Raw genomic sequence first — 72,089 nt, 5'->3', positions numbered from 1 at the left:
ATATCTTCAAAACTCACCCCTTCTAAAATAAATCCTCCTTCTTGAATTATCTGGTGAAAGCTGCCTGGTTTTTGTTGTAGTTAAGTGGTCTCCTAGAGAAAAAATGTGACCATCCACAGCCAGCCTCACCCTTTTCCCTCCCTCAGGGAAGAGCACCCCCGACAAGATAGCACCGAGACAGGAGAGCTTTGTTTTATTTCTCTCTGAATCTTTTGCAGGGAACATAGCATTCATCGCAAGTAACAAGTCCCTAGGAAATGTTTTGTGGGAACTGAACCAGACCACTCCTCCCCCCTCCCCACACTCAAGCTGCGATAACTGGTAGGTCCCCACCCCCAACATGAGAATGATACTATGAAAGGTTCTTCCTAAGAAAAATTAGAGAGTGAGAGAGAAAGACTGTGCTGTGAACTCTACATTTCCACCAGATACAAGCCATGCAAGGTCCCTGAAGGAAGGCATCCTCCATATTTATAACACAAAATCGTCATTGGCTAGGATCACTTGGTAGTCAAAAAGCAGGGCTGACTTTCTCCTTTCTTTTGGTTTAAATGTGTTGAACAGCCTCTATTTTCCTTGTGTAGTAGGCAGAGCTAGGTATAAGGGTTAACCTGTGTCCTGCACTGCTCATCATTCCCTACCTCAGTCATAGATTTCCAAGGAGAGAGATACATCTTCTAACAACTAACACCTACATAGTTCCCATCATCATTAAAAGTCATGCTACCAATGTAAAAAAATGCAAAAAGAGTAATTTATGATTTTTCAATTGTACACACATACACAAATACACACAAAATAAGCATGAAACAGAGATGTGCTTATATATATGTACACACATATATGTACACAAAACATACCATTTACATATATATATACATACACACATACATATACACCAAAAATACCATTTACAACATGTGAAGATTTCAGATGCTGATTTTTCTCCTTTAAATTATTCCATTTGATAAAGTAGGTAATCTAAGATAGAGGAATCTATATTTATTTCCACATGACTCAGTAATTCTATTTTTATTTTTCACAGCAAAAATGTCACTTACAAAAGAAAAATTATTGTATTATTAGTTGAGACTTAACCAAGCCTGTGTAAAGGTAGAACTGAGTTGTTCGATACAGTCCTAGTCATATGTGGTTATTTAAATCTAACTGTTAATTAATTAAAATTAAACAAATTTAAAATTCAGTTCCTTGGTCACATCAGTCACATTTCAAATGCTTACTAGCCACATGTATCAGATGGTACAGAACATTTGCATCATCACAAAAAGTTCTACTGGAGAACTGCTGAGCCCTGAATAATGACCTCTTTGGATTCTTCCAAAATTAAAATTTGAAATTTATATGACTAAAATTAAAAATTGATCACACGTTAGAAGAAAAGGGACTCTTCCTACACTATTGATGAGAATGTAAACTGGTATAGCCACTATGGAGAACAGTATGGAGATTCCTTAAAAAACTAAAAATAGAGTTACCATATGATCTAGCAATCCCACCCCTGGGCATACATTCAGAGAAAACACTAATTTGAAGAGATGTGTGCACCCCTGTGTTCATAGCAACACCATTCACAACAGCCAAGACATGGGAACAACCTCAATGTCCACTGACAGATGAATGGATGAAGAGGATGTGGCATGTAGATACAATGGAATGTTACTCAGACCCAGAAAATGAAACAATGCCCCCTGCAGCAACATGGATGGAGCCAGAGATTATCACACTGAACTAGGCAAACCAGGAAGAGAAAGACAAATACCAGGACATCACCTCTATGTAGATTCTAAAAAGTGATACAAATTAACTTACTTACAAAACAGGAACAGACTCATGGACATGTAAAAGGAACTTTCGGTTACCAAAAGGGAAAGGGTGGGTTGTGGGATAAATTAAGAGTTTAGGATGAACAAACTACTTTACATAAAACAGAGAAACAACAAGATCCTACGGTATAGCACGGGGAACTTTATTCAAAACTTTGTAATAAACTATAATGGAAAAGACTGAAACAGAATACATACTATATATCCATATGTGTATGTATTCTATCTGAATCTCTTTTCTGTACACTAGAAACTTACAAACATTGTAAATTAACTATACTTCAATAAGAAAAAATAATTATATATTTTTTAAATGACCACCCTTTGGCTAGGTCATTTTGTCCAGGGCTGAGGTATGATCACAACAGTATATTCCAACTATTAATAATGGCTATTAACATGAAATCTTTGATTTTTAGAAAGAAAGCTAGTATTGCCATATCAGCTGCTCTTAAGTTATATTTAACAGAAATGATGTAAAGTTAAAGTGCATGGGATTATGGGGATTTTTTTTAAGCTCGTAATTTCTCTCTACTCATGTAAAAGAGGTTCTATAATTTAAAAAAAAATTAATGCCATTTCGCCAAGTGAAATCATTTACTTATTTCTGTGTTAATGTAACAAGTGTGATTCCAGGTAGCCAGAACACAGATATTTTGAGACTCTATCTGCCACATCATTCAGTCCTTATTATAGCACAAAGTATGACTAAACTACTTATAGCACTATGTGAAATAGGATGTTTTTTGTGGACTTCAAATCTGGACAACAGTTGAGAAATGCATGAACATCCTACATTCTATACATGGCTGCACAGGGGAGCCAAGGGGATCTTGAAACTATCACACCCAATGGCCCACTTAGGGAGAACACGGGCAAGGAAAGAGACCAGCAGGACCAATGGTTTATATTTGCAGTGATAAGCTGGGCCTGGAAGCATGAGGTTTCCTGTGTTCTCTCTCTGCTGCCTGACCTGGGAAGAAAATCACCTGAGGCTAGTGCTAGGGCAGGAGCTGGGACGGGAAATATGAAAAGTGTCGGCCAGCAAGTGCTGCAAGCGTCAGGAAACCACAGTGCGGGGACGCCACGGGGGGAGGAGAGGGCAGAGAACTCACAACATCCACCAACAAAAGAGAGCTGACAACAGACGTCTGCCGAAGGAGAGCACAAGCAGCGTCCGAAACACCATCCCGGAAGGAAGGTCAACACCCGGTGGCCACAACCAAGGAGGAATATCCAGAACAGCTAACGATTCTTGTGTAAACACTTTACATCAATTGCATCACCGATCCTCACAACCACAAATCACTATGAAAATGAGGTCACTGAAGTAACTATTAATTATTGAATAATTTAAATAGTTAAAATTATTATCATCACATTATAGACGAGGAAGCTGAGACACTACGGAGTTATAACCCACGTCACAAAGCTGTGAGTGGCAGGGGATCCAGCACCAGATATATAGTCCAGAGTCCACGCTCAAATGCTGGACCTTCCGTGTCTCCCTGTCTCCCCTCTACTGCTCATCAAACTCCCTACCTGCACAAAGGAAGAGCTCGGCGCAGCATTGTGAGTGGAGAAGTGGAAGAGGGTTTGGAAAAACAGAGGAGAAAATTTTACACTGGAAGCAAGATTAAGACGTTGTTTTAGAACGGACTTTTTTTTTTTATACCTGTTAATGACTGACAAGCTACAAAGTCTGTTTGAAATGCTAGCAAATACTGGAGAAGGAAACGCCTAAAAATCAGGTGTGGGAGAGGAATAAAGCTGTTTTCTGACTGTATACCCCTGAACTTCGAGCAGTTGATAAATATTTTGCTTTTGTAGTTATTTTTAATGGTTTGAAACTGACAAATTTGTGCTTATAGCTCTGCCATGCACGTTGATAAATAAACTCATCCAAGTGGAGCCAAGATTAATTTTAGTCGTAGGTTTATCAATATATGAATCTGAAAGGACCTTGAGAAGCCATCCATCTATAATCCTTTCAACAGACTGTGTGAAGTCTAAACCAATAATGAAAAGTGGCTGGGCATACTCTGTAAATGAAATGGACAGGAAAAATGACTAATCGCCATAGAAGTTTTCAAAGGGTAATTGAAACTTAATGAGTATCTAATAACACAAAAGAATAAACTTATAGAATATCTATTTGCATGTCTTTTCAAATCTTAAAAGTTCAAAATTTGCAACTCCAAAAATTATATTTCCTTATCAATCAACTCATCCTTACACTTCAATCCTGGCAGTAAGATAAATGACTTAAAATAAACTAATAAAGACTGTAGGATAAATGGAAAAATATTCTAACTTCCAGGAAACTACAACTTACAGAAGTTTGAAATAAACTGGACAAAGAAACTTTCTCTTTTGTCTACCCCCTAGAAAAACATAATTCTTGAAAATTCAACAGATTTTCCAAATGAGATTTCAAATGTGTAATATCAGATTACACACTAAAACTCTCTCAATAGTTACTGAGGGGGAAAAAAATCTGTCAAAAACATACTGATATTTCAGACCAGATAATGTTTACCTGAAAGTCTACTCATTATGGTAAAACTTGATCAGTATTTTTTTATTTAGTAAATGACTTTCCTAAGACATTTCACATTATAAAAATGGTCTCAAGAAGAATATCGTGTTAGAAAATCAAAAATGTCTATAGAATCTTTAAAGTTGACTAATCTTAAAAAGGAGGTAATCTCTAGAGAAGAAAAAAGAAGCATAAAGACCTGAGATAATTTCAAAGGACTGAAAAAAAACCTAAACAGTGGCTCAGTGTGGGGTTTGCAATTATGCTCATAGAAGGCACAAACAAAATAGCTACCTCATCTGCCTTTCTTCCTGACTTGGTGCAATTTTCAAATGTAATATGCTTTCCTAAAATTAATTTTATCACTGCTGCTGCTGCTGCTAAGTCGCTTCAGTCGTGTGGGACTCTGTGTGACCCCATAGACGGCAGCCCACCAGGCTCCCCCATCCCTGGTATTCTCCAGGCAAGAACACTGGAGTGGGTTGCCATTTCCTTCTCCAATGCATGAAAGTAAAAAGTGAAAGCGAAGTTGCTCAGTCGTATCCGACTCTTAGAGACCCCATGGACTGCAGCCTACCAGGCTCCTCCATCCATGGGATTTTCCAGGCAAGAGTACTAGCTTCCCATTTTCACCTGAGTGCAAAACTTAAAGGTGCCAATTCTAACTTTTTGGCATGACAGCCATAAAATACCTAGGCCGCACCTCCAGATACTCTGATTTGCAACTGATCTTGAGTGGACTCTGGACGCTAGCATTTCTCAGTAGTCTCCCTGAGATGAGAACCACTGCTCTGTCTTATTTGTATATGTATATGTGTCTCCGTTTCCTTTACTAAAAATACCTTCAATCCAAACCAAAAGAGAGTAGAGAGACGTAAACCTCCAGTTAAATCTACAAGTGGAACTGGTCTTGCATGTTCAACATTCCTGCAGTTCTGTGATTGTGCCCTTTCCCGGCCATTCACTGCAGTCTTCCCGGCACGATACATATCACAACTGTAAATTATAACTTTTACAGTGAAAATGAAAGTGAAGTCGCTCAGTCGTGTCTGACTCTTTGTGACCCCATGGACTGTAGCCTACCAGGCTCCTCTGTCCATGGGATTTTCCAGGCAAGAGTACTAGAGTGGGTTGCCATTTCCTTCTCCAGCAGATCTTCCTGACCCAGGGATGGAACCCAGGTCTCCCGCATTGCAGCCACACACTACCGCCTGAACCATCCTAAATAGAAATCTGAAGCTGTTTTATAAACTGTCAAACACATTAGGTGCCCAAATACTTGGTACTTTCTCAGCCTTTGATAAAACTGAAATCAGAACATTGTTTTTACTTCAAATGACCCTCCTTGCGCATTTATCTACTGTTCATTGGAAAGACACTTTTTGTAATAACATTTGCATTCATATGCATTCATATTTATTTCTATGGATAATCCATTTTAAGTTGCCATTGGTTAAAAATTAGTTGATGATTAGTTGATTCTTCAGTTGCTTAGTTTGGACCTGAGCCCAGTCCTCATTGCTTTCAGAGAAACTCTAAGGTAGCTATAATCAGGATTTCTGAGTCCAAATAATAGTTTCTTGTCTCATTTGCCACCTTAGCCAATCATTATTTCAACTGAATTTTCACTTGGTGAGAGAAACAGGAGAAAGCTCATTCTCCAATTATAATACGCCATGCAAACTGCATGGTGATGGCCAAGAGAGAAATGGAAACCATAGGAGAAGTCATTTTCCTTTTTTTAAATATCAGGGCGGTTTTTCAATCAGCAAGTTCATTCAGCCTTTCATTCAACTGCTGATCTTAAAATTAAATATTAAGTGTTGATACCTTTTATTCAACAGAAATAACCGTGATTTTTTTAACCAGCACTTATATTATCACTCATGCATCTTCTCATTCCCATGGCAAATTTATGAGACAGAACTTCCACCTTTTATAGACTGGTAAGGTGAAGCTCAGAGATATTTAATGATTTTTTTTTCAGTGGCAAAGAGAAAAATTATGGCAAGGCAGGACCTAATTCTTAAATCTAATTCTTACTTCATCCCTAATGTAAATGTTAACATATGTGAGTCAAAAGAAGGATTGTTACTCTCAGCAACTGATAGAAAAAGTATTATTATTTGCCTAGCCCTGTGTCATCAGGCCCTACAAGGATGTAAAACAGTAATAAGAAATTGACCTCATAGACTTTATAGTCTGGTTGGATCTAGCTAAATTAACTTACTAATTTCAGCAAGTTAATTTAAATTTTCAGTAAGTTAAATTTTAAATTCTGATTTTTTTCAGTTAACATTTTCAATAACACCATGGTGGGTATTTCCTTCTTGGAGAAAGAAATGGCAACCCACTCCAGTATTCTTGCTCAGGAAATCCCACGGACAGAGTCTGGGCCTGGTGGGCTATAGTCCTTGGGGTTGCAAAGAGTCGGACACGACTTAGCAACTGAGCATGCATGCACGTGGTGGATATAACCAGACAAACAAGAATGTGAGAAATACTACAAGATTAGTGATCCAATTTTTTTCAACAAATGAAAAGCATGGGGAAAAAGAGGGAAAGAAGCCAATAGATTAAAGACTGTTAAGGAAAATTTTGACCAAACTTAATGTGTGTTTTTTGTTTTGATCCTAATCTGAATAAGCCTACTAAGGGAATATGAACATTGGGCATTTCATGAGAGCAAAGAATCATTAATTTCTTTAAGAAGTTATAATGTACTTCATCCCATTTTTTAAATGCTCCTTCAACTTTTAGAAATAAAATTTAAAAGTTAGCAACCAGCTAACAATGGCTAGCCTTTCATATATTCCAAGGACTATCTGAAGTATATTACATGTATTATCTCATTTAAAACTTATAACACTACACATTGAGTCCCACTTTACAGATGAAAAACTGAGATTCTGATTCCTTAAGGGCAATAACCCAAATCAGAGAGCTATCAAATGTGTGAGTTGGTATTTGAATCCAAGTCTGTTTGATCATAAAGCTCATGCCTTAAGCAATTAATTGTGTGGTTTTGCTTGTTTTTTGTCTAGTGCAGCACAGGCTATGCTTTGAAAGACCAAAGGAATAAAGAAACTTTGTAATTTTCATTCTAAAACTTGAACAATAAAAACTTTTACTGTTGCTGAGTATGTAAGAAGTGTCTCACAAAGTACAGCTCCAATTTTCTCTTGATTGTCACTGTAAAGAATTTGAGGAATTTCTTACGGGAGGCAGAAACATTGTTCTTCTCCCAAACTGGTTCTATAAATTCAGCAAGTTGAGTGAACACATTTAAGAACAAGGGATGTGGCAGAACAGGCATTTAAATCACGTCAACTTCAAAATGTGTTGTGCTCTCTAAATCCTTTTGATCATTAAGCCAGCAGTAAGTGGATGTCTAAATTAGAACATTTGGAAAAATATTTTCCAGAAAGTGTGTAAGAAATATCGCTTCTCTGAATTGAATAAATTTCCCCCCGTAATTTATTTGAAGGCAGATAAGCCACTGCTCCAAGGAGATAGCCTATTGTCATTAATGTATTGAGTCCTTTACTATGTTTTAGAAAATAATTGGATGTGCTAAAACTTGAGGAGCAGAGAGATCGTATTGAAGAGATGGTACTCAGAGATTTAGAACCTGCAATGTCCTTCAAATGAACACATTTGTCCTAACATTGCCCCCATTTGGGAAAGTACTGTGAACTGGCATTAATGCATTTTTTTAAACTTTGGAAGAGAAGAAAGAGCCTGATCTCCAGCCATCCTCTTCTCCATATTTGTACCAAAGTAGTATGTGCATATTATTCAGCATGGCAAGGCTATGCACATGCAACAATTTGTGTTTATAAAATTTGTGTAAGAAAGCACCAGCAGAGATGCATTATATCCATTCTAGAGTCCCAGTTACTGGCTGTCATCTCCATCTCTAGCAAAAAAAAAAAAGGTAATTGCAGGTGAATTTTCAGATGAAAGGAAGTACTTCTCTTAGTACTTTCTTCAGTAGTGAAATTTTAGATCTCTTACCAAAGATTCACAGAAATTTAGAACTGGAAATGGTTCTAGAAATCATCTAATCAAACTGTCTTATTTTTAATGTAGAGAACGTAACCTCAAAAAGAATAAATAATTTGCCTAATGTAGCAACAGTGAGTGAGTGAACAGTGAAAGTCACTCAGTCATGTCCAACTCTTTGTGACCCCATGGAAATCTCCAGGCCAGAATACTGGAGTGGGTAGGCTTTCCCTTCTCCAGGGCATCTTCCCAGCTCAGGGATCAAACCCAGATCTCCTGCATTGCAGGAGGATTCTTTACCAGCTGAACCACAAGGTAAGACCAAGAATACTGGAGTGGGTAGCCTATCCCTTCTCCAGCGGATCTTCCAGACCCAGGAATTGAACCGGGATCTCCCGCGTTGCAGGCAGATTCTTTACCAACTGAGCTATCAGGGAAGCCCATGTAACAGTAGCATTGGTGAATTAAGACAAGAGCTGGGACTAGAACTAAAGCTTCTTTATTTCCCAGGACCATCTGGAGCAAGGGACTGCCTGGATATCTTGGGACATGTAAACTTATATCTTTAAGTTTATACTTAAACCATCAAGGTAACAGTGGACATTTTAGCTAAATCTTGCTTCATGAAAAAAGACTTTAAAACCACTTTATGTCATGAGAATAGCCCAGCTCTGGAAAATATTTTTCTCCTTTTCAAAAGGAAAACATTAATAACACATATAGAAAATATTTAGAAAGAACTAAAGTAGTGACAGTTTTTTTTAAGAGGCAATGCATATCAAACTATTCTGTAAAAAATGGCCAGCATGGAACACTGCAAGCATTTTAAAATATACTTCCACCAGGAAAATTCTTTAAGGAAGTCCTGTAATTTAACATTTCTGAACAATACTGGATTGTTCATCTGAAAATCCCTGTGGTATTTTAATTTTTTTTAAATCGCTAGTTAACTCAGAATTCTGAGAGTACATTACATGTCATAACATCTAATTTAAAACTACATATGAAAAAATATCCTAAGACACTCAGCACTAAAAAGAAGCATTGAAAAAAATGTTGCAGATAAAGTTACACTAAGCAGCAAATGCCAATTTAAGGTTCATTATTCCCATTCCAATCTTCAGTAGTAGACTTTGCATTTAATAAGAATTTTTCTTTAAAAGACATAATTTACCATGGCATATAAAAATATCAACCTATACATACATAGGGACTTCCCTTGTAGCTTAGTTGGTAAACAATCTGCCTGCAATGCAGGAGACCAGGGTTAGACCCCTGGGTCAGGAAGATTCCCTGGAGAAGGAAATGACAACCCACTCCAGTATTCTTGCCTGGAGAAACCCATGGACAGAGGAGTCTGGCAGGCTACAGACCATGTGGTCACAAAAGTCAGACATGACTTAGCAACTAAACCACCATACATACATATAGGCTTCCCTGGAAGATCAGATGGTACAGAATCCACCTGCAATGCAGAAGACCCGAATTCTACTGCTGGGTCTGGAAGATACCCTGAAGAAGGAAATAGCAGCCCACTCCAGTATCCTTGCCTGGAGAATTCCCGGAGAAAGAAGCCTAGCAGGCTACAGTCCAAGGGGTCTCAAAGAGTCAGACATGACTGAGACACTTTCACTTTCCTACATACATATAAATCTTGCCTTAAAGACATTGAGCAGACCAAGTAATTGTTTCAAATTACTAAATCATTCATATTGGCAGGAGATTCATACAGGAGATAGCAAAATGGTAGCAAACCTAAAGGTTAAATCTTCTAAGACATAAAATCAAGAGAAATTAAAATATAATGGATATATATGATCACGTCAAAAGCACAAAGGAGATATAGCCTGTAGGGACTCTCTCTGGTCAAATATGGGACAATCTGACATCAAAATAATAACAATGCTAATGAATTATTATGCACTGAAAATTTTCACAACCCATAGTATTAAAGAAGAGAGAGACAAAAAATTTGAGAGAGAGAAGATAAGCACTAATTTGGCAAAGTATGATCTAAGGTCATGAAAGTGGGGCCCTCATGAATGGAATTAATGCCCTTATAAGAGATCCCAGAGAGCTCCCTCATACTTTTCACCAGATAGGAAAGAGTGAGAGGTCAGCAGTGTGAAACTTGCAAGAGAGTCTTCATCAGAGTCAGACCATGCTGGCACCCAGATCTTCCAGCCTCAAGAACTGTGAGAAATAAATGTGGGTTGTTTAGAAACCATCCAGCCTGTAGCGCTACAGTAGCCTAAACTGTCTAAGACATCTCTAACCTTTTCATCTGGATTCTTCCTCAGGACCACAATCATGTTCAAGTTTCATCCCTGGAAAAGAATAAGAACAGCTTGCTCTGTACGCAGCCATTCCTCCCCTCCAGCCACTGTTTTTTCTTTCCTTTCAGGGGCAAGTCTGTGTAAGAAGTAAAGTATACATGTTATCTGTGAAAAAAAAAAAAATAGAAACAATGATAAGTGGGCATAACAATTTGGATGAAATTAAAATCATGAAGGAAAAAAAATTTTTAATAATCCCATATATATTAATATACATCAAGAAGATGTAGTCAACAATAAAAGATTTAGTCACATAATAAAAAGGTATTGAAAATAAAAAAAAATTGGCAAGTCTAAGTGAGAGATACAGAGATTCATGTTACTACTCTTTTAACTGTACTATAATTATTTTTTTTCTAAATAAAATGATGGGGAAAACAGCATTTCTTCCCCTCTACAATATTTATAGATAAAGACATAGACCGGAGAAGGCAATGGCACCCCACTCCAGCACTTTTGCCTGGAAAATCCCATGGATGGAGGAGCCTGGTAGGCTGCAGTCCATGGGGTCGCTGAGAGTCGGACACGACTGAGCGACTTAGCAGCAGCAGCAGCAGCAGCATAGACGTAGACACAGATGTAGATACAAATATAGATAAACAGCAAGAAGGGAAAAGCAAGGGATAAGGTCAGACATTTTTTGGTAGAGAACTAAAATTCAAATAAAAGGTGGAAGCTCAGAATAGTAAGCTCAGACGGTTAAGCATCAGTCTACAACGCAGGAGACCCGGGTTCGATCCCTGGGTCGGGAAGATCCCCTGGAGAAGGAAATGGCACCCCACTCCAGTACTATTGCCTAGAAAATCCCATGGACAGAGGAGCCTGGTAGGCTACATGTAGTCCATGGAGTCGCAAAGAGTCGGACACGACTGAGCGAATTCACTTCACTTCACTCAGAATAGTAATAGGATTAAGTGATTAGGTTATGGTCATAACAGGGAGGCTTAAACCCAATCAATTTTATGGACATTAACTTTTTTCTTTTTAAAGAATATATAAACAAGAATGGAGTAGTCTGCTTGTTATGTGTAAAAGGCTAATTTTAAGAGTCTAATTTTATGGCAGAAAGTGAAGAGGAACTAAAAAGCCTCTTGATGAAAGTGAAAGAGGAGAGTGAAAAAGTTGGCTTAAAGTTCAACAATCAGAAAATGAAGATCATGGCATCTGGTCCCATCACTTCATGGCAAATAGATGGGAAAACAGTGGAAACAGTGTCAGACTTTATTTTGGGGGGCTCCAAAATCACTGCAGATGGTGACTGCAGCCATGAAATTAAAAAAAACGCTTACTCCTTGGAAGAAAAGTTATGACCAACCTAGATAGCATATTCAAAAGCAGAGACATTACTTTGCCAAGAAAGGTCCCTCTAGTCAAGGCTATGGTTTTTCCAGTAGTTATGTATGGATGTGAGAGTTGGACTGTGAAGAAGGCTGAGCACCGAAGAATTGATGCTTTTGAACTGTGGTGTTGGAGAAGACTCTTGAGAGTCCCTTGGACTGCAAGGAGATCCAGCCAGTCCATTCTGAAGGAGATCAGCCCTGGGATTTCTTTGGAGGGAATGATGCTGAAGCTGAAACTCCAGGACTTTGGCCAATTCATGCGAAGAGTTGACACATTGGAAAAGACTCTGATGCTGGGAGGGATTGGGGGCAGGAGGAGAAGGGGACGACAGAGGATAAGATGGTTGGATGGCATCATGGACTCGATGGACATGAGTCTGAGTGAACTCCGGGAGTTGGTGATGGACAGGGAGGCCTGGCGTGCTGCGATTCATGGGGTCACAAAGAGTCAGACACGACTGAGCGACTGAACTGAACTGAACTGAATTTGACTGAAACTCAGTTTCCAGCCCTCTCTAGAGGACAGATGAGTCTGACAAGCATAGACTTTGTGTTAATTTTATGGTTAAACCACCGTAATGGAATTCAATATATCAGGTACCAGCTATGGTGGCACATTCATTAAAAGTATCTAATTTGCTAAGATGGCAGAGGAATAGGATGGGGAGACCACTTTCTCCCCCACAAAATCATCAAAAGAACATTTGATGTTGAGTAAATACCACAAAACAACTTCTGAATGCTGGTAGAGGACATCAGGCACCCAGAAAAGCAGCCCATTGTCTTTGAAAGGAGGTAGGGAAAAACATAAAAGATAAAAACAGAGACAAAAGATGTAGGGACAGAGATCTGTCCCAGCAAGGGAGTATTAAAACAGAGAGGTTTCCAAACACCAGGAAACATTCTCACTAGCGAGTTTGTGGCGAGCCTTGGAACCTCAGAGGGCAACATAATCAAGAGGGAAAATAAACAAATAAATAAAGCCCACAGATTAGGAGCCCAGTGGTAACTCCCCCCGTGGAGAAGCAGCGCAGATGCCCGCATCTGCCACTAGCAAGCGGGGGCTGGGCAGGCAGGCGTGGGCTGCATTGCTTGGAGAAAGGACCGGGCCTGAATGCCCCGAGGGCAATCTGAGAGACCTAAGTTAAGATAGCAAACCAGACTGTGGGATAGCTATCACGAGAAAAGCCCTAACCTAAGACACCGCCAGGCCTGCTCACAGAACAAAGGACTGAGCAGAGCCAGCCGGCTGCATACTGGCCCATCCCCCACCAGATGCAGGCGGCTGAGGGAAGCCAGAGCCTGAAGGGGCAATTGTGGCTCCAGAGAGGCATCATCTACCTAACTGCAAGCAGGCTTCGTTGCTACCCAAGACTCCCTGGGATTCTGGATGGTCAACATCCGCTGGGAGGGTGGAAGCCAGAGATGAGGTCGCCAGAAGAGACACACGGCAGAAACTGCGAAGGCATGCCCATTGTAGACCACAAAAACCGAGCAGCAGGGCTGGCGGAGGCGATAGGTCGCAAAGACCAGGCTCGCCAAGCACCTGGTAACCTGAGCTGCTTGGACCTGTTCAGTTCAGTTCAGTCGCTCAGTTATGTCCGACTCTTTGCAACCCCATGAATCGCAGGACAAGAGGCCTCCCTGTCCATCACCAACTCTCGGAGTTCACTCAAACTCATGTCCATCGAGTCAGAGATGCCATCCAGCCATCTCATCTTCTGTGTCACCCTCTTCTCCTTCCCCCAATCCATCCCAGCATCAGGGTCTTTTCCAATGAGTCAACTCTTCACATGAGGTGGCCAAAGTACTGGAGTTTCAGCTTAGGCATCATTCCTTCCAAAGAACACCCAGGACTGATCTCCTTTAGGATGGACTGGTTGGATCTGCTTGCAGTCCAAGGAACTCTCAAGAGTCTTCTCCAACACCATAGTTCAAAAGCATCATTCTTTGGAGCTCAGCCTTCTTCACAGTCCAACTCTCACATCCATACATGACCACAGGGAAAACCATAGCCTTGACTAGAGGGACCTTTCTTGGCAAAGTTATGTCTCTGCTTTTGAATATGCTATCTAGGTTGGTCATAACTTTTCTCCCAAGAACTAAGCGTCTTTTAATTTCATGGCTGCAGTCACCATCTGCAGTGATTTTGGAGCCCCCAAAAATAGAGTCTGACACTGTTTCCACTGTTTCCTCATCTATTTCCCATGAAGTGATGGGACCAGATGCCATGATCTTCGTTTTCTGAATGTTGAGCCTTAAGCCAACTTTTTCACTCTCCACTTTCACTTTCATCAAGAGGCTTTTTAGCTCCTCTTCACTCTCTGCCACAGGGTGGTATCATCTGCATATCTGAGGTTATTGATGTTTCTCCCGGCAATGTTGATTCCAGCTTGTGCTTCTTCCAGCCCAGCGTTTCTCATGATGTACTCTGCATAGAAGTTAAATAAGCAGGGCAACAATATACAGCCTTGATGTACTCCTTTTCCTATTTGGAACCAGTCTATTGTTCCATGTCCAGTTCTAACTCTTGCTTCCTGACCTGCATACAGGTTTCTCAAGAGGCAGGTCAGGTGGTCTGGTATTCCCATCTCTTTCAGCATTTTCCACAGCTGATTGTGACCCACACAGTCCAAGGCTTTGGCATAGTCAATAAAGCAGAAGTAGATGTTTTTCTGGAACTCTCTTGCTTTTTCCATGATCCAGCGGATGTTGGCAATTTGATCTCTGGTTCCTCTGCCTTCCCTAAAACCAGTTTAAACATCAGGGAGTTCACGATTCATGTATTGCTGAGGCCTGGCTTGGAGAATTTTGAGCATTATTGTCCTAGCGTGTGAGCTGAGTGCAATTGTGCAGTAGTTTGAGCATTCTTTGGCATTGCCTTTCTTTGGCATTGGAATGAAAACTGACCTCTTCCAGTCCTGTGGCCACTGCTGAGTTTTCCAAATTTGCTGGCATATTGAATGCAGCACTTTCACAGCATCACCTGTCTGGATTTGAAATAGCTCAACTGGAATTCCATCACCTCCACTAGCTTTGTTCGCAGTGATGCTTTCTAAGGCCCACTTGACTTCACATTCCAGGATGTCTGGCTCTAGATGAGTGATCACACCATCGTGATTATCTGGGTTGTGAAGATCTTTTTTGTACAGTTCTTCTGTGTATTCTTGCCACCTCTTCTTAATATCTTCTGCTTCTGTTAGGTCCATGCCATTTCTGTCCTTCATCGAGCCCATCTTTGCATGAAATGTTCCCTTGGTATCTCTAATTTTCTTGAAGAGATCTCTAGTCTTTCCCATTCTGTTCTTTTCCTCTATTTCTTTGCATTGGTCCCTGAGGAAGGCTTTCTTATCTCTCCATGCTATTCTTTGGAACTCTGCATTCAGATGCTTATATCTTTCCTTTTCTCCTTTGCTTTTCACTTCTCTTCTTTTCACAGCTATTTGTAAGGCCTCCTCAGACAGCCATTTTGCTTTTTTGCATTTCTTTTCCACGGGGATGGTCTTGATCCCTGTCTCCTGTACAATGTCACAACTCCATCTGTAGTTCATCAGGCACTCTGTCTATCAGATCTAGGCCCTTAAATCTATTTCTCACTTCTGCTCTATAATCATAAGGGATTTGATTGAGGTCATACCTGAATGGTCTAGCGGTTTTCCCTACTTTCTTCAATTTAAGTCTGAATTTGGTAAGAAGGAGTTCATGATCTGAGCCACAGTCAGCTCCCGGTCTTATTTTTGTTGACTGTATAGAGCTTCTTCATCTTTGGCTGCAAAGAATATAATCAATCTGATTTCGATAGTGACCATCTGGTGATGTCCATGTGTAGAGCCTTCTCTTGTGTTGTTGGAAGAGGGTGTTTGCTATGATCAGTGCATTTTCTTGGCAAAACTCTATTAGTCTTTGCCCTGCTTCATTCCGCATTCCAAGGCCAAATGTGTCTATTACTCCAGGTGTTTCTTGACTTCCTACTTTTGCATTCCAGTCCCCTATAATGAAAAGGACATCTTTTTGGGGTGTTAGTTCTGAAAGGTCTTGTAAGTCTTCATAGAACTGTTCAACTTCAGCTTCTTCAGCATTACTGGTTGGGGCATAGACTTGGATTACTGTGATATTAAATGGTTTGCCTTGGAGATGAACAGAGATCATTCTGTAATTTTTGAGATTGCATCCAAGTACTGCATTTCAGACTCTTTTGTTGACCATGATGGCTACTCCATTTCTTCTGAGGGATTCCTGCCTGCAGTAGTAGATATAATGGTCATCTGAGTTAAATTCACCCATTCCAGTCCATTTTAGTTCGCTGATTCCTAGAATGTAGACGTTCACTCTTACCATCTCCTATTGGACCACTTCCAATTTGCCTTGATTCCTGGACCTGACATTCCAGCTTCCTATGGAATATTGCTCTTTACAGCATTGGACCTTGCTTCTATCACCAGTCACATCCACAGCTGTGTATTGTTTTTGCTTTGGCTCCTCCCTTCATTCTTTCTGGAGTTATTTCTCCACTGATCTTCTGTAGTGTGTTGGGCACCTAGTGACCTGGGGAGTTCCTCTTTCAGTATCCTATCATTTTGCCTTTTCATAGTGTTCGTGGGGTTCTCAAGGCAAGAATACTGAAGTGGTTTGCCATTCCCTTCTCCAGTGGACCACATTCTGTCCATTCAATGAGTTCTTAGACCAGTTGTATTACAGAAAAGTCAGTCAAATAATGTTCTCTGTGTGTTGAGTACTGTGACAGAGATAGGTCTTGGTGTTACAGGAGCACAGAAAAGGAGCTTCTAAGTCAAAATAAGGATCGCCTGTTAAGTGACACTAAACTTCTGAAGGACAAGAGGGAAGGCTCCTGCAGGACAAGAAACATGAGTACTTGAAACGTGAGTACAAGGAACACTTAGTACTTTTATTAAAGTACTGCCAAGAAACATCCAGGTAGTGTTTCATAAACCAGCCCCATCTAAAGAATTAGTAGGGATTCCTATATTCTACCCCTGGAGATTCCAATTCAATAGAGCCAGGCCAAAAATCAGCATGTTTAACAGGGCCCCCAAAATTTCTCACATGCAGGCAAAGTTTCAAAATAATTCAAGTCACTCCAAAAGGAAGCTTGATTGTTTTATAGTAAAGACATAAGGAACTGGCCATCAAGCAAGGCTTAGAAAGTGGGCAAAGACAGGATGCGAGGGATAGACCTGGAAGTCTGTCCTAAAAGAAAAAAGGACTAAATCCACACTTACAGATTAGATCAGCATTTTAGAAAAACCACTCTGAAAAAATGGAGTATGATTTGGAAGGAAATTGGTTTTGCAGAAATTGATGTAGCAGTCTCCGTGAGAAAGTATGGAAGACCCTAACCTCATGTGTAGTTACAAGTGCGGGAGAGAGGAGGACCAGAAACACTCAGGAAGTAAATGCCACAGGGTTTCGTGAGTGATTGGTGACTGATGAGTAAGTGTTCAGTGTCAAAGTGACCTGGGAAGGCTCGCAGGAAGTGGACTGGGAGACCGATTAGAGATAAGCCCTTCACCAAAATAGAGCATCTCTGGGGCAAAAAAGGGTCACTTTTGTTGTTCTTAGTCACTCAGTCATGGTCGACTCTTCATGACCTCATGAACTGTAGCCCGCTGGGCTCCTCTGTCCATGGGATTCTTCAGGCAAGAATACTGCAGTGGGTTGCCATTTCCTTCTCCAGGGGATCTTCCTGACCCAGGGATCGAATCCATGGTTCCTGTGTCTTCTGCACTGCAGGCAGATTCTTTACCCTCTGAGCCATCAGGGAAGCCTCTCTTTCAGATATGCTTCATTTTATTGGGTAACTCAAGTGTGGGATTCAGTCTAAGATGGAAGAAAAACTTTGGCCCCACCATGCGGCATGCAGGATCTTAGTTCCCCAATGAGGGATTGAAACCATGCCCCCGAAGCGAAAGTGTGGAGCCTTAACTGCTGGACTGCCAGGGAAGTCCCTCGAGAGAAACTTTTGACATGTGGTTTGGTTTGTAACATTGACAGCAGAGGAAGCTGAAGCCACACATCTGAGAAGAGAATATCTGCAGGGCCATCAGGAAGCCAATACTTAATGGTTAAGCAAGAAAAAAAAAAAAAAGAATCTACAATGGAGACCAAACAGAGTTTCAATATATTTTTCCTTTAGTGGAGAGAATACTGTCAGAGAGATCAGAGAAAGACAAGAACTTGCGCAGGAGGAAACATTCGTCCCTGTCAAGTGCTACAGAAAAATCAAGCAAGATAAGGGCAAACAACATCCAGTGAACTGTACCATGTGGAAGTCAGAGGTGGAAATATCAAGAATGTCCGCTCTACACATGTTTCTTATGGGCCAGGCCAGTCGAGTTTCCTTCTTAGGAGCTGAATCTTGAGTGGTGATGCCCAGGGAGGGTCAGATGAACCTGTATCTGCAGATGTATGTAGCCATGAAGGTCTACTGTTCCATTTTCTATGATGCTGAACTTCCTGCCCTCAGAAAGCTTGATTATCTAGCCTTTTCTTCTAGGCTCTGAGTTACACCAATATTTTTCCAGTGAATTCTACTTTTTCAGTAAATTACTTTGAGTTGATTTCCTTTGCTTTTGGTTAAAAACCCCAAACTGGTACAGTAGACTAGCTTTTTTGTTCTGTTTTGAGGGGATAAATGCTCTCTGTTTTCTAAGGTAAAAGAGGAGAGGGGAGATGACTGCTATAAGGAGCTCATTGTGTAGCCAGGAGGGGATGGAATCCAGGCCATAGGGTAAAAGTGAACCTTTGTGTGGGCAGCTCCTCCATCAGGGAGGGGAGGTACAGATGCCAACAAGCTTATAGGAAGGAGGGAGAGGGAGATACGGTTCTTACCTTGGGTCCTTGGCTTTTCCTGGGGAAATGGCAGAATTGTCATCGGCTGAGTCTGAGAAAGCTTGGTGGTGAAAAGATGGATTTAAAACAAGAGAGAAGATTTAGAGCAACCACTGTCGGCTGATCAGACATACTGACTATCAATAAGGACCCAGCCTTAGTCAGAAAGCAGCAATATATAGTGACATCAATGGTCACAGCTGTGTAATTTTTCTCCAGGAACTCTGAGCTGCTCAGTCTAAGGGCCAAAGAAAGAGGATGGCTGTATCAGAGGTGAAAGTGATACTGAAAGCACGATTTAAGTGGTGGACACCAGTGTCCGGGGCTGGACAGGGGAAAATGGGAAGACAGCAGGGGCTGATTGATTAGGAGAAAATGGAAGACTCAAAGCACTGGGGGTCACGAGGTCAAAGAGCAAGCATAGTTCAAGTAAGAACAAGAAAGCTAGCAGAAGCAAATGGTGGAAAGAAGCAGATGTCTTGCTTAAACATGAAGCCTGAATCTGAATCTCTCTACAGAGGAGGATTTGTGTTCATCCATCTTCTGTCGTATTCTTTCTTAGGATTCCTGATCTTTCTGTGACTTTCACCCACAAGCTGGATGACCACTGGGTGGGGCTCTTGCAGAGACAATGTCAGCCTGTTGGTTGAAAATGAAGATCCCCTGAAAACCGGAAATGCTATGAAATTTTGCAGTTTAGTTTATTCTAGCACTTTAGTGATAAATATTGAGAAGTACTTTTTAACCTCACTTTTTTGAGTTACCTAGTCCCTGTTGCAACCAACAGAAAAACAGCTGACTTCTGGTATACTGAAATTTTGGGAATTTGTTTGATCTTAACTAAACAATTACTATTCCTTTTATTACCAGCATAACTCTAACTTTTTCTTTCAGTAGAAATCATCTTTAAGAGAAGATGAGAAAAAGGGACTGTAGGAACTCCCTGGTGAACCAGTGGTTAGGACTCCATGCTTTCACTGCCAAGCACCCAGATTTAATCATTGCTTGAGATCCCACTAGCAAAGTTTTTCTGTTTGTTTTTTTTTTTTAAAGAACCACAGTTAGGACATAGTTCTTTTAGTCTTAGTCTGTTAATACTATCTTTACTACACTTCAAAAGTTGAAAAAAAAAAATTCTTTCTATTGCCTAGTGCCACCCTTCCTTACTGCTGACTATGAAACAGTAATCTGTTGCATAAATTACCACCTACCTTTTATCCTATAGCAGCCATGTGTTAAAACTGAAAGGCCAGTAATTACCAGTAAAGAGAGTGGCATTATTGGCTGTGGCTTCCTGTTCATTTTCACTTTGAAAAAGTTTTAGCAGGTGAGCTTACTTGGATATTGTGTACCATAGACGACTTATTCTCCTATCCTTGGCACAGTCCCTCAAAATACGCCTTATCTCTGCAAGAGGAAAATGGCTGAATTGTTCATGTTCACCTCTGTAACTGGCGAGATGACTCAAACCACAAAATTTCATTACCTCAGGTTCATGATTTCATCTTGGTTTATGACCAACAATGCCTACTTTCCACTGCAGTGTGCGCAAAGACAATGTAGACTAATAACTCTGCAGCAAGATACTTGTGTACTCCTTACAGTTCCACCCAGGGGTTGAAATCATTATACTAAAAAGCTGCTTTTAGGTAAGTGGTCAATGTAGGTATGCTTCCTACACCAGGCCAAAAGTTGCATGAAAGAATCCTTGTGATCTCTTCCCATTCTGAGAGTTTACGCTCAAAATACCAACTTAAATTACAATGTCTGCATGCACTTCAAGGGCAAAGTTTGCCCCAGGCCTGTAGTCCAGCTTTGATATCTGAAGAAAGATGTGACAGAATATAACATAACGAAAGTAAAGTAGGCCACATACCTGAATGGGTTGTAAGGGTAGAGAAAAACAAATTGATTAATAAAATATTGAGGGTTATTCTTGCATCACCTAAAAATAGATTCAAATTATATTATAGTATCTCATTGTCTTAGATTTCTATTCAACTCCATAAATAAAGATATCTTGGGATTAAAAGAAGAAGAAATTTATTACAGAGGTTTTAAAATTTGAATTATGTCATCGAATTGAACTGGAAACAACTGTCAGTCTTCCTATTTTCCAAGATAGAGAATTCTCCAACTCAAAACTTTTTTTCATGCCACAAAATTATCAAGATGTTTTCCTTTATTTAATCAGTATCCCAAATTATTTCCTGGGTGTACAGAGAGCATTTTGTTCTGTTCTGTTCTGTTCTGCTACTAGACAGGAGTAAGTAATAGTTTGACCTTTCCTCTGTTTTATTTTCTTTCCACAAGGAGAACGAGTTGCCTACCAGCAAAAAATGAACAAGGACAAAGTGCAAATAATTAGTGGAAAGAAACAGCACAGTTGAGGGATAGGATGGTGAGGAAGAGGTGTGTTCAACTGAGCAGAGAAATCACCATCACATTCTCTAAACCCTTCTCATTTTCTTGCGGTGCCCTCAGGGGTTACAGTTTGGAAGACCCTGCTCTGGTAGGGGAAATAGAGGAGAAACTGGGGCTGCAGAGGTGTGTCAAAGGCACAGTCAAGCCTGATAGAGTGACATCAATGTAGAAGAGGGTGTGTTTTTGTTTGGGGTGAAGAAGGAAGGTCTGGACAGGTTAGCACCTAAGAAAGATGCTAACTTCTAATTAAAACATTTGGGGGTGGGGGGAAACTTCCCCGGTGGTCCAGTGGTTAAAATCATGCTCTCAATGCAGGGAGCAGAGGTATGATCCCTGGCTGGAGAAGACCCTGCATGCTGCATGGTGTGGCCAAAGGAAAAAAAGAGAGAGAGAAATAAAAACAAGACAAAAAATCCCAGGTATGTGTGCGCTGAAGTTTCTGAACTTACGAGTTTATATAAGGCAGTCACATATTTCCATGAAATTTCTTTGAGAGGAATTTTATTTCAATATTTCTTTGGTAACTCTGGGATCAGGGACAGTGATCTAGGGACCAGGGATGGAAGGACTGAGGAGAATAAAATGGAAGAAAGAAAATCAGTCCATGGAATGCTCTCAGGTTGGACATGACCAAAGGCAACTAGGACAAGAGCCACTGGGACCTCTAAAGAGGCCTCAGAACTGTGAATCCAAGGGATAGAGTCCACGGGGTCGCAGAGTCAGACACAACTGAGCAACTGAACACACAGGTAGATAAATAGGTGAGGGAAGAAAAAACAGCAAAATGACAACAATGAGCAAATCTGGGTGAAATACACATGTTCTTCACACTACTATTGTAACTTTTAAGTTTAAAAGTTTAAAACTATTAAAAAAAAAAACAAAAACTTCAAAATAGTAACCTCTAGGTCAAATGAAACTGCACACACAGTTCAACAGACCTGAGCTGTAGTCCAGGTCACCGATGCTTGTTAAGTGTAAGTTTTCTCATCTGGAAACTTGTAGAATTTTCGTAAGAACTAAATAAGGTAATACATGCAAAAGAGATTTGAAGCATTTAAAATAACACACATTTGGGGAACATTGTTAGAAATGAGAGTCTGACATTTGAAAAACAACTTACTAGATGGGGTGTATGATCAGGCATCATCTGAGCAGTAACAGACATATCCAGACAAATGGAAGAATGGGTGAGATAAAATGAAAGAAAGGGGGCATTTTTGGTTATTTTCAGTAACCAACGCCCTATCCCAAATTGGTTCTCTTCAACAGGCTTTATTATCTACTACGTATTAGATAATACACATATTACAAGAATTAAAAGGATACACATTTGGTATCCTCAGGGAACTGAGTCTATCATAGTGAAAGTCACTCAGCCGTGTCCGACTCTTTGTGACCCCATGGACTATAGCCCGCCAGGCTGCTCTGTCCATGGGATTTTCCAGGCAAGAATACTGGAGTGGGTAGTCATTTTCTCCTCCAGGGGATTTTCCTGACCCAGGGATTGAGCCTGGGTCTTCTGCATTCCAGGCAGATTCTTTACCATCTGAGCCACCAGGGAAGCCCGAGTCTATCAGAGGATAAACTAAAAACAAAATTAAAATCTGTAATATGATGTATTGAGAAGCATCTATAGAAACACAAATAAGAAACCAGTAAATCTGAGGTTTGGGGGCAGATATAGGAGAGTTTCTGGCAGGAAATAATTATTTGAACTGAGCCTAGAAGAATGAGCTGATCACTTAAACCTAAGAAAAGAGCATTTGAGGCAAAGAGAATGTTTGATGAAGGTATTAAAGTACTTGATTTGCTCAGTCTCTTGGCAATTTTTTGCCTCCTCTGTGACCTCTCCTCCACATAACTTCCTTGCATGCATGATGCCAAGAGAATTCCCTCTATTTTAATTTCTTTTCTGTTACTATTTTTGAAATTTTAAAGTATAATAAAATACTGGGTGGCCTACCACAATATGAGGAATGAATGAAACCTGCTGATAAAAGGTTTAGGGCTAATTAATTCTCTTAAATCTGATACTGGATTCCAAGAAGGTCATGGCATTGCTTAAAATAAAGAAGCTTAACATCTGCATATCATGCCGTTCTCTTCTTTAGAGTTTGGGTTATCTCATAGAGCATTTTGGTTAATGGTGCTGCTGCTGCTGCTAAGTCGCTTCAGTCGTGCGACCCCATAGACGGCAGCCCACCAGGCTCCCCCGTCCCTGATATTCTCCAGGCAAGAACACGGGAATGAGTGATTAATGGTGCAGGTGAGTCTAATTACCAAATCAGACTGAAGCTCTCAGAAATGATGTCAGTGAATACACATGCTATGGAAAGGGAAAGAAGCAAGACTCTTCATAAAGCCACAAATAACTATTTTGGGTATTCATAAGATGCCTTGGTTGGTACAGAAAACAGTAAGATATGTCTCGATTTAGAATGTAAGTGAAAGACACCTCTGTGGTTAATCATTTCACTTGCAACAAGGGAGCAGAAGCCCCCAGCAGACACATCCCACTGGAGCTACAGACAGGTAGAAGGAGACTTTCAGTTTCAATTTTGCTCTCTCTTTCTCTAAAATGATTATAGCTTCTGCTTTTGAACAAACAGTAACAGTTTCTGATCCCCATTTTACTGCCACTGAAGACCAAAGTGAGAACTTGTTTTTGACACAGGAAATGCTGGTGAAACTCCTAGCTCAGTCAGCACTTTCTAAGCAAGTTTCCGCACATTTCTTCCACTCCTGTGCTTTGCGGTCTTGCCCTCTCCAAGATACTCACTAGAATCCGGAAGCTAAAATAATCCAGATCCCCGGTACTACTGACTTTTTTTTTTTCAAGTGGTGCAAAGACTTAAATGAAGCAATGTCTGAAAACTGTTCTAGTCACCGCAAGAGAAAATTACGTACTCTGAAATCATCGACCTAGAAGGCATTGCTAGGATGCTGCTCCAAGTCTGCAATGTCTTGACTTACAAGGGCAGAGAAAGTTAAGACAGGTATTCTGGGCCTTTTGTTTTGAAAAATCAACAACATGCAACTTACAGCTCTAGCTCTGTCATCTTTGGCTGCCAATTTATGCCCAAAGAAGTCAGCTTTATACTTTCTTAAATTAATTACACACACAGATTCTTCCCTTCTTTCTGCTCTCTTCCCCAAAGTAACGCATATAAATAAGGTTTCTCTCCACTCAGTTCATTTAGGCTATCTCTGGTTCTTGTGAAATATTCTACCAGCAAGCTACTTTGATGTGCAGTTTAAATGTACTTTACCTATAATGAAACTGAGAGCAGCTGGCAGGCATCGGAGGCAGGAAGAAAGATTTTTCAGATTCTGGAATCCTCAGGTTCCAATTGCAAGATGGATTCTGAAATCCTTAGAGGAGTTCAGAAATTCTCTAGAGGTAGCTTTGTTAACTCACTGCCACTGTATCCCCAATTGCTTTCTCTCCCTTGGGGTGCAATGCTCTAATTAACAATATTTAAGTTAAATACTCCCACAGCACCACAGTTTGGTATGTCTTTCCCAGGTGAGCCAGATGGACTGAGGAGGCTCCCAGGAACTACTGCTTTTAGTTTGCACAGCCTTCCAAGCTCCTTGCCAAGATGCTCCCCCACAGCTCCTTCTCCTCTACAACAAATTCTCTCTTTTAGTTGATACTTAAAATTATATTCATTTAAGGGTTATGCCTTCAGCCTAATGTTTTAATTTCTGCTAAAATGAAAATGCTTTCTGCAATACTATTAATTATATTCTAATGGATGATTCTAAAAAACAATTTTGATACACAGAGGAATGCTTTAGACTTTGACAGTCAATTAACCATTATTCATCACTCTGAGAATTAACATTTATTGCTCACTTACTATGTTATAAGCTCTGGACTGGGCACTTTTTTAAAGGCACTTTTGGTTGCAAGCAAGCATACTCAGTCACGTCTGACTCTTTGCGACCCTATGGACTGTAGTCTGCCAGACTCCTCTGACCATGCAGTTTTCCAGGCAAGAATACTGGAGTGGGTTGCCGTTTTATTTTCCAAGGGATCTATCCCACCGAAGGATTGAACCCGCATGTCCTGCATCTCCTTCACTGGCAAGCTGATTCTTTTACCACTGAGCCACCTGGGAAGCCCCAGTTTTTGGTATGTTACTTTTTTTAAGTCACAATAATTCTGCCAAGTAGCCATTCTCATCTTTGCTTCTCAGAAGGGAAAATTGAGATTCAGAAGGTAGGAAAGATTTACACTACCTGTAAGTGGTAGCCAGCATCTAAATTCATCTCTGCCTGTCAGATGCCAAAGCTGAGGCCACCGTGGTGCTAAGACCCAGAACAGGATGTGCACATTCTTATCTTGAATGGTAGCAGGAAGAGAGTGGATGGATAAGGACCAGAGATCTGGCGGAAGACTAGTTTGGGGTTCTGTTGAAGGAAAATAAGAATAAAAAAAGAGAGAGTGAGAGAAGTGAAACATGAGGAGAATATCTCCTCATTTTAGTTACTAAGTACTCTGGGGAAGATATTGTGCTAAGTCTTGGTACAGGAGGGAAGAGGCAAAAGCCTCAAAGAGCTCAGACAAGAGAAGAGACACCAAGTCAGTGACTTGTACAGGACAGGCTGCAAACAAGGACAGGCTGCAAATTGGTGGCCCATTCAAAGTTGACCTACTCAGTGATGTGAAAGTGAAGTAACTCAGCTGTGTCCAACTCTTTGCGACCCCATGGACTGTAGCTTCCCAGGCTCCTCTGTCCATGGGATTTTCCAGGCAAGAGTACTGGAGTGGGTTGCCATTTCCTTCTCCAGGGCATCTTCCCGACCCAGGGATCGAACCTGGGTCTCCCGCATTGTAGGCAGATGCTTTACTGTCTGAGCCACCAGAAATTTTTAGATGTTCCCTCTTTTTGTTTATTTTTTAAAATAAATGATCACATGCACATGAAACAATCTTCAAAAAAATAACAAGCGATGCAAGTGAAAAGTAAATAGTAGCCTTCCCGATTCTGTTGCCAACCACACAGGCCCCCATCACAGAGACAAGTCATGCTTCTAGTTTTGTTATGTTCTTCCACAGATAATCTTTAAATACATTTAATATACTACATACATAGGTATTATATATCTTCTTTAAGATAAAATATATACTTGTTATTTGAAAAATATAAAGACAAATGGTTAGCATAGAATATAAACTGTTTATTATGTACCTTGCTTTTCTTAACAATACACATCATGTTAGTATGTATAAGCTGCCTTATTTATCCTTATGGCTGTATAGCATTCCATTATATTCATGTAGCATAAGTTATTTAGACAGGACCCTTTTGATGGACATTTAGGATGTCACCAATATTTTACTATTAAATAAGTGCTGCAATGAATATCCTTATGCCCATATCACTTTGCAAATATGCAAGTATTCTTGCACGGTAAATTCCTAGAAGCAGACTTGCTGAGTCAAAGAATACATGCATTTGTATACAGCTTTGACAGACAATGTCAAAAGATCTCTGCAGAAATATTCTCAAACTCACATTTTCATAAACAGTACATGAGAGCATCTATTTCCCTATCTCATGCTGTCCCACACCTTAGCCAATCTGTAGTAGAATGTGGAGTCTCTGTAGCTTGTATTTGAATAGCCAACAATTTTAAATGCAGGGTATTTCACAAAGGGGAAATAAGCATGACTTCCAAGTTCTCTTAAAAAATCTAAAATTTGGCAACTTTGGACCAACATTTCCATGTGGTTACCATCTGAATGGTGACCAGTCTCCTTAGACAGAACGTGTGGGTTTGGTATTGTGCCAATCCACCCCCAACATCCCACTATATTCTTCCCTGACACTGAAGCCAAGAACCAGTTACCATTTATCGGCTTTCACTAGAGCCCCATTTAGTAGTTTATATTTCCTTCCTGGTTTTAGATATTTGAGTTCTCAACTGGTCGAGAGAGAGATTATTAACAAAAGGGAAAACAACTGAAGTAAAAAGTAGAGTAGATAAGACAGCCAGAATAATAGGTAAACACAGAATAAAAGTATGTTAACACAGTTCATGAACAACAAATATTAGGCTCTTCTGAATGATTACCCATCCTCCTAGAATTTTATTATCAGGCTAGCTGTATAAACTAAATCCAGCACTGAGTAACTTTATACCGGTGGCACAAACATCCCAGAGTAACTTCGAAAACTTTGGCGTTAGCCCTGATGTGGATCTAATCTTGTAACAACCATGGTTCTTGCCTTCTAGAATGCAAATGTCTTCTATACATCCAGGTGCAGGAAGTATCACGTTGCTTTATTTTCCTAAATCAAATTAAATTTGGAGTCACACGCATACTCACAAGGAAGTAAAATCAGCAGACTTTAGTTGTCATGAGGAGGCAGCAGAGCTTATCAGACCTGCCCTGATAACTTGGAGAAGCACTCTGGTCTGGGTTCTGTCATTATCTAAACCTGTGATGTCCACCTGAAGACCAATAGCCCACTCCCTTCGTGGCAATTATGGGCACAAGAACTTTCAGGAAATTCTAACTCAGGCCTTTAGAAACAAACTGTTGGCTTCTCTTCCCTTGTTTGGGGAAAGGAGATGCCTTATTCTTTCCTTTTTGATTTGCAGTGGAACAAAACATCTCCTTGGCTTGATTTTCTGAATAATTCATCTGATGCTTAAGGAGGAAAGTTCTGCAGTTTCTGCAATTTAAAAGGTGAGATCTTCCTTTGATTAGAACCACATAACAGATTAGGTCCTAGATCAACCACAACAATCTAAAGAATAGTTAAATTGCCATAGATGGACCTATTAAGAATCCTCTGCAGTTTCTTGGGCCCTTTTATCTACACAACTATTTATGGAAATATATACATCTAGCCTAGAGAAGGAAATGGCAGTGACTGAGCATGCATGCATGCATTGGAGAAGGAAATGGCAACCCACTGCAGTGTTCTTGCCTGGAGAATCCCAGGGACGGGGGAGCCTGGTGGGCTGCCGTCTATGCGGTCGCACAGTGTCGGACACGGCTGAAGCGACTTAGCAGCAGCAGTAGCAGCATACATCTAGCCTAGATCTGAATCTCACCATCTTGGGGTTTTTTTACATGGGCATTCATTTTTCTGAAGGCTGATCTGTCATTTAATCCATTCTCTTTATGATTTTGAAATGATTCGTTTGGAATAAAAAAGTTAGATTTACTATCCTCAAGGCTTCAGTTAAAAGGAAGGATGGGAAGGGGGCAGTGACCGTTAGATTAAGGTGCAATTAAAACTTGAAACAGATATGAATCAGAACAAAACATCACTCACACAGATTTTCCTTCTTTCTTCTGACAGACTGACAAGTACATATCTGAATAAGTCTCTCTTTCTTAAAAAAATAATTTTATTAATTTATTATTGGCTGTGCTGGGTATTCATTGCTGTGTGGGCATTTCCTCACCTTGAAACAAGTGAGGGCTACTCTCAAGCTGTGGGCTTTGTCTTCTCATTGCTGTGGCTTTTCTTGTCACAGAGCATAGGCTCTAGGGCATGTGGGCTGTTGCACATGGGTATTTGCACATGGGTATTTGCAGCTCCATGTCTCTAGAGCACAAGCTAAATAGTTGAGGGGTACGGGCTTAACTGGTCCGGGCATGTGGGATCCTCTCAGATCAGGGATTGAATCTGTGTCTCCTTCACTGGCAGGCACACAGGTTCAATCTGAGCCTCCCTTTTTTGTAATAAAATTATTACAGAGAAATACAGAGACATTAGTTTGTCCATAAAGGTCCATCTAGTCAAGGCTATGGTTTTCCCAGGAGTCATGTATGGATGTGAGAGTTGGACTATAAAGAAAGCTGAGCACCAAAGAATTGATGCTTTCGAACTGTGGTGTTGGAGAAGACTTTTGAGAGTCCCTTGGACTGCAAGGAGATCCAACCAGTCCATCCTAAGGGAGATCAGTCCTGAGTGTTCATTGGAAGGACTGATGTTAAGCTGAAACTCCAGTACTTTGGCCACCTGATGCGAAGAGCTGACTCATTGGAAAAGACCCTGATGCTGGGAGGGATTGGGGGCAGGAGGAGAAGGGGATGAGGGAGGATGAGATGGTTGGATGGCATCACCGACTCAATGGACATGGGTTTGGGTGGACTCCGGGAGCTGGTGATGGACAGGGAGGCCTGGCGTGCTGCGGTTCATGGGGTCCCAAAGAGTTGGACATGACTGTTCAGTTCAACAGAACTGAACAGAAAAATAACTCCCATGGCAAAGAATAGGGACATATATAGCAGTTTCCTCCTTTTAAGATTTCAGCAATTGACTACCGTTGAATATTTTGCTCATTGACTATTTGCTCCAACATTTTGTGACATTTCTAATAAATAATCTGAAATTTTTGAGACCAAAAGAATATATTTTCTTCCAATGCCTAAAAATATGCAATATTACATTTAAGCTAGTTTTTGTTATAAGATTTGTTGGCTTTTGAAAGTCAACTTGCTGTGACTGCTTCAGAGATAAGTGTAAAAGTTGGAATTTTAATTGTTTACAACTCATGTTGGAGAACAGTTAAGCCTCTATAAAAATTTGACTTTGTACTTTTCCCTCTTGAGTGTGATCTTACATCCAGAATTCAAACTCTGAGAATATAATTAAGTTGGATTTACAGTGACAGCATCTTCAACAAGGTATTTACCATTTTGATTAGAGAATTTTTGCACTGATTTAAAGCAAAACAGCTATAGATAAATAATTTTCACAGAGTGAAGTTTTCCAGAAATAAAGATGCTCTTAAATGAGAATGATGTCATCATAAAGCCGTATATCAAGGACAATTACCCAACATGTGGCCTGTGAAAATTAAACTCATTTTAGGTTTTATGTGTTGAGTCTCTATAGTTACAGTCACTGGACAGTGTCAGCAGTGCAAATTTTGAATAGACTTTCCAGTTCATAGAAATTCTTGGCAGCTTTTGCACATAAAAACATTGTAGATTTCTTCATGTCCCACTTGTTCTGTTTTGGTTTGCATGGATCCATCCCAGAGCTTCTCCAGAGCTCCTCTAGGAAGAACGGAGCTCCCCTCCACATCCCATGGTGCTGTTTCCTCTGTTCTTTCCCAGTCCATCTGACACCATTTGCTTTCTACCTCCTATTATTCCTCATGTCTTACCTACTTAAGAGTGATGCTATGGTCTCATTCCTAAAACAAACAAACAAATAAAACCTGAAGAGCAAAGATAGCTTTCCTGGCATTTCAGTGGAAGCTTGACAGGGAAGTGAAGGAGGTACATGAATTCAGTCCTCCTTCCTGAGCATGTTCAGTGGCTCTTCATCACCTATTTACCTATTTTAAAAAATTTTATTTCCTGAGTCTAGTGTTCATGGCCTAGCAGATCTCTCCAAGCTTTCTGCTGTTGTCATTCAGTTGGTAAGTCATGTCTGACTCTTTGTGACCCCATGGACCACAGCACGTCAGGCTCCTCTGTCCTCCACTGTCTCCCAGAGCTTGCTCAAATTCATGTCCATTGAGTCGGTGATGCCGTCCAACCATCTCATCCTCTGCCAGCCTGTGCTCCTTTTGCTTTCAACCTTTCCCAGCATCCAGGTCTTTTCCAGTGAGTCAGCTCTTCACATCAGGTGGCCAAAGTATTGGAGCTTCAGCATCAGCATCAGTCCTTCCAATGAATATTCAGAACTGATTTCCTTTAGGATTGACTGGTTTGATTTCCTTGCTGTTCAAGAGACTTTCAAAGAGTCTTCTCCAGCATCACAGTTTGAAGGCATCAATTCCTCAGTGCTCAGTCTTCTCTATGGTCCAACTCTCACATCTGTACACAGCTAATGGAAAGATGGTAGCTTTGATGGACCTATATGGACCTTTGTTAGCAAAATCATATCTTTGTTTTTGAACACGCTGCCTAGGTTTGTCATAGCTTTCCTTCCAAGGAACAAACATCTGTTACTCCAAATCACTGTCCCATTAAACTACTGTATTAGTTCAATCATAGCCGTCCTCACCCCCCACCCTAAAAGATATGTCAAAATCCCAATACTTCGGAAGTGACCTTATTTGGAAACAGGATTTTTACAGAGGCAATCAAGTTAAAATGATGTCACTAAGAGGGGCCCGAATTCAATGTGACTGGTATTCTTATAAAAAGGGGAAGTTTGGATCCAGAGACGGACATGAATAGAAGAAAGATGATATGGAGACAGGGAGAACAACCATGTGAAGATGGGAGATTAAAGTGATGCGTGTTAAGGAACACCAAAGGTTGCTGGCAAACCATCAGAGCAAGGAAGAAGTAAGAAAGGCTTCCCTTAGAGGTTTCAAAGACAGCACGACCCTGTCTACACCTTGATTTTGAATTTCTATCTTCCAGAACTATGAGACAATAAAATTCTATTGTTTCAAGCCACCCAGTTGCTGGTACTTGGCTATGGCAGCCCTAGGGGGAAATCTCAAGTGTCTCTTGATACTATTCCTTCTGCTTTTATTTCTCCTCTTCCTTCTTCTTCTTTAAAAAAATTCTGTTCCCTTCCAGAAGCCCAATTATACCTTGCTTCCTCGGCTGCCACTGTCCCTTGTAAAAACAATCATTCCTTGGAATTTGAACTCCTATAGCATTTCCTGTGTTTTTAATATTGACAGTTCCTTATAGCCTATGGGTATTTAGCTTACATGCATATGTTCTCTTCCTTATTCTAAACTCTAAAAAGACTATACTTTTAATATTAGTTAGGTAAGCAATTAATTATGTGAAAGTATTCAATAAATAATTTATTGACAAACACAGTTGGCACTTGAACAACACAGGTTTGAACTACACAGGTCCACTTATGTGGGGATTCTTTTCTTTTTTTTTCTTTTTTTTTATGTGGGGATTATTTTCAATAAATACATAATTTATATACTATAAATGTTTTTCTCTTCTTAATGATTTTCTTAATAACATGTTCTTTTCTCTAGTTTACTTTGTTGCAAGAATACGGTATATAATACATACACAAAATGTGTGTTGACCAACATTTATGCTATTGGTAAAGCTTCTGGTCAGGAGCAGAGTATGAGTTAAGCTTTGGGGAAGTTAAAAGTTATACACAGATTTTTTACTGCTGGGTGTTCAAAGCTTTTAAGCCCTGTGGTGTTCAAGGGTCAAGTGTACGCTTAAGTAACTATCTACTGATCTATTTATCTATGTATCCTACTGGAGAACTCTGACCAACACAATTATATTTCCTTTTTATTGAAGTGTAGTTGATTTGGGCTTCCCGGTGGCTCAGACGTAAAGAATTCTCCTGTGATGCAGGAGACGCCATGGGTTCGATCCCTGAGTCAGGAAGATCACCTGAAGGAGGTCATGGCAACCCACTCCAATATTCTTGCCTTAGAGAATCCCATGGACAGAGGAGCCTGGCAGGCTGCAGTCCATATGGTTGCACAGAATTGGACACTATAGAACCAACTGAGAACACACATAGTTGACTTAAAATATTATAATAGTTTCAGGCATAGAACATAGTGATTTGATATTTTTAGATTCCACACCACAAAAAGTCATTACCAAATGTTCCCTGTGCTATACATTACATTTCTGTGACTCATTTATTTTATAACTGGTACTTTGTACCTCTTAATCCTCTTCGCCTATTTCACTCCTCCCCCACCCTCCTCTCCTTTGGCAAACACTATTTTATTCTGTGTCTGTGAGTCTGTTTCTGATTTGTTATGTTTGCTCATGTGTTTTGTTTTTTAGATTCCACATAAAAGTGAAAACATACAGTATTTTGCCTTTCTCAGCTATATACCATTTAAATCATATGGTTACACCATAATTTAATTATTCTCTTCATGATCATTTAAGTGGTTGCAATCTTTGCTCTTATAATTTCATGAAAATTAGCTTTACTCATATAGCCTTGATAGCACCTACAATCATTTTCTTGAATAGATTACTAGAAGGAGACTTAGTATATCAGAGAGTATGGATGTACCTGCATTTCTTGACACAGGTCATCAAACTGTTCACAACTGGCTATTCTGGTTTAAAGTTCCATTAATAGCAAATGAAAAGTGCCTACTACACTATAACCTTAAAACATCTCAGTATTATCATTTTAATGATAATACTTGCCAACAAAGGTCCGTCCAGTCAAGGCTGTGGTTTTTCCAGTGGTCATGTATGGATGTGAGAGTTGGACTATAAAGAAAGCTGAGTGCGGAAGAATTGATGCTTTTGAACTGTGATGTTGGAGAAGACTCTTGAGAGTCCCTTGTACTGCAAGGAGATCCAATCAGTCCATTCTAACGGAGATCAGCCCTGGGTGTTCATTGGAAGGGCTGATGCTGAAGCTGAAACTCCAATACTTTGGCCACCTCATGCGAAGAGTTGACTCACTGGAAAAGACCCTGATGCTGGGAGGGTTTGGGGGCAGGAGGAGAAGGGGATGAGGGAGGATGAGATGGCTGGATGGCATCACCAACTCGATGGACATGGGTTTGGGTGGACTCCAGGAGCTGGTGATGGACAGGGAGGCCTGGTGTGCTGCAGTTCATGGGGTCGTACAGAGTCGGACACGACTGAGTGACTGAACTGAACTGAATATGTAAAATTATTATAATAGTATAATAATTTTTTAAGTCATCTGAAATGACAAAAGTGAGTCTTTTGTTTTCCTGGGAATTTTCTGTTTAAGCACTTTGGTCATTTTTTTACTGCAGTATTAGTATTTTTCTGGCAGAATAGGATGTCTACTATCTGGAATCTAGGTTCAGGTTTAAAATTGAGGTTCAGAGGTATGAAGTATCCTACATGCTAAAGAGATACATTGTGCCAAAATCTCACCAAAAGTTTTCACTAGAGAGTTCTTCCTCCCTCTGAGCTTGAAAGAGGTAGCAGAAACAGTGCTATTTCTTCCAGTTTCTTCTCACCCCTACCTGCCACCCCAGATAAAGCACCAGGCTAGGCAGTTTTTGTAGTGTTTCCTCAACTCCCTACACCCATTTCCTGAAGTCACTCCCACTGCCCCGAGACATAGCTTCTAGTGGTACCAGGGATGGGGATATGAGGTTGTGGTCTTAAGCTATTCAGGACTCATTCAATAACAAAATCCCTATAAGATTTTGGAATCTGTCCAGGAAAATGTTAAGGGATAAAAAATGAAAGTTAAACACAGCACATTTTCAAGCAATGGTTTGTTTTTTCTTTTTAAAAAGCTACTTCATTTTTATACCCGAAGAAGTAAAAACAGCTCAATGATCGGTTATACTTATTATTAGAAGCCCAATAAAAAGCTTTTTATTTCTGACAATGTGTTACTATGTGTTAGAGATAGTTTTCTCAATTGTCTTTTGCCTTTAACTTAAATTTGTTGTTTAATGTACTGTGTTACATTAAAACTACTGGCCTATCTTACACTTTAAATGAATCTTTTAGCATGTGTGATTTTGGAACACTGTGCTTCAATCATTTCAAAAATATTGGCTCATTGAGTTATTCAGACCTTCCATACGCTGACACATTCCATTATATGATATCAAAAGTAAATCACATTAATTAATACCACCACTATAGTATCAAAAGTCTTTATTGCCAAATTTTTAAGCTCACAGAGCTAGATAGCTTTCAAAAATCCTAACCTATTTGGAAGCTTGAATATTATCATTGGAAGCAACATACTGTCAGTTATTTCCCTTGAAATGACAGGCTCGTTTCATTTATTTTTGAGAAAATATCTGCCAAATACACAGGTCTGGATAATTCTAATTTGTCAATTGTTCTTTCAAGTTAAAAGGCAGCTAATTCAACTTGTAATTTACATAGTTGCATAAGTGCTTTTCTACAATACAAACATTATATTTTGGTATGTAAAAAAATGCTAAAGCTCTCACTTTCTGAGACGGTCCACCGTCTGCCTATGCAACGTGTATCTCTCTGAATAAACCTGATTTCCCACTTAGTTCTCTGGGCAGAGGCCCTTGCCTGACTACTCATGTCCCTTACAAGTGTCTTATATTAATAAATCTACTTCTTGCCTATCAAAAGTAAAATGCTGTATGCACAACCTCTCTTTTGTTGCACAGACATATCCTAGATGCGTCAAACTTTAGTAAAATTAAACATTTTGACTACCTCATCTTGAATATTTTCATATTCTTTTTTAAATTTATTTTTAATTGAAGGATAATTGCTTTATGGTATCATGCTGTTTTCTAGCAAACATCGACATGAATCAGCCATAGGTCTACCCAGATGCCCTCCCACTTGAACATCTCTCCCACCTCCTTCCCTATCCCACCCCTCTAGGTTGTTACTGAGCCCAAGTTTGAGTTCCCTGATGAACATTTACATATTCTGGGTGTAAATTTTTTTCTGGGAGTGCCTAGTGGTAAGGAATTCTATGACTTTTCATCTAGTTTCTTGTCCCTTCCTTGACTCATCCTAAGGGGCCAGAGGTCTTACTGACCATTGGACCATGGGTATAAATGAACGCAAAGAAAATGGCAAACAATGTCGTAGTGTAATTAAAACACAGTTTTGACAAAAGACCTGTACTCGGAAAACTATAAGATGCTTATGAAAGAAATCAAAGATGACACAAAAAGAAGGAAAGATATACTATGTTCTTGGACTGAAAGAATCAATACTGTCAAAATGACTATACTACCCAAGGCAATCTCTAGATTCAATGCAATCCCTATCAAATTACCAATGGTGTTTCTCACAGAACTAGAGCAAAAACCATTAAAATTTATATGGAAACACAGAAGACTCTGAATACCCAAAGGAATCCTGAGAAAGAAAAATGGAGCTAGAGGAACTGGACTCCCTGACTTCCTACTATACTATAAAGCTACAGTCATTGAAACAGTATGATAGTGGCACAAAAACAGAAATATAGATCAGTGGAACAGAATAGAAGGCCCAGGAATAAGCCCATGCACATATGGTCAATTAATTTATGACAAAGGAGGCAAGAATATAAAATGGAGAAAAGATAGTCTCTTCAATAAGTGGTGCTGGGAAAACCAGACAGCTACATGTAAAGAACTGAAATTATAGCCATACACACACACAAACAAAACTCAAAACAGATCAAAGGTCTAAATGCAGGGCTGGACACTATAAACTTCTTAGAGGAAAACAGGCAGAATGATCTTTGATGTAAATCGAAGCAATATCTTTTTGTATCCACCTTCTAAAGAAAATAAAAACAAAAATAAACAAACAAGCCCTAATTAAATTTAGAAGCTTCCGTGCAGCAAAGGAAACCATAAATAAAATGAAAAGACAACTCACAGAATGGAGGAAATATTGACAAACAGAGTGACTGACAAGAGATTAGTCTCCAAGATATACAAACAGCTCATGTAGCTCAATGTCCAAAAAGAAGGAAAAAAATTTAAAAATATGCAGAAGATCCAAATAGACATTTCTCCAATGAAGACATACAAATGGCCAACAAGCACATGAAAAAATGGTCAGCATCACTAATCATTAGAGCAATCAAAACCACCATGCAAGTCAAAACCACCCTGAAGTGTCACCTGATACCAGTCGGAGTGAGCATCATCAAAAAGTCTATAAGCAAGACTTGCTGGGAAGGTGTGGAGAAAGGGGACATCCCCACACTGTTGGTTGGAATGTACATTGCTGTTGGTTGGAAGAACAGTACAGAAGAAACTAAAAATAGAGATACCATATGATCTAGCAATCCCACTACTGGTCATATCTCTGAAGAAAACCATGAGCTGAAAAGATACATGCACCCTGATATTTATTGCAGCACTATTTACAATAGCCAAGGCATGGAGACAACCTATATGTCCACTGGCAGATGAATGGATAAAGAAGATATAGTACATATATACAATGGACTATTACTTAGTCATAAAAAAATGAAACAATGTCATTGACAGCATCACAGATGGACCTAGAGGCCTCATGAGGTCAGACAAAGACAATTATCATATTTTATCACTCATATGTGCAGTCTAACTTTTTTTAAATGGTAAAAAAATGAACTTAATTGCAAAACAGAAACAGATATATATATATTGCAAACACTCATGGTTACCGAAAGGGAAACTTGGAGGAAGGAATAAATCAGGAGCTTGAGGTGAACATACACTTTCTACCATACATAAGATAGATAATCAATAAACTAAATTATTAAAACTAAGTATTAGAAAAATGAAGATCATGGCATCTGGCCCCGTTTCTTCATGGCAATTAGAAGGGGAAAAGGTGGAAGTAGTGACAGGTGTTCTCTCCTTGGGCTCTAAAATCACTGCAGATGGTGACTGCAGCCATGAAATTAGAAGACCATTGCTTTTTGGAAGGAAAGCTATGACAAACCTAGACGGGGTGTTAAAAAGCAGACATCACTTTGCAGACAAAGAGCTGTGTAGTCAAGGCTATGATCTTTTCAGCAGCGACATACAGTTGTGAAAGCTGGACCATAAAGAAGGCAAAGTGCTGAAGAATTGATGCTTTTGAACTGTGGTGTTGGAGAAGACTCTTGAGAGTCTCTTGGACAGCTAGGAGATCAAACCAGTCAATCTTAAAGGAAATCAATCCTGAATACTCACTGGAAGGACTGATGCCGAAGCTGAAGCTCTGATACTTTAGCACCTGATATGAAAAGCCAACTTATTGGAAAAGACCCTGATGCTGGGGACCAGCTTCACAGCCTTCTTTTGCTCTGAGCCCCATTTGAAATCCAGTAAACATACATCTTAACTTATATGCAGAGTGCATCATGAGAAACGCTGGGCTGGAAGAAGCACAAACTGGACTCAAGATTGCCGGGAGAAATATCAATAACCTGAGATATGCAGATGACACCACCCTTATGGCAGAAAGTGAAGAGGAACTAAAAAGCCTCTTGAGAGTGAAAGAGGAGAGTGAAAAAGTTGGCTTAAAGCTCAACATTCAGAAAACAAAGATCATGGCATCTGGTCCCATCACTTCATGGCAAATAGATGGGAAAACAGTGGAAACAGTGTCAGACTTTATTTTGGGGGGCTCCAAAATCACTGCAGATGGTGACTGCAGCCATGAAATTAAAAGACACTTACTCCTTGGAAGAAAAGTTATGACCAACCTAGATAGCAATGTGACGCCATGGTCTACAGCATGCCTCGTTTGCCTGTCCCTTGCCATCTCCTAGAGTTTGCCCAAGTTCATGTCCATTGCATCAGTGATGCCACTCAACCAGCTCATCCTCTGTCACCCCTTTCTCCTCCTGCCCTCCATCCTTCCCAGCATCAGGCTATCACTCTACCATTTAGACCATGTGGAGCTGCACGTCTGCAGCTTTTAGGGCCTTCCTAAGGAGCTTCTGGCGGTACCCCATAAGAGAATGGCAGTGCATTGCCCCTAGGATTTTAAAGCCAAGCCATGTAGAGATCCATTTTCCTTTTGCAAAATGGCACCTTTGTGGCTACTTACTGTTGGTTGGGACTAAATACTTAATTATGAAACACCAAATGAGCAGACAGTCTGGGATGACTGTAATGAACTGGGTGTTATCTGATTCACAAAGCTCTAAAGTTGGATAGGAACAGCAGTACTCCATCATAAATTGACAGCGGTGTGAGATTGAATTCAAAGACATATTGAGTTTTTACTTTGAAGAGATCTCAGTATATTCCAGACTCCTGGAGCCCTACAAACCAACCAAATTCTCATAGGTTTTATCTTCTACATTCTGGCAAATATACATCTTATTGAAGCCTCCAGATTTCACTACTTCCTGCCTAACAGGTCTATTAGCATGATTTCATAGATTCTATACCCTATATCATGACAAAGAGCCCTGGATTTGAAAGCAACAGTGAGTGTGTCTTGTTGACCTGATCATATGAAAGTCTGTTGCTTCTTGGTTAATAAAGTCAGAATAAAGTATTTGCCAGAGCAATAGCTGTATACCAGTTATCAGAGATTATGTGGTTTTGCCTGAGTGAGGAGACTTTATCTATAAAAGCATAAGCATTTAGGGTCACCAGTTGATTAAGTTTAGGGAAATCTTCTATCACTCTCCAAAACCCCACTGCCATGTGGTCAGGCCAAGTCAACACTCTTGCATCACTCAAGACCTTCATTCTGACATTAATCTCCACAAGCCTCCTCAGGAATACAGAAGTGAATTTGATTTAATATTCTGGTTGAGCAGGGCAATTACAGTGGTTTTCACTTGGCCTTTTTTAATCATATAAGCGCTTGTCCCACAATTCAGGGAGCCGGCGTGAAGAATCTGCTGGTTTGCAAATATTTTCTTAGGAAATATTGTTCTTGTTGTTCAGTCACTAAGCCATGTCTGACTCTTTGTGAACCCTTGGACTGCAGCACACCAGACTCCTCTGTCCTTCACTATCCCCTGAAGTTTATTCAAACTCATGTCCATTGAGTCAGGGATGCCATCCAACCATCTCATCCGCTGTCTCCCCCTTCTACTCTTGCCCTCAATCTTTCCCAGCTTCCAGCTTCAAGGTCTTTTCCAATGAGTTGGCTCTTCACAGCAGGTGAGTATTGGAGCTTCAGCTTCAGCATCAGTCCTTCCAATGAACATTCAGGGTTGATTTCCTTTAGGACTTATTGGTTTGATCTCCTTGCTGTTTAAGGAACTCTCAAAAATCTTCTTCAGCACCACAATTTGAAATGATCAAATCTTTGGCACTCAGCCTTCTTTACGGTCCAACCCGCACATTTGTACATGACTACATGACCATACAAACCTTTCTCAGCAAAGTGATGTCTCTGCTTTATAATATACTGTCTAGGTTTGTCATAGCTTTCCTTCCATGAAGCAAGCATCTTTGAATTTTGTTGCTGCAGTCATTGTTTGTAGTGATTTTGGAGCCCAAGAAAATAAAATGTTTTCCACTTTTTCCCTAGCTATTTGCCATAAAGTGATGGGACTGGATACTATGATCTTCATTTTTTGAATGTTGAATTTTAAGCCAGTTTTTTCACTCTCCTCTTTCACTGTCATGAAGAGACTCTTCAGTTCCTCTTTGCTTTCTGCCACTAGGGTGTATCATTTGAATATCTGAGGTTATTGCTATTTCTCCCAGCAATATTGATTCTACCTTGTATTTTATCCAGCCCAGCATTTCTCATGATGTACTCTGCATGTAGGTTAAATAAGCAGGGTGACAATATACAGCCTTGACGTACTCCTTTTCCAATTTTGAACTAGTCTGTTGTTCCCTGTCTGGTCCTAATTGTTGTTTCTTAGCCTCCATACAGGTTTCTCAGGAGACAAGGTGGTATAGTATCACCAACTCTTTAAGGATTATCCACAGTTTGTTGTGATCCACATGGTCAAAGGCTTTAGTGTAGTCAATGAAGCATAAATTCAGGTAAAATTCAGGTACAGAGAGAACTGCTATAGGGCTATATGTGTGGACACACTGGGCCTACTGTTAGAAGGAATCAGACCAAACTTCCATTTATCATCTAATCTCTATAAATGCTCACTGCCCAGCTTCCCTGGTGACTCAGTGGTAAAGAATCCACCCGCCAACGCAGGAGACACAGGTTCCATCCCTGATCTGGGAAGATCCCACATTCCTCAGAGCTGCCAAGTCCGTGTGCCATAATTATTGACCCTGTGCTCTAAAGCCAGCGAGCCACAACTGCTGAAGCCTTCACACCCTGAAGCCTGTGCTCCACACAGCAAGAGGAACCTCCACAGTGAGAAGCCTACACATGGCAACTAGAGCATAGCCCCTACTCTCCACAACCGGAGAAAGCCCACACGGAGCAATGCAGACCGGGCATAGCCAGAAATAAACATAAAATTAGTCTTTAAAAAAACCCTCACTGTCGATTTGACCAAAGAACATTTGGGATCCCCAGGAATTGGCATCAACCCCAAGCCTATCTTTGGGCTTCCCTGAGAGCTCAGCTGGTAAAGAGTCCGCCTGCGATGCAGGAGACCCCAGTTTGATTTCTGGGTGGGGAAGATCCGCTGGAGAAGGGATAGGCTACCCACTCCAGTATTCTTGGGCTTCCCTGGTGGCTCAGCTGGTAAAGAGTCCGCCTGTGATGTGGGAGACCTGGGTTCGACCCCTAGGTTGGGAAGATCCCCTAGAGAAGGGAAAGGCTACCCATGCCAGTTTTCTGGCCTGGAGAATTCCATGGACTCTATAGTCTGTGGGGTCGCAAAGAGTTGGACACAACTGAGCAACTTTCACTTTCACTTCACTTTCCAAACCTATCAGTAATTTCAAAATATCTGAATGCTTCTCTCTTTCCAGTACGCATATACCTGGGTAAACAAACCCAGGTCACTTCCAAGAAGTCAAAGAGCAAGATTTACATTACATCCTTTTGGTAGAGTTATAGCATTCTTCCTCAAGGAACTCCACTTATCTCTAAATTTTGGATATCTTTTCCTGCCCTAGTACCAAACTGTTTCTATTAATACAGCTTTATAATATCTTCAAAACTGATGAGGCAATTACCAAGTTCTCTTGAATTCTTTTTTTACAATGTATTTATTTCTATATTTTGAAAACTAAAGACAAAGAAATTTAATAATCTTGAAAGCAAGCAGAAAAAAAATGATATGCTACTTTTTTCTTTCTTTCTGTTTTTTTTTTTTTTTTTTTTTTTTGCTATACCTTATTGCTTATCTACTTTAAATGTAGCAGCACATACGTGTCAGTTCCAAATTTCCAGTCTATCCCTCCACCTCATCCTTCCCCGCTGGTAACCATAGCTCATTCTCTTAAGTCTGTGAGTCTGTTTCTATTTTATAGATAAGATCATTTGCATCACTTCTTTTCGGATTCCACATATAAGTGATATCATATGTTTGTCTCTTTCTAACTTCACTTAGTATGACAATCTCCACGTCCATCCATGTTGCTACAAATGGCATTGTTTCATTTTATAGCTGAGTAATATTCCATAGTATATATTGAAAGGTACCACATCTTCTTTATCCATTCATCTGTTGTACCACCTGTTGTCAAAAGATTTTGACATTCTTATACATTTGCTTATCCTAGTGAATTTTGGAATCTATTTTGGCAAAGTCCATTAAAAAAATCTATTAGTATTTTCATTGAGATAGGATTTATAAATTCAGAGAACATTGAAAATTTTTATAATGTTAAGCTATCCCATCAGTGAACATGACGTATCTACTTACTGGGATATTTTATATCTTTTATTAAATTCTGTAATTTTCTCTATAATTTGCATGTTTTATTAGTTTTATTTCCAATTGATCTCTAAAAAAAAATTAAAAATTTTTGTGGGCTATCATTCTCATCCAGCTATTTCCCTTCTCCCCTTAGCTAAATTTCTTTAAAAAGTTATGTACACTACATGTTTTCATTTATACACCTCACTTCCTCTGAAACATAATGCAGCTAGGCTTCAATGAGCCCCAGTTCATCAAAACAGCTCAGTCACCAACAACATACATTATTTAAAAATCCAAAAGTATTTTCTAGATCCTTATCTTGCTTACTTTTAATAAATTTATATGTTATTAGTTCATTTTTAGTTCTGCATGTAAGGAACTGGGAAGTTGCCATTCCATCCAATAACAATTAAAAAATTAAAGACAATGAAAACTCAACAATTCATCTTGGATTCATAGGAGAGAGAAGGACACAGGACAAACTACTAACCCCAAGATTTGAGAGATAGACAGGTGCCTACAGGAAGCAGTGGTCTACCACAGCAGAGCCTGGTGACCAGGAACTGTGTCAGAAACTAGCACTGGGGTAGGAAAGCCTGAACTGTCATTGACAAATTACTTAGCAGCTGAGAGCAAACAACTGAGAATTGAAAACTCCAGGGAGATTCGTCTATAATATTTAGAATATTGTGAGATTTACCTCCAGGAGCTTGACTAGATTCTCATAAATATCTGACAAAAATTATAATTATGTGGGAGTAGGAGAAGGAAATGGCACCCCACTCCAGTACTCTTGCCTGGAGAATCCCATGGACGGAAGAGCCTGGTGGGCTGCAGTCCATTGGGTCGCTAGAGTCGGACACGAATAAGCGACTTCACTTTCACTTTTCACTTTCATGCATTGGAGAAGGAAATGGCAACCCGCTCCAGTGTGCTTGCCTGGAGAATCCCAGGGATGGGGAAGCCTAGTGGGCTGCCGTCTATGGGGTCACAGAGAGTCGGACACGACTGAAGTGACTTAGCAGCAGCAGCAGCAGCAGTAGTCTTATTCCCAAAACTTACCCAAGAGAACTAAACACTTCTGTGCACACAAAAATCTGTCTGTGAATGTTTATTTCAGCTTTATAATTGTCAAAGCTTGTATACAACTCAAAATAGTAATGAATGTGGTAAATATTAATCCAACTATATCAAAAGTTGCTTTGAATCTCTATGATCTAAGTGCACCAATTAAAAAACAGTGATTGTCAGAGGGGATCAAAAAATACAGCCCAACTCTATGCTATCTACAGAAAACCTGCTTTCAATACAAAGAACATTAGATTAAAAGTAAATGAATAGAGGGACTTCCCTGGTGGTCCACTGGCTAAGACTCCAAGCTCCCAAAGCATGGGGGCCAGGGTTCCATCCCTGGTCAGGGAATTAGATCCCATATGTCACAACTAAAGTTTGCATGCTGCAACTAAAGATCCTGCATGTCACAACAAAGATCTGGTGCAGCCAAATAAATAGTCATCAGTCACTCCGTCATGTCCAACTGTTTGCGACCCCATGGATTGTAGCCCACCAGGCTCCTATCCATGGAATTTCCCAGGCAAGAATACTGGAATAGGTTGCCATTTCCTACTCCAGCAGATCTTCCTGACCCAGGGATCAAAACTGCAGCTCCTAGTGTGCCTTCTACATTCCAGGCTGAGCCACCAGGGAAGCCTGGAGGCAGGAGGCGGGACTCTAAAACCTGTATTTAAATATACATTTCAGCTGGTTACTACCGGCAGGCAAATTTAGAAGCACTCACATTTTACAGATAGAGGAACAGAGACAAAATCACCAAATTTATTTTTAAAAAGAGCATACACTATCTTTGATAGATATTAATTTCTGGGATACAGTCTAGAACAAGAAACAATTATGTAAACAATTGTAGTGTATACTTTGCTTAGGAGAGTAAACAAACCTGGGGCTTCCCAGGTGGCCTTAGTGGTAAAGAACTCACCTGCCAATGCAGGAGACATGAGAGATGCCAGTTCAGTCCCTGGGTCAGGAAGATCCCGTGCGGGGGCTGGGGGTGGGGGGGGTGGCGTGGCAGTCTACTCAGGTATTCTTGAACAGAAACAGAGGAGCCTGGAGGGCTACAGTCCCTAGGGTCACAAAGAGTCAGACATGACTGAAGCGACTTAGCGTGCACGCACATAAACAAAGCTAAATACAACTAATTCTTCCTTGAAAGAGAGGGTCAGGAAAGCCTCCAGAAATTGCAATACTTGCCTTGCAGATATGTATCTGGCGACTCTTTGACCTGGTGGTAAAAGAATCCACCTGCAATGCAGAACATGCGCAGGAGCAGCAGTTGCCAAGATTCCCTGGAGGGGGAAGTGGCAATCCACTCCAGTATCCTTGCCTGGAGAATCCCATGGACAGAGGAGCCTGGCGGGCTACAGTCCATGGGGTCATAAAAGAGTCAGACAAGAGGGACTAAACAACAACCCCATAGATTATGATTTCAGGGGTCCAGAAATACAGTTTGAAATGACCTCACTAGATGATTCTCCTAATGAGATTTATTTATGTGACACTGAGTTAGATTACTTCTATGGCCCCATCGTACTCCAAAATGTCTTCTTATATCTGTAATTTCATATGGCATAGAACAGACATGAAGAATAAAGAAAAGGGCATGTTTTAATAGGACTAGCTGGAGCTCTGGAAACTGATACCACTCCCTTGGGCTTCCCAGGTGGCACTAGAGATAAAGAACCCACCTGCCAAAGCAGAAGACCTAAGAGATGCAGGTTCCGTTCCCGGGCTGGGAAGATCCCCTGAGGAGGGCATGGCAACCTGCTCCAGTGTTCTTGTCTGGAGAATCCCATGGACAGAGGAGCCTGGCAGGCTACAGTCCATAAGGTTGCGTAGACTTGGACACAACTCTACTGAAAAAACTTAGCACACATGCACCTGGGAAATAAGTGGAAATATCACTGGAGTACAGAGAAAGTATAGTACACCTTAACTTGGACAATGCTTACAACTTGCAAAATACTTTCTGCTTCCTTTATCCTTTTATACTTTAGGACAGCCCTGCAAGTTCAGCAGGGAAAAGCAGGGTGGGTAAGACAGCAACCATTATTTACATATTATAAACATATTTTCATATGAGGAAAAAGAATAGAGTATTTCATATAGAAAAAGCTATGATCTTCTAAGCATCTGAAAGAGGTAAAGTTCTTAAAACAGTACAGGATAAAGAGTTATTGAACTTAGTTGGAAAAATATATTATCCAAATATTTGAAGCCATCAAAATCTTTTTCCCCATCACCAATGGGCGATTATTTCAGAAAATTGCTATAAATGCTCCTTTGATTTTTAAAATGTTAGTTCTGAAATAATTTCAAATTGACAGAAAAGTTACAAAAATAGTAATAGTAAAAGTAGTCTCCATATACCCTTTATTCAGCTTCCCCTAATGTTAACATTTTATATACCACAGTACAGTCATCAAACCCAGGAAATAATATTAGTACTAAGCTACAGACTTTAAAGTGGTGACTGGTTTTCCTCTAGGGTCCATTTTCTGTTCTAGGATCTGACCCAGGATCCCACATCTTTGGCTGGCAGAGTAGCGCTTCTTGCGAAGCCAGTTGCTTTAGTCTCCTTCAATCTGTTACAGCTCCTCAGTGTGTGTTTGTTTTTTCTCGTTATTGATCTTGACACTTTGGAAGAGAATACCGGTGGAACTATTTTATCACATACTCATCTGATGCTTTCTCATGTTTAGGTCAAGCTCATGCATTTTGGGCAAGCACACCATAGAAAGGATGTGTGATGCTCAGTACATAATATCAGGAGACATGGTAGTATCTGCCAAGTTTCTCCAGGGAATTATTCCACTCCCTTGACATTAATAAATATCTTAGGGGAGATACTTTGAGACTATACAAATATTCTGCTTCTCCTTAAACTTTTACCCATGAATTTTAGCATCCTTCATTGTATTTTTGCCTCTGATAATTATCACTATGGTGTCTGTCTAATGACTTTTAATTTTCCTTATTCCCTCTACATATATTAATTGCAATTTTTTTATATAAGGAGGAGTTATCCCTTCCCCCTCAATTATTTATTTATTTGTTTCTTTTATTTTCTTGAGTGTTCCTTCTGTTTCCTTCCCTTGTCAGGTTAGCAGAAATCCAGCAAGCAATAGGGAAAATTAAACACCATTTAAAAAGACAGCTCACAAAATATTTTCAAAGTTTTGTCCTTATACTGTCAAGTCAGATGGACTTGTCAAATGAAAAAAGTTAGAAGATCAGATGCATAAATGCCATTGATCAAAGCAATATGAACCCATAAAAAACAAACTGACCTCAAAAAGACAGTATCCTTGCTGACTACTAACTTGAGGTGTCTTGAGGGCAAAAGTAATGTAAATGCATTTTGATGACTAATGTTCATTTTGTTTTTTCTCTGACTCTCTTATTGAGTAAAGTTTCTAAAGAAAATAAGAAACTAATCACTTTATTTAAAAAATGAATAATGGTTTTTAATGGTTTATTTTATTTGGGGCTTTTCCTCTCTAACCAGGTCATTGATTATTTTTCAGAGAACAATCCAGGAAATAAGCTATTCATACTGAGTAATATGAATATTGATACCATCAAATGTTTCTACTTATGGAAGATTGTTTCTATACCCATATCAATATAGTATTTTGCAAAATAGGTTGTTTTTGTGACAGATTGGTGTATGGTGAATCAAAAAGTTATTTGCATATAAAAATAAACATTGATTCTGGAAATGAGCCACAATTTCTTGCATGGCTTAAGAACAAGTCACCAAACTTGCCTAGACCTGATTTTCTCACCTATGTAGTAATAATAGTTTTCACCTACCTCATTAAAAGATGTCAGACATTAATTAATGTTCATAATAGGCTTGAGATATGTGATAAAAATCTGTTATTCTTGATGGAAAACAGTCATTCAACTGTTGAGAAACAGTAAACAAACCCAGGGAGAGTGTCCTCCATGAGAAGAAATACTGAAGAGTGAAGTTAGTCAGGAATGAAGAACAGGTGCTGGGAAAAGAATCTCTTTCAATGTGTAAAAAGCATTTTTTTTTCCTCATAGAATTAAGTAATATATCCCTCTAATGTCTCAGTACGGGGCTATTTTTCTCTACATTAAGATTCTTAGCCCTTTCTGTGTCATGGGCCTTTTTAACATTCTAGTGAAGCCATAGGCCTCATCTCATAATAATTTCTAAATGCTTTGAAAATATGAAGCATTATGAAAGAAATCAGTTTTATTAAGGCACAGTTATCAAAGTGTTTTAAATTTTTAGAGCATTACATGTGCTTCCTTATTAAATTAAATAAGATCTAATGGCAGTCTGCTGCTGCTAAGTCACTTCAGTCGTAGCCGACTCTGTGTGACCCCATAGACGGCAGCCCACCAGGCTCCCCTGTCCCTGGGATTCTCCAGGCAAGAACACTGGAGTGGGTTGCCATTTCCTTCTCCAATGCATGAAAGTGAAAAGTGAAAGTGAAGTCGCTCAGTCATGTCCGACCCTCAGCGACCCCATGGACTGCAGCCTACCAGGCTCCCCCGTCCATGGGATTTTCCAGGCAGGAGTACTGGAGTCAGGTGCCATTGCCTTCTCCGACACTATCATAATTTTAAAGTAGTAATGGATGTAGAACCAACTCCAGTATTTTTACCTGGAGAATCCCACGGAAAGAGGAGACTCAAGGGCTATAGTCCATAGGGTTGCAAAGAGTTGCAACCCTGGGTTGAAGTGACTTAGCATGTACTGGATGTAAACAATATTTTAAGATATTTGCAACAACTCTAACATGATATGAAAATATCTGTTTTTCAGTTGGTTCTAGCAGTTCTAGAGGAACTGCTTTTTTTTCTGTGGCTTGTTGCCTACGTTTAAAATTGTTTAAATGCTAAAGTTTAGTTAGAAGTTACTGAAATAAAGATGTATCTTCTTCCCACCCAAAGTTGTGAACAATAGGCTCCTTGGGGGTATCTGGATCTTTAGGTTAAGAAACCCCATTGTACACCTATCTTTGGATCCCTTGAAAAACAAGCAATACTACTTCACAAACTATGATCAAGTGATCACATTTATGGAATGTTTATTAAAAATGCAATTCTCTTGGCCTTTTCCTAAACCTGCAGAATCTTCATTCTTAACAAGCATCCAGGTGACTGACATACACACTAAAGTTTGAGAACTGCTTCAAAGGTGGTTATATCAATACTTATCTTCAATAGAATCATAATTATCAAGCCCAAGCTGCAGGTTCTTAAATATTAGTTTGAATATTATTATATATATATAATTTGATAAGCATGGATAAGGCCCATAAATTTTAATTTTTAATAAGCATTTAAAATATTGTGATGATGTTCTCAACTCTATTTTGAGAAATAATCCTAAACTAAGACATAAAATCTGCCTGGGAATGGGAGAACCTGATGAGATTTGCATCAGTATACTGATAACTATACTCTACTCCATGGGAAATAGATGGGGAAACAGTGGAAACAGTGTCAGATTTTATTTTTGGGGGGCTCCAGAATCACTGCACATGGTGATTGCAGCCATGAAATTAAAAGACGCTTACTCCTTGGAAGGAAAGTTATGACCAACCTAGATAGCATATTGAAAAGCAGAGACATGACTTTGCCAAGAAAGATCCCTCTAGTCAAGGCTATGGTTTTCCCTGTGGTCATGTATGGATGTGAGAGTTGGACTGTGAAGAAGGCTGAGTGCCGAAGAGTTGATGCTTTTGAACTGTGGTGTTGGAGAAGACTCTTGAGAGTCGCTTGGACTGCAAGGAAATCCAACCAGTCCATTCTGAAGGAGATCAGCCCTGGGATTTCTTTGGAAGGAATGATGCTAAAGCTGAAACTCCAGTACTTTGGCCACCTAATGCGAAGAGTTGACTCATTGGAAAAGACTCTGATGCTGGCAGGGATTGGGGGCAGGAGGAGAAGGGGACAACAGAGGATGAGATGGCTGGATGGCATCACTGACTCGATGGACGTGAGTCTGAGTGAACTCCGGGAGTTGGTGATAGACAGGGAGGCCTGGCGTGCTGCGATTCATAGGGTCGCAAAGAGTCGGACGTGACTGAGCGACTGAACTGACTGAACTGATACTCTACTCTGCTTTCCTTTTCTGCACCAGTTAACTCCCTTTGAAAGAAACCTGTATATAGAACACTTAAATATAGAATCAAAGCATTATATTACTGAGGATACAAAAAAGGAGGGAAATTCTCTCTGCCCATTTTTAACATCATGCTTTAAACTGTGAGGCAAAAATTAGTCATCATCAACATGAAAATCAGTAATAACAGAGGGATAGGGCTACCAAAATCTAAAGATCACCTGTACTTTCAACTACTACCTATCTCTGTCCCAATCTCAGAACTTTCTATAACCCGAGCTTCAGATTAGTATTTCCAACAGTCTACTAGACATTTACCCCTGCATTTCAGAGACAACTCAAATACTAAAAACCAAAACTGAACTCTTCACATTTTCACACATAATGGCTATCTCTTTTATATTGTCTTAAATACGGGCACCACCATCTAGTGAGATAATCAGATATTGTCCTAGATGTTTCCCTATTTCTCATTACACTTTTTTTTTGCTAGGAAACAGTTGGAGTGATGGCCAATTTTAGAGCTCCAGCCACGGTCTAGTGTTCTTTGAGTCAGCATCTTTTGGAGTAGCAAACTCCAACCTGACTGATGCTGTAAGATGGATATAGTCTAATAATGAAAGATCAGAAAAAGAAAATTAAGGAAATAATCCCATTTACCATCACGTCAAACAAATAAAATACATAGGAATAAACGTACGCAAGGAGACAAAAAACCTCTACTCCAAGAACTCTAAGATGCTGATGAAAGAAACTGAAGATGACACAAACAGAAGGAAAGATATACCATGTTCTTGATTGGAAGAATCGGCATGGTCAAGATGACTCTACTTCCCTGGGCAATCTACAGATTCAGTGTAACTCTCTCAAATTACCAAAGTCATTTTTCAAAGAACTAGAATTTTTTTTTTTTTAATTTGTATGGAAACACAAAATAGACAAGGCAATCCTAGGCATGGGGAGAATGGAACTGGAATCAGGCTCCCTGACTTCAGACTATACTACAAAGCTATAGCCATCAAAACAGTATGAGATTGACACAAAAACAGAAATATAGATCAATGGAACAGGATAGAAAGCTCAGAAATAAATCCATGCACTTATGGTCAATTAACCTACAACAAAGGAGGCAAGAATAGACAATGGAGAAAAGAGTCTCCTCAATAAATGGTACTGGGAAACTGGACAACTGCATGTAAAAGAATGAAATTAGAATGTTCTCAAACACCATGCACAAAAATAAACTCAAAATGGATTAAAGACCTAAATGTAAGACCAGTAACTTTAAAACTCTTAGAGGAAAACAGGAGGAACCATCTTTGACATAAATCACAGCAATATCTTTTTGGATCCATTTGCTAGAGTAATGAAAGTAAAAACAAAAATAAATAAATGGGACCCAATTAATCTTAAAAGCTTCAGCACAGCAAACGACACCATAAACAAAATGAAAAGAAAACCCACAGATTGGGAGAAAACATTTGTAATTGAAGTAACCAACAAGGGCTTGATCTCCAAAATATATAAACAGCTCATACAACTCAAGATCAAAAAATAAACAACCCATTCAAAAATGAGCAGAAGGACTTCCTTGGTGGCACAGTGGATAAGAATCTGCCTGCCAACCCAGGGGACATGGTTTGATTCCTGGTCTGGGAAGATTCCATATGCCTTAGAGCAACTAAGTCCACGTGCCACAACTTCTGAGCCTGTGCACTAGGGCCCATGAGCCACAACTACTGAGCCCATGTGTTGCAACTACTGAAGCCTGGGTGCCTAATGACTGTGCTCTGCAACAAGAGAAGCCACCACAATGAGAAGTCTGAGCACCACATCGAACAGTAATCCCCACTCTCCACAACTAGAGGAAGCCTGTGAGCAGCAACAAAGACCCAGTGCAACGAAAATAAATAATTATTTTAATGGGCAGCAGATCTAAATAGACATTTCTCCCAAGAAGATATACAGATGGCCAAAAAGCACATGAGAAGATGCTCAACATCTCTACTGCTGCTGCTAAGTAGCTTCAGTTGTGTCCGACTCTTAGCAACCCCATGGACTGCAGCCTACCAGGCTCTTCTGTCCATGGATTTTCCAGGCAAGAGTACTGGAGTTCTCTACTAGGGAAATGTAAATCGAAACTACAGTGAGGTATCACATTATACCAGTCAGAATGGGCATCATCAAAAAGTCTAAAAACAATAAATGCTGGAGAGGGTGTAGAGATAAGGGGACTCTCCTACACCATTGGTGGAAATGTAAATTGGGACAGCCACTATGGAGAACAGTGCGGAGGTTCCTTAAAAAACTAAAAACAGAGCTACCATACGACCCAGAATCCTAAAGAATGGGTCTCTCAGTCTGCCTCTGATCCAGGCAAGAGAAATTTTTGGACGCTCACAGGGTCCAGATTGAACCTGATTGAACAGGGTCCTGATGAGTAGAATACACTGGGGTTGAAAGCCAAAAGTGAAAGTGAAGTCGCTCAGTGTGTCCAACTCATTGAGACCCCACGGACTGTAGACTACCCAGTCTTCTCCGTCCACAGGATTTTCCAGGCAAGAGTACCGAGTGGGTTGCCATTTCCTTCTCCAGGGGATCTTCCCAATCCAGGGATCAAACCCGGGTCTTCTGCATTGCAGGCAGACGTTTTTCCCTCTGAGCCACCAGGGAAGCCCTGAATAACATGATTCAGAATTCGGAATTCTGATCAGCAACATCTGGGGGAGTTAAGCTGATTGACGTGAGTATAAAGCTGTTTGGGAGGTAAGATCACTTGAGAATGTCAAACTTGAAGGTCCCGCTGAAAGAGGAGAACAGGTGATGGAAAAGAATATTTGCATCACTATGAGAAGGATAAGTTTAGCCAAAGCTATGTGCCATGAAATTAAAAGATGCTTGCTCCCTGGAAAAAAACCTATGACAAACTTAAACATCATATTAAAAAGCATAAACACAACTATCAAAGCTATGATTTTTCCAGTAGTCAGGTATGGATGTGAGAGTTGGACCATAAAGAAGGCCAAGCACCAAAAATTGATGCTTTTGAACTGTGGTGTTGGAGAAGACTCTTGAGAGTCCCTTGGACTGCAAGGAGATCCAACCAGTCCATCCTAAAGGAGATCAGTCCTGAATGTTCATTGAAAGGACTGATGGTGAAGCTCCAATACTTTGGCCACCTCGTGCAAAGAGCCAACTCATTGGAAAAGACCCTGATGCTGGGAAAGATTGAGGACAAGAGGAGAAAGGGGTGACAGAAAATGAGATGGTTGGATGGCATCACCGACTCAATGGACAGGTGTTTGAGCAAACTCTGGGGGATATGAAGGACAGGGAAGCCTGGCGTGCTGCAGTCCATGGGGTCACAAAGAGTTGGACATGACTTAGCAACTGAACAATAATGTGATTTCAATGCTGACAAAAGGTAAGGTTTGGGGAATGAGACATGGCTGAGATAATTCACTTCTTAATGAGCCCCTGCACAGAGTGATAGGACACGCTTAGAACAGCAGCACAAGCAAGCAAATTTGGGGTTCTGCTGGGATGAAAGCAGCTCACACAGGCCACTTTCAGCCTCAAAATTTAGAGGCTAAACAATGGGAACCTTAGGTGACAATAAAAATATTACAGGAAAAGGCAGAGAGGAGGCTCTCAGGTAAGGCCTGTCACTGAGGTGCAAAGCTTGCCTTCTATGGAAGTGGATCCTGACAACTAGCAGGAATTGACTGGTCCCTTGGTGAGGCTGGAACCAAAAAAAACCATTTTATTTTATTTTATTTTTATTTTACTTTATGTTTACTCTCTTATCCCAGAAAATACCAATGCTTTCTTGGCCTACGGCTGGTTACAGCAATGTGGATCTAGACCTGCTCTCTCTAATCTAGTAAGCAGCAACCACCAGTGGCTACTGACCATTTGAATGAGGCTAGACTGAACTGAGAGATTCTTCAAGTATAAAATACCTGCATTTCAAAAACTTAGTACAAAAAAATATAAAATATCTCATTAATTTTTATATTAATTACATATTGAAAATACACATTGGATATAGTGATTTAAATTAATTATACTATTAAAATTAATTTTATGTTTCCTTATACTTTACTTAAAAGCAACTACAAGAAAAGCCAAAATTATACATATGATTTGCATTATTTTTCCATTAGTCAGTGCTAATCTAGACCATGACATATGCTAGTTCTAGGGTCATTACTCTTTTGTGTAGGAACTAGTATTTAATCAGTGGTTCCAAAATTTAGTGTATTTAAAAATCAACTAGATAACATTTAAAAATGCCATTTTTGCTCCCACCCACCCAGCAAAATTCTATGCAAACAGTGAGTTTGTATTTTCAACCAGTTTCCTAGGAGATTCTGATTCAGGAAGTGTCCTGACCATACTTTGAGAAATATTGGCTTTTAGGGTGTACAGTGCTGCCTTGATCATGTTCGATTGTAGAATGTTCTTCTATTTTTCTAAATTTTTTTCATGAGACCAGCTACCATGATAATCTCATTCTTGTTGACCCTCAAGAACTTGGGTTAAGTAAATCTGATGAGGGCTTTGGGATTGGATTAAGTAAATTTTGGAAATGCTAAAAGTTTTAGCTCAGATTTAGTGAAAGATGGTCCAGGATATAGCTGCAGAGGAGAGACCTCAGGCTGCGATGAGGCCCCTGAATTAGACCCTGTGTATGGGAAAGCATGGTTTAAAGAGAAAATGAGCATGGGTGCAGGCAAGAAGGGAGTCATACAAGAGGGCTTGAGACCCTGGATCCAATACTGGAGCTTCGATTTCCCTGAAGGAACAAGGGACTGGCTTGACCCTGGGAAGAGATTTGCATTATTAAAATATATACGGTATATACAGAAAATGGCTCACATTATGTACTCCAGATACTGCTTGCTTCACTTCAACTCTAAAAGAGGACAAGCGATAAAATACAAAAGTAAGTAACCATGCTGGGGACTGGAGCTTTTAATGTGAAAAGTGAAAAGGCTAAAGGACTACTTTTATAACCTTTTTCAGTTTATGTCTCGGTCTGAGACAACTGGCATAGGGTCCTAGCTGTCATGCTTCTAACCCCCTACCTGGCCCCAGAGCACATTTCTCATCCTCTTTTTTGAGAAGCACTATTTAAAGTCCTGTGAGTACATGTGATAAAATGTCTGGTTGTTCCTCAGTCAGCTTTTCTCTAAGAAACTTGCTTCCTTAATGGGCAAGTAGCTGATAGGCCCAGATATCCCCCTAACTGGGAAGGTGCTTTCTCCTTTTCTTCTCTTCAATTCCTAAACCTTGCCTTTTAAAAAGATCACATGGAAAAGAGATCTAAGAGATTATTCAAGTTTGATGTGCTTGGTCTTTGGGAAAAAAATATTTTTGTTTTCATTTGCAATATACCTTTGCTTCAGGTAGTTCTTCCTAACTTCTTTTTTAATATTTCCTTTTTATTTTTTTCATTATGAAACTATGATAACATATTTACAGGAGACTTGGAATATACAGACCCAAGTTACATATAGTTTCACTATATGTTACCATTCTTTTTTTAAGCAGATGAATTAAAATTTTTAGTTGGAGTTTCAATATCAAACTCTCAAAATTTAATAGAATGAACAGAAAAGTAGAAGGATATAATAGACCTGAAAAGCACTATGAACCAATTCAACATAATTAAGATGTACACAACTTTCACACAACAACGGGATACAAATTCTGTTCAAGTTCCCATAGATTATAAACCGGGAGACACTGGAACATATCCAGGGACATAAAACAAGGTATATAAATTTGATAGTCTAAAGGTATTGAAATCATACACAGTTTGTTCTCTTACCACTGAGGAATTATGCCTAACTTCTTCTTACCATCTACAAACCATCAAGAAACCAGGTGAGTATATGGGCTCATGAGAGGATGACAGATGAGTATTAAGAAAGTGGATAAGGGTGTAGACACAGAGCAAAAGGGAAGCAAAGTTGCCTAAGCAGAATAAAAAATTGGAAATCATAGTATTGACCTTTACCAAGAACTAGAATAATTTTCTTTATTATTAGTTAATTGTATTAATATAACTCTGGGGAAATTATTTGCCCCAACTTTAATAAGTATCAAGTATGGGAATAGAAGTGCTATATAAAACCTCAGTAGTATTCCATAAAATCAGTCACAGATTAGCTCTGTTAACTACAATTTATTTAACGCCTCACTCCAGCTGGCTGATGCCCATGATCTAATGAATCTTGCAGTGAGTGCCTTTCCAATGCCTCTTAATATTCTACTCTCCCACATGAGTGGTAAGTGTTTTAAGAGCTATATATGCATTCCCCAATCTATTTAAGCCAGCTGTGCTTATCAGTATAATTACTTAATATAATGAGATATTTATTTTTATTCAATTATAAATGAATACTAATGGTTTAATAAAATATTATAAGCAAAAATATTTTAATTTTATTATATTGTAAATAAATGTTAAACTATAAGAGTAAAACTTAAAATCAAATCAAAGAAACATAAATGTAAAAAGACAGAGTTATATCTATAAAAACTACATTTAATATCTTAAAGACTCAATAAAGGTGAGTTGCTTTTAAAATATTGCTATCATTCCAATCTCAAAGAAAGGCAATTCTCAAAGAATGTTCACACTACCACACAACTGCACTCATTTCAAACACTAGCAAAGTAATGCTCAAAATTCTCCAAGCTAGGCTTCAACAGTATGTGAACCAAGAACTTCCAGATGTTCAAGCTGGATTTAGAAAAGCAGAGAAACCAGAGATCAAATTGCCAACATCCATTAGATAATAGAAAAAGCAAGAGAATTCCAGAATAAACATCTACTTCTGCTTCATTGACTATGCGCCTTTGACTGTGTGGATCACAACAAACTGGAAAATTCTTCAAGAGATGGGAATTCCAGACCACCTGACCTGCCTCCTGAGAAATGTGTATGTAGGTCCAGAAACAATAGTTAGAACCGGACATGGAACAATGGACTGGTTCCAAATTGGGAAAGGAGTATGTCAAGGCTGTATATTGTCAATTTGTTTATTTAACTTATATGCAGAGTGGTGGTTTAGTCACTAAGTCATGTCTGACTCTTCGCAACCCCATGGACTGTAGTCTGCCAGGCTTCTCTGTCCATGGGATTCTGCAGGCAAGAATACTGGAGTGGGTTACCATTCCCTTCTCCAGGGGATCTTCTTGACCCAGGAATTGAACTCAGGCCTCCTGTATTGCACGCAGATTCTTTACCAACTGAGCTACAAGGGAAGCTCTTTCTTTATGCAGAGTACATCTTTCAAAATGCCAGGCTGGATGAAACACAAGATGCAATCAAGATTGCAAGCAGAAATACCAATAACCTCAGATATGCAGATGACACCACCCTTGTGGGAGAAAGTGAAGAGGAACTAAAGGACCTCTTGATGAAAGTGAAAGAGGAGAGTGAAAAAGTTGGCTTAAAGCTCAACATTCAGAAAATGAAGATCATGGCATCTGGTCCCACCACATCGTGGCAAATAGATGGGGAAATAATGGAAACAGTGAGAGACTATTTTCTTGGGGTCCAAAATCACTGCAGATGGTGACTGCAGCCATGAAATTAAAAGACACTTGCTCCTTGGAAGAAAAGCTATGACAAACCTAGACAGCATATTAAAAAGCAGAGACATTACTTTGCTGACAATGGTCTGTATAGTCAAAGCTATGGTTTTCCCAATAGTCATGTACAGATGTACAAGTTGGACCATAAAGAGGGGTCAACACTGAAGAACTGATGCTTTTAACTGTGGTGTTGGAGAAGACCCTTTAGAATTCTTTGGACTACAAGGAGATCCAACCAATCAATCCTAAAGGAAATCAGTCCTGAATATTCACTGGAAGGGCTGATGCTGAAGCCGAAGCTCCAATACCTTGGCCACCTGATGCAAATAACTGACTCATTGGAAAAGACCCTGATGCTGGGAAAGATTGAAGGAGAGAGGAGAAGAGGACAACAGAGGATGAGATGGTTGGATGGCATCACTGACTCGATGGACAAGAGTTTGAGTGAACTCCGGGAGCTGGTGATGGACAGGGAGGCCTGGCGTGCTGTGGTTCATGGGGTCACAGAGAGTCGGACACGACTGAGCGACTGAACTGACTGAAAATATGACACAAATGAACCTATCTACAAAACAAACACAGACTCACAGACACAGAGAACGGACTTGCGGCTGCCCAGGGGGAGGAGAATAAGAAGGGTAACGGACTGGGAGTGTGGGCTTCAGTTCAGTTCTGTTCAGTCGCTCAGTCGTGTCCGACTCTTTGTGACCCCATGAATCGCAGCACGCCAGGCCTCCCTGTCCATCACCATCTCCCGGAGTTCACTCAGACTCGCGTCCATCGAGTCTGTGATGCCATCCAGCTATCTCATCCTCTGTCATCCCCTTCTCCTCCTGCCCCCAATCCCTCCCAGCATCAGAGTCTTTTCCAATGAGTCAACTCATCGCATGAGGTGGCCAAAGTACTGGAGTTTCAGCTTTAGCATCATTCCTTCCAAAGAAATCCCAGGGCTGATCTCCATCAGAATGGACTGGCTGGATCTCCTTGCAGTCCAAGGGACTCTCAAGAGTCTTCTCCAACACCACAGTTGAAAAGCATCAATTCTTCGGTGCTCAGCTTTCTTCACAGTCCAACTCTCACATCCATACATGACCACAGGAAAAACCATAGCCTTGACTAGATGGACCTTTGTTGGCAAAGTCATGTCTCTGCTTTTCAACATGCTGTCTAGGTTGGTCATAACTTTCCTTCCAAGGAGTAAGCATCTTTTAATTTCATGGCTGCAGTCACCATCTGCAGTGATTTTGGAGCCCCCCAAAATAAAGTCTGACACTGTCTCCACTGTTTTCCCATCTATTTCCCATGAAGTGATGGGACCAGATGCCATGATGCTCGTTTTCTGAGTATGGGGTTACTAGATGCAAATCAGTAACATTTAGAACAGATAAACAAGGTCCTACTGCATAGCACAGGGAACTATAGCCAATCTCCCATGATAAATGGTAATGGAAAAGAACATTAAAAAATGCATATATGTGTATAACTGAAGTCATTTTGCTGTACAGCAGGAATTAACACAACATTATAAATCAACTATACTTTAAATTAAGAAAAAATAGGAAATTTGGTAAAAAGAAGTGGCATGGTTTGACTTAGCCTTTAAAGCATCTCTAGCTACTGTGTTGAGCATAGACTGGGGAGGAAAAGGGATTTGGAGAATGTAGAGGATGAGTTCAGAGGCTCTTGTAGTTATCCACATAAAAGATTTAAAAGTTTTTAAAATAGTGAAAAAGTTTTGGTAATTGGGATATCTTTTGAAGATGAATTCTGAAAGAATTCGTAATGGATTGAATTAATGATTATTCCTAATTATAAATATCTTTTTATAAAACAGTACTCCAAAAAATTAAATTCAGCAGTTAAATAAAAGCACCTTTTAAAATAACAATAACAACAATAATAGTAGCTATTTTAGGAGGATCTAGGCTATGCTACTATAAAAAAAAACTCAGATAAAAGTCAGGTTCCTCTTTTATGCAGTTTGTTGCAGGTTTAGGGACTGTTTCAGCATAGCTGTGTTCCATAGACTTTCCACTGATGTAGATTGCTTCAATGGGTTTTCTCTTTCATCTCAGCTTAAGGCCTCCACCATGACCAGCAGAAAAAGAAAAAAAGAAAAAAAAAAGGATTTCCCTGGCTCTTCAATGGTTAAGATTCCATGCTTCATATCCATGGGCACAGGTTCAATCACTGGTTAGGAAACTAAGATCTCACATGCCAGGTGGCCAAATTAAAAAAAAGAAAAAGTTTCAACGGGCGTTTCCCTACTTCTGCCTAAAAGTGATATGCATCACTTCTGCTCACATTTCACTCACATATCTAGTGCCACAGCTCTATTCAGCAGCAATGGAGCTGAAGAATGGTCTCCCCTTTCCATGCTAAGGAAGGGGAAAAGAATATATATTACTAAAAGCTATTAATAGCTTTGTCAACTACATTCAGTTCAGTTCAGTTCAGTTCAGTCCAGTTGCTCAGTCGTGTCCGACTCTTTGCAACCCCATGGACTGCAGCCTTCAGGCCTCCCTGTCCATCACCAACTCCCGGAGTTTACTCAAAAGAATGCATATATGTGTCCATGAGTCACTAATGTCCATGAGTTGGTGATGCCATCCAACCATCTCATTCTCTGTCATCCCCTTCTCCTCCTGCCCTCAATCCTTCTGAGCATCAGGGTCTTTTCCAATGAGTCAGTACTTCATCAGGTGGCCAAAGTATTGGAGTTTCAGCTTCAGCATCAGTTCTTACAATATATATTCAAGACTGATTTCCTTTAGGATGGACTGGTTGTATCTCCTTGCTGTCCAAGGGACTCTCAAGAGTCTTCTCCAACATCACAGTTCAAAAGCATCAATTCTTCGATGCTCAGCTTTCTTTATAGTCCAACTGTCATGTATACATGACTAGTGGAAAAACCACAGCCTTGACTAGATGGACCTTTGTCGGCAAAGTAATGTCTCTGCTTTCCAATATGCTGTCTAGGTTGGTCATAGCTTTTCTTTCAAGGAGCAAGCATCTTTTAATTTCATGGCTGCAGTCACCATCTACCGTGATTTTGGACCCCAGGAAAATAGCGTCTGTCACTGTTTCCACTGTCTCCCCATCTATTTGCGATGAGGTGATGGGACCAGATGCCAGGATTTTAGTTTTCTGAATGTTGATTTTTAAGCCAACTTTTTCACTCTCCTAATCTAAGCCCTAAGTGTGGTGCAGTTCAGACATGCTGCTTGATGAACCTGAATTCTACATCCATCCTATCCGAAAGAGATGTGCTAACTTGCTCTATTATGGTAGATGGGCTACTTCAAACAAAGTCTAGGAGATGGCCAGAAACCCCCATATAAATTACCCAATGGGGAACTGCCAGGTTATCTAAATTATGTTAAACATTTGTCTATGCCTAATTAGCAAGAGAATAAAAATGCTGCTTCTGTAGATTCCATATTTATTTCTTAAAAAGTATTTATTGAGCCCTTACTATGTGTCAGGAAAGTTTTTAGTAGCTAGGAATGTTTCTGCAAATGTAGCAGATAAAAATCACTGCCCTCAGAGAGACAGCACAAGTCGGTGAAGGAGGTAGACGTGGAGTACATCTCTCTCCATGGATACATCAGGAATACACTTTGAGACACAGACATGCTTGCAGAAAACCAGTTGAGAGTGGACAGGAGTATCTAACCTCCAGAAAAGAATATATAGAACCGTCAAAACTCGGTAGGACAAAGGAACTATGGGGGGAAAACAGACGTGTTAGTTGGACTGGACTTGCCCTCGGCAGGTAGGGAAACTGAAGTAAGGGTCCAGTCCCCACATTGGGGCAATTGTCTGGGTCAGAGGAGAAACATTTAAGGCTGAGAGTGAAGCAGCTGATCTGTGACAGCCGGAGTGGAATGAGAATCAGACAGCCCTTGCCGCAGCCATATGTACCCTGGACAGGCATGCAGGTTCCAGAGAAGGCACAGCACTGGGAGTTAGAGCGTAAGGGTTGTGCAGCAATCTCAGGGCTGCCGCTGACTGCAGAGGGACAGACTGAGGGGACCTGCGGGAGGAGGTTGCGGTGGGGAATACCTGTGAAGGAAATCCAGGCAGCCATGAAAGCAAGGCAATACTGCTGAGTCTTGCGGAGTGGGTGGAGCCATCACTGTAGCCTCTCTCTCCCTACACACCAGCATCAGCAGCTGAACAATAGAGAGGCTGGGCTACTAAGTGCCTGATGCCCAGAACAACAGAGTAGGACCCCATCCAGGGTGCCCCCTTAGTGCCTGACGTGCTGATACAGAGAAGGACCCCAGCCGGGATGGGGATGGTGGGGAGGGGAGGCCCTCTATGTGCATGATGTGCCAACAACAGAGAAAGGCCCCAGGCAAGGGAGCCCCCTAAGGGCCTAAGCTACGGAGAAACACTAGTCAAAGAGGCCTACTGATCACCAGCTACCAGACTCTAAGAGGACCGTAACTCCTGCAGCTCAGGCAATCCAGGTCCCTGCACTCTTGGAGCCATCAGGGTCCCCATGACCCAAGCAAAGGCGCCACCTTCACGCTTAACCCTCACTGGGGCAAAGTTTCCATAGGCAAAAAAAAAAGTCTGGCATCTATACACATGGGGGTCACTTCAGTCATATCCAGCTCTTTGCGACCTTGTGGTTTGTGGTCTACCAGGCTTCTCTGTCAGTGGGGTTCTCCAGGCAAGAATACTGGAGTGTATCCGCCAATACTGGTTGCCATACCTTTCCAGAGAACTATATTTCCTGCTGCCCTAGCCACCAACTTCCCTGAGTACCTGGTGCAACCAGAGCCTCTGTGACCCAAGCAGCTATTTCACCTCCACACATGGCCTTCACTTAGGCAGACCCAAGTCCTCTGGGGCAGCGTCAGGAGCAAACCCCAGTGGATGACCCACATGCAAAGATGGAAATAAAACCACAATGTAAACCCAGGGGCAGTGTGGCTAAGGAAGAAGACCCTAAACCTTCCCACCAGCTATACAAACTGCAGATTAAATCCACATGATCAAGTAGGCAGACTCTGTGTCTATGGAATATGTAAAAGAACATTGAGAGCTCCCACAAAAGAAAACACTAGTTCTGATAGTATGGACATTGGAGGCAAGAACACAGAGGAGAAGGACCAGATTAGAATCTGAGCTGCCTCCACAGCAAATCAACAGAATTAGAAATGAAAAAGGAGAGATTACAAGAGATGATGCAGAAATACAAATGATTATGAGACTATTATGAACAACTATATGGCAATAAAATGAATAACCTGGAAGAAATGGACAGATTCTTAGAAAAGTTCAATCTAAAACTGAACCAGGAAAAAATAGAAATTATGAACAACACAATTACAAGCACTGAAATTGAAACTGTGATCAAAAATCTCCCCCCAAACAAAAGACTAGGACCAGATGGCTTCATAGGTGAATTCTATCAAACATTTAGAGAAGAGCTAATGCCTATCCTTCTAAAACTCTTTCAAAAAATTGCAGAGGAAGGAACACTTTCAAACTCATTCTATGAGGGCACCATCACTCTGATACCAAAACCAGACAAAGACAACACAAAAAAAGGAAAACTACAGGCCAATATCACTGATGAACATAGATGCAAAAATCCTCAACAAAATTCTAGCAAACAGAATGCAACAACACATTAAAAAGCTCATACACCATGATCAAGTTGGGTTTATCCCAGGGAAGCAAGAATTCTTCAATATACACAAATCAATCAATGTGATACACCATATTAACAATTTGAAAGATAAAAACCATATGGCAATCTCTATAGATGCAGAAAATTTGACAAAATTCAGCACCCATTTATGATGAAAACTCTTCAAAAATGGGCATAGAAGGAACCTACCTCAACCTAGTAAAGGCCATATATGATAAGCCCACAGCAAACATTATTCTCAATGGAAAAACTGAAAGCATTCCCCCTAAGATCAGGAACAAGAGAAAGGTGTTCACTCTCACCACTATTATTCAACATAGCTTTGGAAGTCCTAGCTACAGCAACCAGAGAAGAGAAAGAAATAAACGAATCCAAATCAGAAAAGAAGAAAAACTCTCACTGTTTGCAGATAACATGATACTATATGTAGAAAACCCTAAAGATACTATCAGAAAATTACTAGAGCTAATCAGTGAATTTAGCAAAATCGCAGGATACAAAATCAATACACAGAAGTCACTTGCATTTCTTTATACCAACAGTGAAAAATCAGAAAGAGAAATTAAGAAATCAATCCAATTCATCATTGAAACAAAAAGAATAAAATATCTAGGAATAAACCAACCTAAAGAGACAAAAGAACTGTATACAGAAGGTTAAAAGACACTGATGAAAGAAATCAAAGTTGACATAAACAGATGGAAAGATATTCCATGTTCCTGGGTAGAACAAACCAATATTGTGAAAATGACTATATTACCAAATGCAGTCTACAGATTCAGTGCAATCCCTATAAGATTACCAACGGCATTTTTCAGAGAACTAGAACAAAAAATTTTACAATTCATATAGAAACACAAAAGACCCTGAATAGCCAAAGCAGTCTTGAGAAAGAAGAGTGGAGCTGGAGGAATCAAGCTTCCTGACTTCAGATTATACTACAAAGCTACACTCATCAATACAGTATGGTAACTGGCACAAAAACAGAAATATAGACCAATGGAACAAGATAGAAAGCCCAGAAACAAACCCATGCAACTATGAGTACCTTATTTTTGACAAAGGAGGCAAGAATATACAATGGGGCAAAGACAGCCTCTTCAAAAAGCGGTGCTGGGAAAACTGGACAGCTACATGTAAAAGAATGAAATTAGAACACTTTCTAACACCATACACAAAGATAAACTCAAAATGGATTAAAGACCTAAATATAAGACCAGAAACTGTAAAATTCTTAGAGGAAAACAAAGGCAAAACACTTGATGACATAAATCAAAGCAAGATCCTCTATGACCCACCTCCTGGGAAAATGGAAATAAAAACAAAAGTAAACAAGTGGGACCTGATTAAACTTAAAAGCTTTTGCACAGCAAAGGAAACTATAAGCAAAGTGAAAAGACAACCCTCAGAAGGGGAGAAAATAATAGCAAATGAAACAACTGATAAAGGATTACTTTGCAAAATATACAAGCAGCCCATACAACTTAATACCAGAAAAACAAACAACCCAATCAAAAAGTGGGGAAAAGAGACCTAAACAGACATTTCTCCAAAGAAAACGTACAGATGGCTAACAAACACATGAAAAGGTACTCAACATCGTTCATTATTAGAGAAAGGCAAGTCAAAGCTACAATGAGATACTGCCTCACACCAGTCAGAATGGCCATCATCAAAAAGTCTACAAACAGTAAATGCTGGAGAGGGTGTGGAGAAAAGGGAACTCTCCTGCCCCATCGGTGGGAAAGTAAATTGATAAAGCTACTATGGAAGACAGTATGGAGATTCCTTAAAAAACTGGAAATAAAACCACCATATGACCTAGCAACCCCACTCCTAGGCATATACCCTGAGGAAGCCGTAAATGAAAAATACACATGCACCCCAAGGTTCAGTGTAGCACTATTTACATTTAATAGCTAGAACATGAAAGCAATCTAGATGTCCATCGACAGATGAATGGATAAAGAAGTTGTGGTACATACACACAATGGAATATTACTCAGCCATAGAAAGGAACCCATTTGAGTCAGTTCTAATGAGGTGGATGAACCTAGAGCCGTGAGGTAAGTCAGAAAGAGAAAGATAAATATCATATACTAACGCATGTATACGGAATCTAGAAAGATGGTATCAAGGAATTTATTTGCAGGGCAGCAATGGAGAAAAAACCATAGAGAACAGATTTACAGACATGGGGGGAGGGGAGGAGAGGGTGAGATGTATGGAGAGAGTAACATGGAAACTTATATTATCATAAGTAAAATAGATAGCGAGTGGGAATTTGTTGTATGTCTCAGGGAACTCAAACAAGGGCTCTGCATCAACCTAGATGGGTGGGATGGGAGGGAGAGGGGAGGGAGGTCCAAGAGGGAGGGGATACATGTATACCTATGGCTGATTCATGTTGAGGTTTGACAGAAAACAACAAAATTCTGTAAAGCAATCATCCTTCAACCAAAAAATAAATAAAATCACTGCCCTCATCTAGTTCACATTCTAGTAAGATAAAACAGACAGTAAACAAAATAAGCAAAACACAGGAAGGAAATGCCAAAATATTTGCGATTTGCTTCAAAATTCAGTAGAAAAAAAAAAGTAGTTGGGTTATTTTTGTTGTTGCTCAGTCATGTTGGACTCTTTGCAACCCCATGGACTGTAGCCCTCCAGGATCCTCTGTCCATGGGATTCTCCAGGCAAGAATACTGAAGTGGGTTGCCATATCCTCCTCCAGGGGATCTTCCCAACTCAGAGATCAAACCTGTGTCTTCCACATTGGAAGGCGGATCCTTTACTACTGAGCCACCTGGGAAGCCCAGTTGGGGTATAGCTTAAAAAATCTGGTAAAATATTAATACCTATGAAGCTTGGTATTGGGAACATGGGGATTCATTATGTCATGAACACATGTGTGCAGGCACACACACAACTGTTCATTTGTGATAAATGCAATATAAGAGAGTAAAGCAGAATAGGAGAATGAGTAGTCAGAATAGTTATAGAGTGGTCAGGGAAGGCCTGCTGAATGATATTTGAACAAAAGTCATTTGAAACAGGTTATCCATTTGCTCCCTATATTCAGATGTATGACAATGAGGTCTTTGCCTCTTCTATCTGATCCTACTTGTGAAACTCTACTATTTTAGGAAGCAAAGAAGAAGAAAATCTAAATTTAATCCTACTGAGGAAAATCTCAGGCTAATCTTGTTGCCGCAAATGCATTAGATAGGGCACTCATGAGGCAACATAGAGACACAACTTCTACCGCTATAGCGAATATAACCTTGTCACTTAATTATAATAGGTCTAAGGCACCCAGGTATATTCTAAGTATACAAGTCTATACATTTTTATGTTTAACCTAGTTTTATAATTTTTGCATTCTCATCTTTCTTACACAGTGTCCTTCCCCCTCAATCCAAAAATGCTTCCTAGTTTTTCTCTAAGGAGACACTGGCTAGACCACAGTTTTAACAATTAATTTTCTTATTAAAATATCAGCATCAAGAAGAGGAAGTTGATGGCCCAGACCATCAGGAGTGGGATCTATTCAGCGTAACATCAGTTTCAATTTGCCCTTCTTTGGTCAAACTACAGTTGCGGTTGTAGCTCATCCTGTGCTTATCATCAAAAGAATGTAAACATTTTGCAGTTGCATCGTCCTTATCTCTTTCTCACAGTGTTTTGATGGCCTTACAATTCTCTCTGAATTCAGGGGCTTCATACATTCTTCCTACAACCTACATCACTTTAATTCCATCCTCCAACATAAGATGTTGTCCCTCTGATCAGTTCTACTCAACACCGGGAATTTAAATGCTCCAGATCCCTAAAGATCCTCTCCTTCAGCCCTGGCCTCCAACCTCTCATCCCCTCCAGAAGCTGACTCTTTCCTTTTCTGTCTTTTTGAATCCTCCCTTTTGAAAAACCCTGGGCAAGTTTTTTATGTATTGTGAATAGTGGATTAAAAGGGAAGGAAATTGATAAATTATATCAAAATACATTGCAAGTAATAAAAGTAAGTTATTTATGTGAGACCTTTTTTTTTCCTGTGGCAGATATATACACTTAATGTTATACACACATGTGAACTGGGTCATGTAAACACAATGTATCCTATTATGGCTAGTGGTGCTTTGAAAGACTGATAGCTATTAGGCCTAGCTTTTGATATGCTGCTGCTGCTGCTGCTAAGTCTCTTCAGTCGTGTCCGACTCTGTGCGACCCCATGGACTGCAGCCCACCAGGCTCCTCCGTCCATGGGATTTTCCAGGCAAGAGTACTGGAGTGGGGTGCCAATGCCTTCTCCGTTTGATATGCTAAATGCAAGTAAAAGGAGTCTGGGGAAACCTTTTCACTCTTCAGGTTTGCAAGACAATTATCTTCCTAAAGAGGTCAGGAAAGCCAGCTTTTGAGTTTATGGTGGACTGCCGTCTGTGAGGTTGCACAGAGTCGGACACAACTCAAGCAACTTAGCAGCAGCAGCAGCATGTACTTTTCAGTATAGCCTTCCTTGTGTAATGGCCTTGGGCTCCTTTTGTGTAATAAGACTCAAACTCAGGCTGGAGGAAGGCTGCAATGAGCACTACATTGTATTAGTATAATGTTATAAAATATCAATATCACCCTATTAAACATGCCAATTATAAGTCTTGGGTTTCCAAATAGATTTGCAATTGCTTAAGTAAGAATCCCATGGACAGAGGAACCCTGCAGGTCCCTGCAGGTCGCAGAGCTGGATACGACTGAAGTGACTTAGAATGCATACACAAGTAAGAAAGACAGTTTTGGGAATTCCCCTGTGGCCCATTGACTAGGACTTCAAGCTGTTGGGGGAACTAAGATCCTGCCAGCTGTGCACTGCAGCCAAAAAAAAAAGGAAGGCAGTTTTCCTTAGCGACTCCAAGACATATTTGAATAAATAAAGCAGTGATGGCTTGCAGACCCCTTAGACAACTGTGGGAGGAGATGCTGACACCTGTAGGACAAGCAGTTTCTCTTTTTAAGCCAGGTGGGTTTGTGTAACTATGTGGTCAGCATTCCCCTCCCTCATATCTGAACTTCCACAGATGCACTTATCTCACTAGAATGTAAGGATTTTTGTTGACTGCTATATCATTAGTAACCAGAATAGCAGCTAGCATACAGTGTGTACTCAAAAATATTTGCAGAAAAAGTTGCCGGTTTAAAGTGTATTTTTGCACCTATCTTAATGGCAACCCACTCCAGTACTCTTGCCTGGAAAATCCCATGGACAGAGGAGCCTGGTAGGCTGCAGTCCATGGGGTTGCCAAGAGCCAGACAAGACTGAGCAACTTCACTTTGACTTTTCACTTTCATGCATTGGAGAAGGAAATGGCAACCCACTCCAGTGTTCTTGCCTGGAGAATCCCAGGGATGGGGGAGCCTGGTGGGCTGCCATCTATGGGGTCACACAGAGTCGGACACAACTGAAGCAACTTAGCAGCAGTAGCAGTAAACACACACAAAAAACTATGTTTCTAGAATCAACACCAGCAAAATATCCAGTGTCTCCACACAGGGACTGGGAGTTAGGCTTGCCTGGGGTGCAGACCACTGGGCATGAGCATGACTGTGGTCACTAGATTACCTGCAAAGGTCCAGAATAGAGGCAGCCAACTCGGAGTCCCAGATTCAAACCTTAAGGACTGGGACTTTCACACAAATGCCAAGGTTAGGAAGCAGAAGAGATGGAATGAGGAATTACAGTACATATGAGAAATGGACCAGAACCAAGGAGTGGGGGCCAGAATGGCTTCTGCACATACCAGTGGGTAGTTTCTTTATAAGAGATGCAAATTTGAATGAGAAAATAGAGGATGATTAAAGAAATAAGATTGGATATGTAGGTGTTGTTTGGGCCATGAAAGAAAAAAAGTGAGGACCTGAATAAACAGGAAAAGTTAGATTTTAGATATTCTTCTGATTAGAATTTTCAAGACTTGGTGCCCTGTACAACACAAGGAATACAGCCAATATATTATAATAACTATATGGAGTATAATCTTTAAAAATTGTGAATCACTATATTATATACCTGTAACTTACATATTGTATAGCAACTATACTTTAATTAAAAAAAGACTTTATGACTAACTGTTAGTATGATATGAAGGAAGAATAATAATGATTAAGGCAATTTACTTAGGGAACTGGAAAGATAGTGACTGTATACAAGGAGACAGAGACTCTATGAGGGAGTTTGTTCTGCCATAAATTCAGTACTTTATGAGCTTCATTTTGAACAAAATGAATTTGAAGTGTCTGTAGAAAATTCAAAATTTGAGACATCAAAAAAATCCTTTCAAAATTTTCATATAGATCTCAGAGAAAAGGTTAGAGTTGACCAAAACAATCTTGAGAAGGAAGAACAGAGCTGGGGGTATCAGGTTCCCTGACTTCAGACTACACTACAAGGCTACAATAGTCAAAACAGTGTTGGCACAAAAATAGACACATAAATCAATGGAGCAGATTAAAGAGACCAGAAGTAAACCCACATACTTATGGTCAATTAATCTATAATAAAGGAGGCAAGAATATACAATGGGGGAAAAGACAGTCTCTTCAATAGAGATGCTGGGAAAACTGGATAGCTACATGTAAAAGAGTGAAATTAGAACATTTTCTCACATCATATATAAAAATAAACTGAAAATGGATTAAAGACCTAAATGTAAGACCAGAAAACATAAAACCCCTAAAAGAGAATGTACGTAGAATACGCTTTGACATAAATAATAGTAATATCTTTTGGGGTCTGTCTTCTAAGGGAAAGGAAACAAAAGTAAAAATAAACAAATGGCATCTAATTAAACTTAAAAGCTTTTGCGTTGCAAAGAAAACCACTGACAAAATGAAAAGTCAACCTACTGAAGTAGATATGGGATAAAACATTTGCAAATGATCTGGCCCATAAGGGGTCAATATCCAAAATATATTAATAGCTCATCCAACTCAATATGAAAAAAATTTAAAAATGGGCAAAAGACTTGAATAGACATTTTTCTTAAGAAGATACACAGATGGCCAATAGGCATATGAAAAGATGCTCAACACTGCTAATGATCAGAGAAATGCAAATCAAAACCACACCTCCCAGCAGTCAGAATAACCATCATCAAAAAGTCTACAAACAATAAATGCTGAAGAGGATGTGGAGAAAAGGGAGCCCTCCTACGGTGTTGGTAAAAATGTAAATTGGTGCAGCCACTATGAAGAATAGTAGGAAGGTTCCTTAGAAAACTAAAAATAGAACTATCATATGACCCAGCAATCCTATTCCTAGGCATATATCCAGAAAAGACAAAATCTCTAATTTGAAAAGATACGTGCATCTCAATGTTCGTAGCAGAACTATTTACAATAGGAAGACATGAAAGCAACCTAAGTGCCCATCAGCAGATGAATGGATAAAGAAGGCATGATATGTATGTACACATATGTAATAGAATATTACAGCCATAAAAAATGAAATTTTGCCATTAGCAGCAACATGGACAGACCTAGAGACTATCAACCGAGTGAAGTAAGTCAGACAAAGACAAATTTTGTATGATATCACTTATATGTATAATCTAAAAAATAATGCAAATTGATTTATTTACCAAACAAACTCACAGACACAGAAAGCAAACTTTTGGTTACCCAAGGCGGAAGTGGTGGAGGGTAGGTGGTGGAGGGAGGGATAAGTTAGGAGTGTAAGGTAAACAGATACGCGCCGCTATATAATATAAAATAGATAACCAACAAGAATCTCCTGTATAGCACAGAGAACTATAGTCAGTTTCTTGTAATAGCCTATGATGGAAAAGAATCTGAAAATGTGTGGGGGTGTGTATGTGTGTGTGTAATTGAATCGCTTCGCTGTATACCTGAAACTCACATTACTGTAGACCAACTATACTTCAATCTTAAAAAAATGAGAATTGGAAAATTACTAAAGACCCTTCACGTCAGACACAACTGAGTGACTGAACTGAACTGAACGTCATGTCTAAGAAATACATTCAAGGTATAGATGGTTGGCAGCAATGAGTTTAGATAGCAAGTAGGACCTGAAGGTCCTTCCTAGCTGAAGGAAGTGTTTTTAAAGCAGAATTACAGGATTTTGCCTCTGAAATATATGTAAGCTGTGGAATTCTTGAAAGCAGTCTATGACTGCCCTCTTCTGTTAATTACATGGCGAAGATAAGAGATAAACCAAACACACAGTGTTTTACTTTAGAACTAACTTAAAAGATTCCTACCACCCCTTATGACAAATACTCATTTACTCAGAAAACAAATATATTAAAATACGACATTCAGGTGAGCTTGATTGTAAAATTTTATAGTTAATGAGAAACTCCATGGCTATTATTATACTAAATTTACCCAAGAAAACAATATCCAACAGGTTAGGCATCAGAAATTCATGCCAGTAAATGTAAGTGTAATACTTACAAGGCATAAAAATATTATTATGCCAAAAAAGGAGCAGAGTTGATCAGTCACAATTTTGCCTCTGAAAAAGCAGCAAAGAAATTTCTATTATATATATGCTTGCCAAAATCTCAAAATTCAAGGATATATACCAAGTATCTTTACTGTCTCCTGACAACTAATTGTGCTATTTAGAAATCAGACTTAAATTTTCTTTGCTTTTACTTTGTTTTATTTGTGTTTGTTTTGGTCATTGCTGTTGTTTTATTTCAAGAATCAGAAAACAGCATTTTAAAACTGCAATGAATTCTCTTACATATAAATTCAAAATACAACTATTTTATTCATTCAATTACTTTAAAAAAAAATGAGGTATAACTCACATACCATAAAATTCACTCTTTAAAAGTGTATACAATTCAGTGGTTTTTAGCCCCAAGGGACAGTAGTTATGTATCAAGCTGAAAGCCTACTATGTATCCTGTTTAATTTGATATTCATGTACTGCTGCTGCTGCTGCTAAGTTGCTTCAGTCCTGTCCGACTCTGTGCGACCCCATAGATAGCAGCCCACCAGGCTCCCCCGTCCCTGGGATTCTCCAGGCAAGAACACTGAAGTGGGTTGCTATTGCCTTCTCCGATTCATGTACTAGAAGTCAGAATTTTCAAATTATTTCATTTCAAGGCCAAGCCAGATAAACCAAGC

Source organism: Budorcas taxicolor, chromosome 7 (assembly GCF_023091745.1).
Source record: "Budorcas taxicolor isolate Tak-1 chromosome 7, Takin1.1, whole genome shotgun sequence".
In the NCBI taxonomy this organism is placed as follows: domain Eukaryota; kingdom Metazoa; phylum Chordata; class Mammalia; order Artiodactyla; family Bovidae; genus Budorcas; species Budorcas taxicolor.
Note: the sequence above shows the minus strand (reverse complement) of the source record.